Source organism: Macaca mulatta, chromosome 19, assembly GCF_049350105.2.
Source record: "Macaca mulatta isolate MMU2019108-1 chromosome 19, T2T-MMU8v2.0, whole genome shotgun sequence".
NCBI classification, from domain to species: Eukaryota; Metazoa; Chordata; class Mammalia; order Primates; family Cercopithecidae; genus Macaca; species Macaca mulatta.
The window spans coordinates 24,647,600-24,719,688 of NC_133424.1; the positions used below are offsets into that span (position 1 = coordinate 24,647,600).

The 72,089-nt window shown below is 40.3% G+C and overlaps 1 protein-coding gene across 5 annotated transcripts; it reads left to right on the forward strand.

Annotated features, from left to right (window-relative positions):
• The first annotated feature begins 21,843 nt into the window (after positions 1 to 21,843).
• On the forward strand, positions 21,844 to 54,363 carry LOC114674199 (uncharacterized). Of its 5 annotated transcripts, XM_077977113.1 has the most exons (6): positions 21,844 to 21,990; positions 26,135 to 26,253; positions 43,774 to 43,900; positions 44,714 to 44,809; positions 51,876 to 51,938; positions 52,561 to 54,363. In XM_077977113.1, exons 4-6 carry the CDS (start codon positions 44,776 to 44,778, stop codon positions 54,108 to 54,110), a joined length of 1,647 nt encoding a protein of 548 aa, XP_077833239.1. In that variant the 5' UTR covers positions 21,844 to 21,990; positions 26,135 to 26,253; positions 43,774 to 43,900; positions 44,714 to 44,775; the 3' UTR covers positions 54,111 to 54,363. The 5 variants fall into 5 exon arrangements, with proteins under 5 accessions (XP_077833239.1, XP_077833240.1, XP_077833241.1 ...); XM_077977114.1 differs by lacking the exons at positions 26,135 to 26,253; positions 51,876 to 51,938 and adding an exon at positions 22,529 to 22,683; XM_077977115.1 differs by lacking the exon at positions 51,876 to 51,938.
• Positions 54,364 to 72,089: the final 17,726 nt, after the last annotated feature.

The following is a 72,089-nucleotide window of genomic DNA, read 5'->3' on the forward strand; positions in this document are numbered from 1 at the left end:
TGTCAAAATTCTCCTTGTATTGCCTTGACTACTTTAGTAAGCCACTTACTAAAATCCTTTAGCCAGGATTCTAAATTTCAAAATGTCAAAAACATACTGATTGAGAAAAACGAAAATCTTGTTTTTGCTTCTGGTTAGTAATCTAGCCATTTCAAAAAGCAGGCAACTATGCCAAGCCTTTGGGGAAAAAAAGTGTTTTAGATTATTTATTCCACTTCAAATCTTTTGTTACTTCTCGCATGTTAATTTAAAAGAAACTATCAACATAACTCTTCATGCACTCAAGAAACATTCATATTAAGGTGCTTAAAGTTCAATATTGTATTACAGTATAGTAGAATGCTCCATAATTAGCAGAAGTACTTTTTTTTTTTTTTTTTTGAGATGGAATCTTGCTCTGTCGCCCAGGCTGGAGTGCAGTGGCCAGATCTCAGCTCACCGCAAGCTCCGCCTCCCGGGTTTATGCCATTCTCCTGCCTCAGCCTCCCCAGTAGCTGAGACTACAGGCGCCTGCCACCTCGCCCAGCTAGTTTTTTGTATTTTGTAGTAGAGACGGGGTTTCACCGTGTTAGCCAGGATGGTCTCGATCTCCTGACCTCGTGATCTGCCCGTCTCGGCCTCCCAAAATGCTGGGATTACAGGCTTGAGCCACTGCGCCTGGCCAGAAGTACATTTTTAATAAATTTATGATGTTTTCAAGGTTTTTTGTTTGTTTGTTTTGAAATAGAGTCACTGTCACCTAGGATGGAGTGCAATGATGTGATCTTGGCCCACTGCAACCTCTGCCTCCCAGGTTCAAGCAATTCTCCTGCCTCAGCCTCCTGAGTATCTGCGATTACAGGTGCCTGCCACTGCGCCTGGCTAATTTTTGTAGTTTTTTTAGAGACAGGGTTTCACCATCGTGGCCAGGCTGGTTTTGAACTCCTTACCTCTTGATCCACCTGCCTCAGCCTCCCAAAGTGCTGGGATTACAGGCGTGAGTCACTGCGCCTGGTCATTTTCAGGGTTTTTAAATTGTGAAAACAAATAATTAGGTATGTTTTTTCATAGTAAGGTCAATTTTAGCAGGGTACTCACTCATCTCCATAGTATTTCTGTAATGAATAGTGTAAAACTGTTCCACTAGAATGCTGATTTAACCAGAATGAGTTCAGACTTGTTGGTAGACTGTTGGTATTCCAGAGGCTGATCATTCACTAAGGCTTACTAAATGCTGCCTAAAAATGCCAGTAAGCACTTTTAACCATGTTTCCTCTTTTCTCCCATTGATGTGGTCATGTTGTGGTCTCTTCTGTTTATCATAAGCTATTCCAGATTAGAAGTGATTATCTCTTGCACAAATGAGACCTCTTTTTTTCCCTTTTCCATGGGATCCTCCTGTTCTCCCTGCTTGAAGCAACATGTAGGAGGCAGATATAATGACAATATACAAATATATTTCCTTCCATGTTGCCACTATGAGCAGATTACAACATGGCCCAGCTGGAAATCACTTACTTCCAGGCCAGGGAGTTTTTTTCTATGATGTGTCTCTTTCTATTAAAAGCACCTCTGATTTAGTTTACCCAATAGTAACCTAATTTCGTGAGTGATTTCCCACCACAGTCACACATTGTTTTTTACAAGAAAAGAAAAGATTACACAGCAGGTGTACAACAAACTGAGAATCTTGAGGATAATCTTAGCATTTTTTGTTCCCAACTGAATAGACCTTTTATTTATTTATTTATTTTTTTTTTATACTTTAAGTTCTAGGGTACATGTGCACAATGTGCAGGTTTGTTACATATGTATACGTGTGCCATGTTGGTGTGCTGCACCCATTAACTTGTCATTTACATTAGGTATATCTCCTAATGCTATCCCTCCCCCCACCCCCTCCCCACAATAGGACCTGGTGTGTGATGTTCCCCTTCCTGTGTCCAAGTGATCTCAATGTTCTATTCCCACCTATGAGTGAGAACATGAGGTGTTTGGTTTTCTGCTCTCGCAATAGTGTGCTGAGAATGATGGTTTCCAGCTGCATCCATGTCCCTACAAAGGACACGAACTCATCCTTTTTTATGGCTACATAGTATTCCATGGTGTATATGTGCCACATTTTCTTAATCCATTCTGTCACTGATGGACATTTGGGTTGATTCCAAGTCTTAACTATTGTGAATAATGCCGACCTTTTTTTTTTTTTTTTTTTTTTTTGAGATGGAGTCTCACTCTGTCACCCAGACTGAAGTGCAGTGGGACCATGTTGGCTCACTGCAACCTCCATCTCCTGGGTTCAAGCAATTCTCTTGCCTCAGCCTCCTGAGTAGCTGAGATTACAGGTGCCATTACCACACCTGGGTAATTTTGTATGTATATATATTTTTAGCAGAGACAGAGTTTCATCATGTTGGCCAGGCTGGTCTCAAATTCCTGACCTCAGGTGATCCACCCACCTCGGCCTCCCAAAGTGCTGAGATTACAGGCATGAGCCACGGTGCCCGGCCCTAAATAGACTTTTTTTTTTTTTTTTTTTTTTTTTGAGACGGAGTCTCGCTCTGTCGCCCAGGCTGGAGTGCAGTGGCCGGATCTCAGCTCACTGCAAGCTCCGCCTCCCGGGTTTGGGCCATTCTCCTGCCTCAGCCTCCTGAGTAGCTGGGACTACAGGCGCCCGCCACCTCGCCCGGCTAGTTTTTTGTATTTTTTAGTAGAGACGGGGTTTCACCGTGTTAGCCAGGATGGTCTCGATCTTCTGACCTAGTGATCCACCCGTCTCGGCCTCCCAAAGTACTGGGATTACAGGCTTGAGCCACCGCGCCCGGCCCTAAATAGACTTTTAAAAGTATTTCAGTTGCTTTTGTTATCTCAGTAAGCAGACATCATCTGCAAATGATAGTTAACTACTTTCCAGTTATATTTATTGCAAATATTAGCTATTGTTTTCTGGCTTATTTATGTACCTTTTTTTTTTATCTTCATACTCACTTAGAACAATAAAAATGCATCCAATTATTAATTTTTGTAAAATATTTAAAAATGAGTGTTGGCCGGGCGCGGTGGCTCACGCCTGTAATCCCAGCACTTTGGGAGGCCGAGACGGGCGGATCACGAGGTCAGGAGATCGAGACCATCCTGGCTAACACGGTGAAACCCCGTCTCTACTAAAAAATACAAAAAACTAGCCGGGCGAGGTGGCGGGCGCCTATAGTCCCAGCTACTCGGGAGGCTGAGGCAGGAGAATGGCGTGAACCCGGGAGGCGGAGCTTGCAGTGAGCTGAGATCCGGCCACCGCACTCCAGCCTGGGTGACAGAGCGAGACTCCGTCTCAAAAAAAAAAAATAAAAATGAGTGTTAAAAATTATTTTGTCTTTTCTGCTTGAAGAGGGTTTTTATTGTTATACTGAAGAGGGTTATCTCTGGATACCAAGCTGCCTTTGGTTTTTGTTTTTGTTTTCCTGATGGAGTCTTGCTCTGTCACCAGGCTAGAGTGCAGTGGCATGATCTTGGCTCACTGCAACCTCCGCCTCCTGGGTTCAAGCGACTCTCCTGTCTCAGCCTCCTGAGTAATTGGGACTACAGGTGCATGCCATCTCACCCAGCTAATTTTTGTATTTTTCATAGTGATGGGAGTTCACCATGTTAGTCAGGCTGACCTCATGATCCGCCTGCCTTGGCCTCCCAAAGTGCTGGATTACAGGCGTGAGCCACAGCTCCCAACCTCTGTTTGTGTTTTAATACTGGCTTCGCTAGTGTGACCAAGTCCTTTCTCACAGTGGCTTTGTTTCTTCCTCTGTAAAGTGAGAATAATAATAAGACCTATGTTATTAAGTTACTGTGAAAATTGAATTCAGTAACACATACATAGTGTTACAATTAGTGATCAGTATAAATTAGCTACTTTTAATGAGATATTTATATGCTGAAAATTACACTAACATATGCTTTAACATAGAAATATTCTTTCGTAACATGAGTTTTTCCACCAACAGATAAATATATATTAAAATTAATTCTTCTAAAAATGTAGTATAAGCAATGGAACACTATTCAGCCTTAAAAGTGGGTAAATCTCATCATTTGAATCAACAGAAATAAATTTAGAAGACATTGTGCTACATGAAATAAGCCAGACATAAGTAGACAAGTACTGCAAGATGTATTTATATGTTAAACCTAAGAAAGTTTAACTCAAAAAAGCAGAAAGTGGAATAATAGTTATCAGAGGCTGGGGGTGGTGGGAAAGAAATAAGAGAGTTGTGGCCAGGCGCAGTGTCTCATGCCTGTAATCCCAGCAGTTCCGGAGGTCAAGGTGGGCAGATCACCTTAGGTCGGGAGTTTGAGACCAGCCTGACCAACATGGAGAAAGCCCATCTCTACTAAAAATACAAAATTAGCTGTGCATGGTGACGTGCACCTGTAATCCCAGCTACTCAGGAGGCTGAGGCAGGAGAATCGCTTAAACCCGGGAGGCGGAGGTTGCAGTGAGCTGAGACTGTACCACTACACTCCAGCCTGAGCAACAGAGTGAGACTGTCTCAGAAAAAAAAAAAAAAAAAAAATGCTAACTGATGTAATTCTCTCACCTGTGGAGAGTGTATGCCTCTTATTTTAATTAATCTGAAAGTTACATTACTAAATAAATTTTCTAGTTAAAACCAATTTTCTGTGCAATAAAAAGTATCAACTTTTAAATTAGAACCTACAAAGTACCATGTAAAATGTCATGGCATAAAGACAGCAATAAGAAAACTGTCATCATAACACAGTAAATAAAGGAGGACTGTGATGCATACATTCTTGGAATCCACATAATAAGACAAACAAAACTGAGAATAATTAGGAAAGGAAAAAGTCAGAATTTATATTTAAATTCAGCAAGAGTCAGTTTTGCAGCGTGGAAAAAAATATCCTCTCCACGTGAAGAATAAATGTTATTTCTTCACCGTTGCTATTTTTCATCCCTGACTTGAAGTTACAAACTAACTCCACCAGGAATAATTATGGTTTATTATAAAGCATCTGTGACACAGCAAGCACGGTCATGTTTGTTTGCTGCATTTAGGTATAGAAACGTACTCCTGAAGTCTCACTAGTACTTACCTAAACAAATTGGCTCAATCAATCAATAAATTTACTTATGTCATTTATAAAAAGTGAAAGGAACAATAACTAAAGAAATGTAGGCTTATATAGGGTTCTCCAATTAATAAATGAAAATGGAACGTTCCAACTAAATAAAATATAAATTAATGTATTAGTCCATTTTATGCTGCTGCTGATAAAGACATACCCAAGACTGGGCAATTTACAAAAGAAGGAGGTTTATTGGACTTACAGTTCCATGTGACTTGGGAAGCCTCACAATCATGATGGAAGGCAAGGAGGAGCAAGTCACTTCTTACATGGATGGCAGCAGGCAAAGAGAGACCTTGTGAAGAGAAACTTTGGTTTTTAAAACCATCACATTTCATGAAACCCATTCACTGTCATGAGAACAGCACAGAAAAGATGCTGTTCAATCATCTATGATTCAGTGATTCAATACTCTCCCACTGAGTCCCTCCCACAAGAGGGAGGAATTATGGGAGCTACGAGATGAGATTTGCGTGTGGACACAGAGCCAAACTATATCATTCTGCCCCTGGCCTCTCCCAAATCTCATACATTCATGTTTCAAAACCAGTCATACCTTCCCAGTAGTCCCCCAAAGTTTTAACTCATTTCAGCATAAACTCAAAAGTCTACGGTTTAAAGTCTCATTTGAGACCAGACAAGTCCCTTCCACCTGTGAGCCAGTAAAATCAAAACCAAGTTCGTTACTTCCTAGATACAACGGAAGTAAAGGCATTGGGTAAATATAGCCATTCCAAATGAGAGAAATTGGTCAAAATAAAGGGACTGAAGGCCCCATGCAAGTCCAAAATCCAGTGGGGTGGTCAAATCTTTTTTTTTTTTTTTTTTTTTTTTTTTGAGATGGAGTCTCGCTCTGTCGCCCAGTCTGGAGTGCAGTGACCGGATCTCAGCTCACTGCAAGCTCCGCCTTCCAGGTTCACGCCATTCTCCTGCCTCAGCCTCCCGAGTAGCTGGGACTACAGGCGCCCGCCACCTCGCCCAGCTAGTTTTTTGTATTTTTTAGTAGAGGGTTTCACCGTGTTAGCCAGGATGGTCTCGATCTTCTAACCTCGTGATCTGCCCATCTCGGCCTCCCAAAGTGCTGGGATTACAGGCTTGAGCGCCGCACCCAGCCCATGGGTGGTCAAATCTTAAAGCTCCAAAATGATCTCCTTTGACTTCATGTCCCACATCCAGATTATGCTAATGCAAAATATGGATTCCCATTGTCTTGGGCAGCTACACCCTTGTGGCTTTGCAGAGTACAGCCTCTCTCTGCTGCTTTCATGGGCTGGCACTGAGTGTCTGTGGCTTTTCCAGGTGCACAGTGCAAGCTGTCGGTGAATCTACAATTCTGGGGTCTGGAAGATGGTGGCCCTCTTCTCACAGCTCCATTAGATGGTGCCTCAGGAGGGACTCTGTGTGGGGGCTCTGACCCCACATTTTCCATCCACACTGCCCTAGCAGAGGTTCTCCATGAAGGGCCTGCCTCTACAGCAGTCTTTTGTCTGGGCATTCAGGGATTTCCATACATCTTCTGAAATCTACGTAGAGGTTCCTAAACCTCAGTTCTTGACTTCTGTGCACCTGCAGGCTCAACACCACATGGAAGCTGCTGAGGCTTGGGGAGTCCACCCTCTAAAGGCACAGCCTGAGCTGTACATTGGCCCCTTTCAGCCGTGGCTGGAGCAACTGGGACACAGGGCACCAAGTTCTTAGGCTGGAAACAGCACGGGAACCCTGGGCCCAGACTATAAAACCATTTTTTCCTCCCGGACCTCCAGGCACCTGATGGGAGAGGCTGCCATGAAACTCTCTGACATGGCCTGGAGACATTTTCCCCATGGTCTGGGGATTTACATTAGGCTCCTTGCTACTTATGCAAATTTCTGCAGCCAGCTTGTATTTCTCCCCAGAAAATGGGTTTTTCTTTTCTATCGCATAGTCAGGCTGCAAATTTTCCAAACTTTTATGCTCTGCTTCCCTTATAAAACTGAATGCCTTTAACAGTATACAAGTCACCCCTTGAATGCTTTTGTGCTTAGAAATTTCTTCTGCCAGACACTCTAAATCATCTTTCTGAAGTTCAAAGTTTCACAAATCTCTAGGGCAGGGGCAAAATGCCACCAGTCTCTTTGTTAAAACATAACAAGAGTCACCTTTACTCCAGTTCCCAACAAGTTCCTCATCCCCATCTGAGGCCACCTCAGCCTGGACCTTATTGTCCATATCACTATCAGCATTTTGGACAAAGTCATTCAACAAGTCTCTAGGAAGTTCCAAACTTTATTACACCTTCCTGTCTTCTTCTGAGCCATCCAAACTGTTTTAACCACTGCCTGTTACCCAGTTCCAAAGCTGCTTCTACATTTTTGGGTATCCTTTTAGCAGTGCCCCACTCTACTGGTACCAATTTACTGTATTCGTTCATTTTCATGCTGCTGATAAAGGTATACCTGAAACTGGCGATAAAAAGTTTTAAGTGGACTTACAGTTCCACATGGCTGGGGAGACCTCAGAATCATGGTGGGAGGTGAAAGGCACTTCTTACATGGTGGCAGCAGGAGAAAAATGAGGAAGAAGTGAAAGCAGAAACCCCTGATGAACCCATCAGATATGGTGAGGCTGGGTTATAAAATGTACTCCCAGAAGGGTTCATCTTTCCCTTGAGGCAGGATCAATGTTAGTATATTTCCCGATTGCCTCAACTAAATGCCTTTGAACAAAGTTGGATTCTCATCTTTGCCCGCAGAAACTTCCTTAACTTTTTTATAGTCAATAGGCTTTTTCAAACATTTCTTCATCCCTTTCAAAAAACAAGTGACCATATGCTCTCTTCACCCCAAGTCCTCACTGCCTCTTTGATAGTTCCCTTCTGGATCTTGATCTTGAACTGCTAAACCTCTTGCCTGATATATATTATGGTTCAAGTTGCAAGCCAATACCTCATCTGCATGGGCCCTAACTGTCCCCAAAATGCATTCTCTTTTACTCTTTTACTGTACAACACAGAGACAACAAAACGTGCAGATCCTGCCCAGTTAAACTGTAGGTCAGAGTTAATTTCTCAAACTCATCTAGGAATTTTCCTGGATCTTCAGAGAAATGACCAAACTTCTCTTTACATAGAGCCAAATCAGACATAGAAAAGGGGACATGTCCACTCACAGTGCCTTCTTCCCCATTTGCCACCTCTGTAAGTGGACAGAGATTTCCCTTTGGAGGTTGATAGGCAGCTCCACTATGAATAGTACTCACTGAGCTCAGTTACTCAGGGAGTGGTGGGTATACAGAGGGACTAGATGGGAAAGGAGGAGCAGATGAAGGATTCTCAACAGAACTTTCAGGTGGACTAGAGGAAGAAAGGACTGACACATCTGAACCTTTAGAGCTGACAGAAGAAGGGTCTGCTCCACTCAAAACTGCCTCCTGAACCGGGGGTCGGGGATGCTTGCATTAAAGGATCATCTTGCATGTCTAGTTCTTTTTCTTCTTTTTCTCTCATCAAACATGTTTCACATTATCCAACTAACATAAGTGAGCCAAGCCATGAATCTTAAACCACAAATGAACCTTGGCAAAAATGTCGAATAAGGCAAAGGAAATGAAGAAGATTTAGATGGGAATGACCAGAGCAAGCAGGTTCTGGGCAATAGTGACTGTGTGGATTAAATAAGCAGAGTTGGTTTGCCTGAATCCAAGAAAAGAAAGAATCACATTTTTCGTGTGCAAAATGAAACAAAACAGCAAGGACAGAAGTCCCCTGATTTCCATCCCAGTGCTTCTCGATCACAGTCGCTGTAGCAGCAAGAAAATATAACCACATCTATGTAATTTTATTGCTCATAGCTGTTAAATACTAAATCAGCAATTTTAGAGATGGTGCCTTCAATACTTTTTGTTCTCAAAGTTTCACAAGCAAAAGGACGGAAATCAGGAGGTACATAGAAAAAGAGTAAGTTAACATCCCTAAGATCAGTTAAAGTCTCCTGAAAATGACGGTGAAAGCCGGGCATGGTGGATCACACCAGTAATCCCAGCACTTTGGGAGGCCAAGGCGGGCGGATCACCTGAAGCCAGGAGTTTGAGACCAGCCTGGCCAACATGGTGAAACTCCACCTCTACTAAAAATACAAAAATCTGCCGGGCATGGTGGCAAGAGCCTGCAGTCCCAGCTACTTGAGAGGCTGAGGCAGTAGAATTGCTTGAACCCAGAGATGGAGGTTGCAGTGAGCTGAGATCACGCCACTGCACTCCAGCCTGGATGGCAGAGTGAGACCGCATCTAAAAAATAAAATGAAATAACATAATGACAGTGAAACAGAGACAGCGCCCAAGAAATTGATTCATGCAGCAAGTAAAAGGCAGATTAATACAAAGGGCTTAGCCTGCAGTGCCAAACCCGTTTTTATGTGCGAGGGACTTTACAGAGAGGTCCCTAAACCTTAGAAGGGACTCTAACCCTCCTAAATCAGGCATCTGACCTCAGGGTCACTCAAGCATTCTTTCCTTTTATTAAGAGGGGCCTCTAACCCAATCCCATTATTTAACCCCACCACTTACCCAAAGTCATCCAATCAGTGCTGCAGCCTATTTCCTTTGGGTTAGAGGTTTCTTTAGTATCATCCCTTCCGTGGTTCACCAGAAAGATGTTACAGGACCCCAACACTTACGCAAAGGTAGCCAATGGGTCAGGGTTTCTGCACTATAGTCCCTTCTGTGGTCCCAGAAACGTGTTACAGGAAAGGGGTCCCGATCCAGACCCCAGGAGAGGGTTCTTGGATCTCACGCAAGAAAGAATTTAGGGCAAGTCTGCAGTGCAAAGCAAAAGCAAGTTTATTAAGAAAGCAAAGTGGTGAAAGGACAGCTACTCCATAGACAAAATAGGACGTTCCTGACATCCACCCTAGGTACAATGCTTGTATATCAGATGTGTCCTGCTACAAGGGTTTGTAATACATAATTAATTTTCTTAATTACTACATTTTGCGAGAACTGATATTATTATCTTTAAAGCAAAATTAGGAATGCTTTTGTTCTCCAGATATCAGGATATCTGGACACTCCCAAGTCTGAGTCTGTTTAGTAAACATTATTAATTTGTTCCCTTAACCATAAACATTTAGAGGCTAGGAATGCCTAATTTTCTGGGAATGCAGCCCAGCAAGTCTCGGCCTCATTTTTTCTTTTTCTTTTTCTTTGAGACGGAGTCTTGCAGTCTCTCTCTGTCGCCCAGGCTGGAGTGCAGTGGCGCGATCTCAACTCACTGCAAGCTCCGCCTTCCGGGTTGACGCCATTCTCCTGCCTCAGCCTCCTGAGTAGCTGGGACTACAGGCGCCCGCCACCGCGCCGGGTATTTTTTGGCACTTTTAGTAGAGACAGGGTTTCACCGTGTTAGCCAGGATGGTCTTGATCTCCTGACCTCGTGATCCGCCCACCTTGGCCTCCCAAGGTGCTGGGATTACAGGCGTGAGTCACCGCGCCCGGTTTCAGCCTCAATTTTGTAGCCCTCACTCAAAATGGAGTTCTCTGTGTGGAACCCCTCTGACATAACCACTGCAGGAACATACCAGGAAAAACCAAAAGATTTCACAGACCCTTTGAAAGAAGCAGATTGTTGCTGCAAACCCCGTGACACAGCTGAAGAATTGTGAGTTCCCCAAAGTGTGAGAGAAAGAAAGTCTACCTTTGAATGCACATCCCCACTGGGGGACCTGAAAAGTCCAGATCAAGGGAAACGTATTTAACCTTACCTAGAGCTGAAATGAATTTAGGGAGCTGAGTGAAATATAAAAGAAGCAGCAAGAGAAAGAGCCTGTAGGCATTCCCAGCCCCCAGCTCAAGACCAAAGGAGTCATTCCCGACTTTATCTCACAAGGGTCTTTGCGAAAGGCAGCTAGCAGAATTAGGAAGGGGCCAAAAGAATAAAAAAGCTTTTAATGAACTGTGCAATAATTTTGACCGAGGATAAATGTTACTGCGCAGAGTCTGTAGGGGTAAATAGGAAGTGCAGATACAAGCACAGAAGCTGTGCAGCAAAAGGTGTGGGCAAGTGGGGAGGGGTGAAGCCTGAAAGCCTTTTTGGCTTTCTCAGCGGGAGGCATGTAGCCTGGGTCAAGATCTCAACTCTGCACGCTGGCTGCCTTGATATAAACTTCATGCTTTTGGCAGGACAGGGTGGGAATGGAATGAGACTGGCCTTGCTGGCTGCATGGGAGCTGGGTGAAGCCCGTCACTGCCAGCTTTGTCTCACTTTCTTGGTGCTCTGTATGGAGCAGCAAAGGCAGCCATAACTTCCCTTAAAACATAACTCCATTGGCTTGAGAACCACTTCTCCTCCAACAGTGACTGCAGCAAGCCACACCCACTGAGAGTCTGAGTTCAGACTGGTCTAATCCTGCCTCCCCCTGATGATTTTTCTCTACTCAACCTGGTAGCTGAAGGTGAAATAAAGTAACTTTTGGAAGATCTATGGTCCTACCCATCACCTGAGAATCCTGAACGGGTATCCTGGTTAACATAGAGCCAGTCTATACCCCCTTTCTACTACCACAGCTGGTGCTCTCCTGAAAGCACCACCATTTGGCTGGAGGCCAACTGACACAAGCCATGACAGCAACTCATAACAGAACAGCCCTGCTCCAAGGAAAAAACAAACAACAACAACAACTAATTCCACTACCTGTAACATCCTGGCTAACCAGAGTTCCTGAGTCTGTCCACATGACAAATTCACTGCTTGCATAACAAAGCACTTGAGAAAACCAATGCACTAAATAAAACTACAACCAAGGTCTCTCACACAGTCAATTTCACTTCCCTGCCACCTCCACTGAAGCAGGTGCTGGTATTCATGGCTGAGAGACCTGAAGACAGCTTACATCACAGGACACTTTGCAGACATTCCTCGATATCAGCCTGGAGCTGTGGAGCTCCATTGGGTTACTTGTCCCAGGAGAGCAGTAACAATCACTGTAGTCTGACTTGCAGAAAGCTCATCCCTAGGAAAAGTGAGAAAGCACCACATCAAGAAATCACTCCATGGGACAGAAGAATCTGAACCGGAGCCCTTGAGTCCAAGATCTTTCCACTGAAATAGTCTAGCCAAATGAGAAGAAACCAGAGAAGTAATTCCAGTATGACAAGACAAGGTTCTATAACACCCCCAGAATATTGCACTAGCTCTTCTGTAATCATTCCAAACCAAAAAGAAATGTCTGAGTTGCCAGAAAATAAATTGAGAAAGTTGATTATTGAGCTACTAGAACAGTAACCAGAGAAACAAGAAAACCAACTTAAAGAAATTTTAAAAATTAATACAAGATACGAATTTAAAAATTTCCAAAGAAATAAATGTTATAAATTAAAAAACAATCACCACTTCTGGAAATGAAAGATACACTTACAGAAATACAAAATAAACTGGAAAGTTTAAACAATAGACTACAACAAGTAGAAGAACTTCAGAGCTTGAAGAAAAGTCTTTCAGATTAAATCAGTCTGACAAAGACAAAGAAGAAAGAATCAACGAAATGAACAAAGCTTCCAAGAAAATTGGGATTATGTTAAATGACCAACCCTAGGAATAATTGGTGGTCCTGAAAAAAAACAAAAAGATAAATTTACATGTTTGGAAATTTTATTTGAGTGAATAATTGAGAAAAACTTCTCAGACCTTGCTAGTGATCTAGATATCACAAAAAATTTATCACAAAAGGATCATCACCTATTCACATAGCCATTAGGTTATCTAAATTCATGATGAAGAAAAGGATCATAAGAGCTGTGAGGAAAAACATCAGGTACCCTATAAACAAAACCTACCAGATTAACACAGATTACTCAGCAGAAACCCTACAAGAAAGAAGGGACTATGTTCCTGTCTTTAGCCTCCTTAAACAACACAGATTTTAGCCAAGAATGTTGTATCCAGTTAGAGTAAGCTTCATAAATGAAAGCGAGATAAAGTCATTTTCAGAAAAACAAGTGTTGAGAGAATTTACAAGTACCAAGCCAGCAATAGAAGAAATGCTAAAAGAACTTCTAAATCTTGAAAGAAAACCTCAAAATACAGCAAAATAGTACCTCCTTAATGTATAAATCTCACAAGGCCTATAAAACAATAACAAAAAAACGCGAAGATATTCAGGCAACAGCTAACCTGATGAATACAGCAGTACCTCACATCTGAAAACTAACATTAAATGTCAATAACCTAAATGCTCTCTACTTAAAAGATGCAGAGTGGCAGAATAAATAAAAATTTACAGCAGGGCACGGTGGCTCATGCCTGTAATCTCAGCACTTTGGGAGGCCAAGGTGGGTGGTTCACCTGAGGTCAGGAGTTCAAGACCAGCCTGGCCACCATGGTGAAACCCCATCTCTACTAATATAGAAAAATTAGCCAGGTTTGGTGGCGTGTGCCTATAATCCCAGCTACTCAGGGTGCTGAGGCAGTAGAATTGCTTGAACCTGAGAGGCAAAAGTTGCAGTGAGCTAAGATCATGCCACTGCACTCCAGTCTGGGCAACAAGAGTGACACTCCATCTCAAAAGAAAGAAAAAAATAATTAACAACCAAGCATCTACTGTCTTTAAGAGACTTGCCTAACAAATAAAAACTTAAATAAACTTAAGGCAAAGAAGTGGAAAAAGATATTCTGTGCAAATGGAAACAAAAAGTAAGAAGGAGTAGCTATTCTCATAGCAGACAAAACAGACAATGGTAAACAAAACAAAATGAAACAAAAAAACAAAGAATAACATTATATAATAATAAAAGAACTGGTCCAACAGGAAGCCATCACAATTCTAAATCCATATGCACCTAACACTGGAGCTCCCAGATTTATAAAATAATATCTGCTAGGCAAAAGAAAGGAGATAGAAAGCAACAAAATAATAATGGGGTACTTTAATATCCCACTGACAATACTAGAAAGGTCATCTAGACAGAAAGTCAACAAAGATACAATAAATTTAAACTGTACACTAGAATAAATTGACTTAACAGATATTTACAAAACATTCTACTCAACAACTGCAGAATATACATTCTATTTATTAGCACATAAAAATTATCCAAAATAGACCATATAATAGGCTACAAAATAAGTCTCACCAATTTTAAGAAAATCAAAATTATATCAAGTATTCTCTCAGGCCACATTGGAATGAAATTGGGAATCAATTCCAAAATGAATCCTCAAATGCATTGAAATTACATAACCTGCTCTTGAATAATTTTTTCATCAACAATGAAATCAAGATGGAAGTTTAAAATTTTTTATAACCAAACAATAGTAGTGACACAACCTATCAAAACCTCCGGAATACAGTAGAAGTGGTGCTAAGAGGAAAGTTCATAGCATTAAATGCCTACATCAAAAGGTCTGAAAGGGCACAAATAGAAAATCTAACCTCACACCTCAGGGAACTAGAGAAACAAGAACAAACCAAACCCAAACCCAGCAAAAAACAAACAAACAAAAAGCAATAATCAGAGAATTAACATAATTGAAATTTTAAATAACACAAAAGACAAATGAAACAAAAAGCTTGTTTTTTAAAAGATAACCAAAATTAATAGACCATTAGTGAGATTAACCAAGAAAACAAGAAAGAGAGAAGATCTAAATAAGCTCAATTAGAAACAAAATGGGAGATATTACAACTAGTACCACAGAAATACAAAAGATAATCCATGGCTACTATGAATACTTTTACATGCACAAACTAGAAAACCTAGAGGAGTTGGATAAATTCCTGGAAATGTACAACCCTCTTGGATTAAACCAGAAAGAAATAGAAACTCTCCATAGACCAGTAATGAGTAGTGAGATTGAAACAATAATAAAAAATTGCCAAAAAAAAAAAAAAAGGTCCAGGACCAGATGGATTCACAGCTGAATTCTATGAGGATTCAAGGAAGAACTGGTACTAACCCAAATAAAACTATTTCAAAAATAGAGAAACAGGATATCTTTCCTAAATCATTTCATGAAGCCAGTATCACCCTAATACCAAAACCAGGAAAGAACATAGCACAAAACTGCACACTAATATTCCTGATGAACATAGATGCAAAAATTCTTAACAAAATACTAGCTAACCAAATACAACAGCATATCAAATAATAATACACCATGATCAGGTGCATTTTATACCAGGGATGGAGGGATGGTTTAACATATGTAAGTCAATAAATGTGATACATCACATAAGCAGAATTAAAAACAAAAACCGGCCGGGCGCGGTGGCTCAAGCCTGTAATCCCAGCACTTTGGGAGGCCGAGACGGGTGGATCACGAGGTCAGGAGATCGAGACCATCCTGGCGAACAAAGTGAAACCCCGTCTCTACTAAAACTACAAAAAAAACTAGCCTGGCGAGGTGGTGGGCGCCTGTAGTCCCAGCTACTTGGGAGGCTGAGGCAGGAGAATGGCGTAAACCCAGGAGGCGGAGCTTGCAGTGAGCTGAGATCCGGCCACTGCACTCCAGCCTGGGCGACAGAGCGAGACTCTGTCTCAAAAAAAAATAAAATAAAATAAAAAATAAAATAAAAACAAAAACCACATGATCATCTCAATAGATGCAGAATAATATTTGTTTTTCCTTCACATGAAATCTCTGTCACCTGGGCTGCAGTGCAGTGACATGATCTCGGCTCACTGAAACTTCTGCCTCCGGGGTTCAAGCGATTCTCATGCCTCGGCCTCCCAAGTAGCTAAAATTATAGGTGTTCACCACTACACTCAGCTAATTTTTTGTAATTTGGTAAAGAAGGAGTTTTACCATATTGCCCAGGCTGGTTGAACTCCTGAGCTCAGACAACTCACCAGCCTCGGCCTCCCAAACTGCTAGGATTACACGCATGAGCCACCACACTCAGACCAGAAAAACATTTTAAAAATCAAGCATCTTTTTATGATTGAAACCCTCAGCAAAATCGGCACAGGGGGTACATACCTTAAGGTAATAAAAGCCATCTATGACAAATCCACAGCCAACATTATACTGAATGAAGAAAAATTAAAACGTTCTTCTTGACAAGTGGAACAAGACAAGAATGGTCACTTACAACACTTCTATTCAACATAGTGCTGGAAGTCCTAGCTGGAGCAATTAGACAATAAATTTAAAAATAAATAAATAAATTGCATTCAAATCTGTAAAGAGGAAGTCAAACTGTCACTGTTTTGTGAATTTATGATTTTATACCTAGAAAACCCTAGAGATTTCTTAAAAAGCTTCTAGATCTAATGAATAAATTCAGTAAACTTTTAGAATACAAAATCAATGTACACAAATCAGCACCACTGCTAAACACCAACCACTACCAAGCTGAAAATTGAATCAAGAACTCAACCCTTTGCAAAAACCTGAAAAAAAAAAAAAAATTAGAAATATACCTAACCAAGGAGGTGAAATACATCTACAAAGAAAATTACAAAACACTGCTTAAAGAAACCATAGATATCACAATCAAATGGAAACATATCCCATGCTCATGGATAGGTAGTGTCAATATTGTAAAAATGACCATACTGACAAAAGCATTCTACAAGTCAGTTTTCATCAAAATACCACCATCATTCTTCACAGAACTAGAAAAAAATCCTAAAATTCATATAGAGCCTTAAAAAAGCCCACATAGCCAAAGCAAGACTAAGCAAAAAGTAAAAAATTAGAGGCATCACATGACCTAACTTCAAACTACACTACCAGGCTGTAGTTACCAAAACAACATGCTACTGGTATGAAAGTAGACACACAGACAAATAGAACAGAATAGTGAACTCAAAAATAAAGCCAAATACTTTCAGCCAACTGATCTTTGAGAAAGTAAATCAATACATAAGGTAGGAAAAGGACACCCTATTCAACAAATGCTCTTGGGATAATTGGCAAACCACATGTGGAAGAATAAAACTGAATCTTCATCTCTTACCTTATACAAAAATTAATTCCATATGGAGAAAAGATTTAAATCTAAAACTTGAAACTGTAAACATTGTAGAAGCTAACATCAGAAAAACTCTTGTAGACATTGGCTTGGGCAAATAGTGCATGACCAAGAACCCACAAGCAAATAAAACAAAAACAAAGAAAAATAAAATGGGACTTAATTAAACCAGAAACCTTCTTGACTACAACAGAAATAATCAGCAGAGTAAACTTACAACCCACCAAGTGGGAGAAAATCTTCACAGTCTATGCATCCAACAAAAGACAAATATTCTGAATCTACAAGGATCTCAAAAGAATCAGAAAAAAAAAAAAAATCCCATGAAACAGTAAGCTAAAAACATGAATAAACAATTCTCAAAAGGAGATATACAAATGGCCAACAAACATATAAAAACATGCTAAACATCACTAGTTATCAGGGAAATGCAAATCAAAACCACAATGTGATACCACCTTACTCCTACAAGAATGGTCTTAATTTAAAAATTTAAAAATGCCAGATGTTGATAAGAATGTGGTGAAACAAAAGCACTTTTACACTGCTGGTGGGAATGTAAACTAGTACAACCACTATAAAAGAAAAAACAGAATGACGATTTTTTAAAGAACTAAAGGAGGCCGGGTGCGGTAGCTCAAGCCTGTAATCCCGCACTTTGGGAGGCCCATACGGGCAGATCACGAGGTCAGGAGATGGAGACCATCCTGGCTAACACGGTGAAACCCCGTCTCTACTAAAAAAAAGAAAAAAATACAAAAAACTAGCCGGGCGAGGTAGCGGGCGCCTGTAGTCCCAGCTACTCAGGAGGCTGAGGCAGGAGAATGGCGTAAACCCGGGAGGCGGAGCTTGCAGTGAGCTGAGATCAGGCCACTGCACTCCAGCCTGGGCGACAGAGCATGACTCCATCTCAAAAAAAAAAAAAAAAAAAAAAAAAAGAACTAAAGGTAGGGCTGGGCCTGGTGGCTGACGGCTGTCATCCCAGCCCTTTAGGAGACTGAGGCAGGTGGATCAGGAGGTCAGGAGTTCAAGACCAGCCTGGCCAAGATGGCGAAACCCTGTCTCTACTAAAAATACAGAAAAAATTAGCTGGGCGTGGTGGCAGGCGCCTGTGATCCCAGGTACTTTGGAGGCTGAGGCAGGAGAATCCCTTGAACCCCGGCGGCAGAGGTTGCAGTGAGCCAAGATCATGCCACTGCACTCCAGCCTGGGTGACAGAGTGAGAATCTGTCTCAAAACAAAAACAAAAACAAACAAACAAAAACTAAAACCTAAAGGTAGAACTATCATTTGATACAGCAATCCCACTACTCGTTATCTACACACAGAAAAAGAAATCATTATATTAAAAAGACACATGCACACACATGTTTATAGCAGCACAGTTTGCAACTGTAAAAATACAGAACCAGCCTAAATGCCTATCATCCAATGAGTGGATAAAGAAATGTGATATATATGTGTGCATATATATCACTATATATATCCATATATATATACACACATACACAAACAATGGAATACTACTCAGTCAAAAAAGGAACAAAATATTGGCATTTGAAGCAACCTGGATGACGTTGGAGACAATTATTCTAAGTGAAGTAACTCAGGAATGAAAAACCAAATATTGTATGTTCTCACTCATAGTGGGAGCTAAGCTCTTTTTTTTTTTTTTTTTTTTTTTTGAGACGGAGTCTCGCTCTGCCGCCCAGGCTGGAGTGCAGTGGCCGGATCTCAGCTCACTGCAAGCTCCGCCTCCCGGGTTCACGCCATTCTCCTGCCTCAGCCTCCGGAGTAGCTGGGACTACAGGCGCCCGCCACCGCGCCCGGCTAGTTTTTTGTATTTTTTAGTAGAGACGGGGTTTCACGGTGTTAGCCAGGATGGTCTCGATCTCCTGACCTCGTGATCCGCCCATCTCGGCCTCCCAAAGTGCTGGGATTACAGGCTTGAGCCACCGCGCCCGGCCGGGAGCTAAGCTCTTATGCAAAGGTGTAAGAATTATACACAGGACTCTGGGGACTCAGGTGGAAGGGCGGACATAAATTCAATGTTAAATGTGAACTCATGGAGAACCTAGACAGCCAACAGCCACTTGTTCATTCCTGAGTTTGGAGGGGCCCTTCTGAATTGTGAGATGATGTATCCAAGGTTAAAGGCCCTGAAGTGTTGCTGAAGGACATGTTGACTCTCATACTTGGGCCAGGAATATGTCACAATATTTTCTGAGGGCAGGGACCAGACAGGAGTGTCACATCACCTGAATACTTAGTCGGGAATATGTTACAATTTTCTCCTGACAGCAGGACACAGGCAGCAGAGTCAAATCACCTGGATGCTGAGCCCAGCAATAGGTAACAATGCTCTCTGTGGTTCAAGGCCCAGGCAGGAGAGACACATTACCTGGTACCTAGGCTTAGTCATAAGTCCCAATTTTTCCTGTGGGCACAGTGCAGGGAAAAATGGAGAGTTGCATCTCTTAGGTGATTGATGTAGAGATATGTCACAAGGCCCTCTGTAGAAAGGGCCCAGGCAAGGGCCTCCTGTTTTATATATGTTGGGCCTAGTAATATGTCCTATTGTGCAAAATATTCTGGGCCTAGGTAAAAGAAAAAAGTCACATAACCTGAATGCAGAACTTAGCAGTATGTCACGATGCACCCTGTGGGCAGCGCCAAGGCAAGAAAAAAGACTTACATTACCTTTATTCCTGATTTAAAGTCCAATGTCTTGTAAGAGAATATTGACTAATGCAAAAATACATATAGGCCGGGCGCGGTGGCTCAAGCCTGTAATCCCAGCACTTTGGGAGGCCGAGACGGGCGGATCACGAGGTCAGGAGATCGAGACCATCCTGGCTAACACAGTGAAACCCCGTCTCTACTAAAAAATACAAAAAACTAGCCGGGCGAGGTGGCGGGTGCCTGTAGTCCCAGCTACTTGGGAGGCTGAGGCAGGAGAATGGCGTAAACCCGGGAGGCGGAGCTTGCAGTGAGCTGAGATCCGGCCACTGCACTCCAGCCTGGACCACAAAGTGAGACTCCGTCTCAAAAAAAAAAAAAAAAAAAAAAAAAAATACATATAGACATGTCTGCGTGTGATTGGTGCTTATATTCACACAGTCCCCCATACCACAGGAGAAAACAGATAACCGTCAGGCCTCTGAGCTCAAGCCAAGCCATCGCATACCCTGTGACTTGCACGTATAGGCCTGTGACTTGCACGTCCGCATCCCCTGTGACTTGCACGTATAGGCCTGTGACTTGCACGTCCGCATCCCCTGTGACTTGCATGTATACGCCCAGATGGCCTGAAGTGAAAATGCCCTGCCCCACCTTAACTGATGACATTCCACCACAAAAGAAGTGAAAATGGCCGGTCCTTGCCTTAAGCGATGACATTACCTTGTGAAATTCCTTTTCCTGGCTCATCCTGGCTCAAAAAACTCCCCTACTGAGCACCTTGTGACTCCCACTCCTGCCCGCCAGAGAACAACCCCCCCTTTGACTGTAATTTTCCTTTACCTACCCAAATCCTATAAAACAGCCCCACCCTTATCTCCCTTCGCTGACTCTCTTTTCGGTCTCAGCCCGCCTGCACCCAGGTGATTAAAAAGCTTTATTGCTCACACAAAACCTGTTTGATAGTCTCTTCACATGGACGCGCATAACAATAACCACAGACTGACCATTAGGGCCAAGTCCAAATAGCAAAATAAGTTTGCCTTTAATCTATTTTCTCCATATCTAAACATTGGAGGTTAAGACTGTGGACAGATCTGAAGATACAGTTTTCTTGTTTTGTGGCTTCATCATTCTTTGTTCACTGTCTGATGTTTGGAATTAAGGTGAGCAACAGGGGGGCAGCAGTGGTTAATAAAATAACCAGAGGTAACCACAGGTCGACCTGTGGTTATTTTATTCTATCTGTCTTCTGTTCTTTCTATGGTCACTAACTGTTTCTTCCTTGGAATTGAAGAGAGATGTTGGTAGAGAGAAGCTGTCCATTCACCTCTGGCAAAAAAGGGATGTTCAGGCTCTTCACTCCCCTGACATCAGAGCTGCACTTTAATGTGGGAGCTATTGGCCACGTGTGGCTACTGGGTGCCTGGAATGTGGCTGGTCTGAATTGCAATGTGTTAGAAAGGTAAAATACAGTTATTTTCAAAGATTTAGTTCCACATATATGTGTGTGTGGTGTGGTGTGTGTGTGTGTATATATATATATATGTGTTTCATTAATAATTTCATATTGCTCCCATATTAAAATAATACTTTGGATATATTGGGTTAATTAAATTGTTACAATCAATTCCATTTGTTTTTTTCTTTTTAAAATTTGACTACTAGAAAATTTAAAATTCACATGTGGCTCACATTTTATTTGAGGATTGCTTCTTTTTAAAATTCTCGGGCTGCCTACTCAAAGGACCAGAAGCCAGGAAGGTCATAAAATCTGAAATTCTAAAATAATAATTATTATATTATTTTTATTTGTGAGTAGCCATATATCATTTACAAGTGTATATGACCTTATACACAAGGTTAAATACAAATACCCTCTGGGATGGGCCGGGCTCAGCTAAAAGAGGAAGCCCTGGCTGAAAAGGCTGCAGCGTAGGCTGTCACTCTGCATTCAGCCCAGTGTCTGATCACATCTTCTGTCACTCAGGGCCTGAAGGGTCAGGACCTTAAACGTTGTCCAATCAGGCACGCTGGGCTGGGAACCGTCCAATCAGGCACGCAGCTGGAGCAGACAAGATGGCTTCCGGGATTTGGCGGCGCCTTTGTCTCTGGCTGCAGCCGGAGCTCCAGGTTTCGCCTTCGCTGCTCTGTGTCCTCTGCTCCTAGAGGTCCAGCCTCAGTGGGCCTGTGACCTGCGGAAACTGGGAGATCCACAGCTAAGACTCCAGGACCCCCTGGAAGCCTAGAAATGGTGAGCGTTCCGGGTGCGACACCCCCAGAGGTGGAAGGGGCTGGTTGGAACCGGTGGGAAGTGGCTATAGCGGGACTCAGGCCTCCCGGCAGTCAGCTCCACAATCTGCACCCCGAGTTCTTCCCCAGCTCGGCCTCAGTCCCCTGCAGCCATAAAATGGCGGCGCCCTGACAGCCAGGCCCCGGGGCGTCCGTCTCTTCTCTGCGTAGTGACTGTGCCCTGGCCTGTAGCCCTCTCTGGCAGCTCTGTACCCGCAGTGCCGCATCTCTCTCAGATTGTGCAGGGATCACGGGACGGGCGTCACGGGAGAATCCTGACTCAGGGTGCGGGTTCATTAATGGGAACAGTTTTCGTCCATGGGGTTCCCAGTTCCTATTTTCTCCTATTAAAATTTTATGGGAGGGCCGGGCGCTGTGGCTCACGTCAGTAATCCCAGCACTTTGAGAGACCGAGGCAGGTGGATCACCTGAGGTCAGGAGTTCAAGACCAGTTTGACCAACATGGTGAAACCCCGTTTCTACTAAAAATCCAAAATTAGCCGGGCGTGGCGGCACATGCCTGTAATCCCAGATACTCGGAAGGCTGAGGCAGTAGAATCGCTTGAACCCGGGAGGTGGCGGTTGCGGTGAGCCGAGATGGCGCTATTGCACTCCAGCCTGGGCAACAAGAGCGAAACTCCGTCTCAAAAAATAAGTAAGTAAATAAATAAATAAATAAATAATAGGGGTCACCACAAAAATATTGTAGAATTTAATCAAAGATTGAATCAAAAATTGTGGAGCGCTCAGCTGTGGTTTGTAGCTTGTGACTTATGAGAGCGACTTGAAAGACTTTTAAAGGTACATGATGAAGAAAACCAAATTAAATAATTGGTTAGGTACAGTTCATAGTTACTTGATTTGTACGATTAAGGTGGACATTTCCTGGTTATGTAATCAGAGGTTAATTGGCAGTTTATGATTGATTAAGCCTAAATTTTGTTTCCGTCAGTCCAGTAATTTACAAAAAAAAAGCATTTGAGTTAGGGTTTTTAAAAAGTAGGAACCCAGGGACTAGAGTAACCTCAGTCTCATTACCTGCTACTTAGTTATTTTAACACTCCACAGGGGACTGATTTTCCCCTGCATTTTTCCGCAGTTCTCTCAAGCTGGGTCTCAAGCCTACCCCTCACATCCCATTCCTCCAGACTAACTATGACTTGTAGTAAAATACTAAATTTCCAGTTTCTTCTCACATTGTCAAATGCCACTTTCCCCTTTCTAATTCACATTATCAATTATTTGTCTTTTATTTTACACTTTAGATACTGTATTCTAACCATTTTTTGACATTGGCACTAAAAAAATCGTTTTCTGTTTGAAAATATATTTTTTTTTTTTTTTTTTTTTTTTGAGGCAGAGTCTCGCTCTGCCGCCCAGGTTGGAGTGCAGTGGCCGGATCTCAGCTCACTGCAAGCTCCGCCTCCCAGGTTTACGCCATTCTCCTGCCTCAGTCTCCCGAGTAGCTGGGACTACAGGCGCCCGCCACCTCGCCCGGCTAGTTTTTTGTATTTTTAGTAGAGACGGGGTTTCACCGTGTTAGCCAGGATGGTCTCGATCTCCTGATCTCGTGATCCGCCCGTCTCGGCCTCCCAAAGTGCTGGGATTACAGGCTTGAGCCACCGCGCCCGGCTGAAAATATTTTTTATGAGAAGAAAAAGAAGAACAATCCCCTGACACTGTATTGTAAAAAAATCTTTTCGCCTCATTTTAAAAAATCTTCTCTAGGCACAGAGATAGTATCAGAATATTTTTGGGTCAAGATTTCCCTTTGGAAACTTTATGGGTGATGTGGCCTCAGCCACCCTTCAATTTTTTCTAGTTCTGGGCTTCAGTAGTTTCTGTGAATAAACCAATATACCTCCCATGGCTATGTCTGCTTGAGTGTCTAGTGAATATAATCTACTGGGTTGTTTTCTTTCATAAAACAACCTGAGGTATGGAGTGTAGCCTCTCAGTGGAGCAGATGGATGCCCTTGGACTGATAGGACTTTCACCTGCGCTCTTCCTTTGAAAAACTAACCCTTGCCTGCACGGTGATGCATGCCTGTAATTCCTGCACTTTGGGAGTCTGAGGCAGTGGATTGCCTGAGGTCAGGAGTTTGTGACCAGCCTGACTAACATGGTGAAACCCCGTCTCTACTAAATACAAAAAAATTAACTGGGCCTAGCGGTGCATGCCTGTAATCAGAGCTACTTGGGAGGCTGAGCCAGGAGAATCGCTTGTACCTGGGAGGTGGAGGTTGCAGTGAGCCGAGATCACGCCATTGAACTAAAGCATGGGCACCAAGAGCGAAACTCCATCTCAAAAAAAGAAAAAATAACCCTTGAGACATTAAGATTGCCTTTACTCAACCCAGCTTCCATTTCTTGGAGACACATTGCTGATGACAGCCAATCAGATACTGGTATTGAGGGAAAAACAGAGATAATTTCTGTCCCCTGGATTGTCTAAGATTTGTGAAAGAAAAAATAGCATTTCAAAAGACAAAAAAAAGTGACGTCAGTGAAACGATGCAAAAACTTGCAAAGTAAAATGCACTTGGGGCGGTCACTGAGGCATAGTGCAGTGAGAGGGTGGTCACTGAGCACTTAAGTGAGCAGGATGGGGTGGGAGAGTCTCTCACGTGATTGGTGACCTGACTTGACACATGAATTAGACACATCTGTTTTCTTTTTTTTTTTTTGAGATGGGGTTTTGCTCTTGTTGCTTAGGCTGGAGTTCGGTGGCACCATCTCGGCTCACTGCAACCTCTGCCTCCCAGGTAGCTGGGATTACAGGCATGCACCACCATGCCCAGCTAATTTTGTGTTTTTAGTATAAACAAGAGTTTTGCCATGTTGGCCAGGCTTGCCTCAAACTCCCCACCTCAGGTGATCCACCCCTCTCGGCCTCCCAAGATGCTGGGATCACAGGCATGAGCCACCATGCGGGGCTGACACATCTGTTTTCTAATCAGCATTGCCACTCCCTAGCTTTGTCACCTTGAAAAGATTTGTGCACTTATTTTTACTTTTTTTTTTTTTTTTTGAGACGGAGTCTCGCTTTGTCGCCCAGGCTGGAGTGCAGTGGCGTGATCTCGGCTCACTGCAAGCTCTGCCTCCCGGGTTCACGCCATTCTCCTGCCTCAGACTCCCCAGTAGCTGGGACTACAGGTGCCCACCACCACACCCGGCTAATTTTTTTGTATTTTTAGTAGAGACGGGGTTTCACTGTGTTAGCCAGGATGTTCTCGATCTCCTGACGTCGTGATCCACCCGCCTCTGCCTCCCAAAGTGCTGGGATTACAGGTGTGAGCCACCACGTGTAGCCGGTGACTTTAGTTTTTTTAAATGTAAATTGCATTTTATTAGTAGCATTTCAAAGGTAAGAAAATATGTCCAAAAAGCATATAAGAGTTGGGTTTCAGGAAAAAAAAATCTAATTTTATATTCTATTTATTAAAAGTTTTTATTTACCTTTTTCTTTCCCATAGTGAGTTTAGAAAATTTGTCAGTTGTGTTTATGGCTGGGTGATTTCAAACAGAATTCCAAGGTTTAGCTGTTAGAATCCTACTAAGGAAAAGAATAAGGGCCAGGTGCGGTGGCTCACACCTGTTATCCCAGCATTTTGAAAGGCTGAGGTATGCGGATCATGAGGTCATGAGTTCGGGACCAGCCTGGCCAGTATGGTGAAACCTCATCTCTACTAAAAATACAAAAATTAGCCAGGCATGGTGGCTCACGCCTGTAGTCCCAGCTACTTGGGAGGCTGAAGCGGGAGAATCGCTTGAACCCGGGAGATGGAGGTTGCAGTGAGCTGAGATCGTACCACTGCACTCCAGCCTGGGTGACAGTGAGACAATCCCTCTTCCTTTTTGGCTGTAAAAATTAAATACATTTCCACAAGAAAATGTAGTAGATAATTGGTGAGTTACATAGATTCATGAAAACATAGTTCCTCTTTTTGCACCATAAATTTGTGACAGTGAATATCAGTTCTGTATCCTATGATCTTGATTTCTGAATTTAATGCTAAGTGTTATGAGATGAAATTTGGTACCTCCTAGAAGTGTTCTTATATGACGAATTGTTTACTACATAACTTTCTTTTTTTCTGAGACAGAGTCTCGGTCTGTCACCCAGGCTGGAGTGCAGTGCCATGATCTCGGCTCACTGCAACCTTCCGTCTCCCAGATTCAAGTGATTCTTCTGCCTCAGCCTCCCGAGTAGCTGGGATTACAGGTGCGCATCACCAAGCCTGGCTAATTTTTGTATTTGTAGTAGAGATGGGGTTTCACCATGTTGGCCAGGCTAGTCTCGAACTCCTGACTTCAGGTGACCTGCTGGCCTTGGCCTCCCAAAGTGCTGGGATTACAAGTGTGAGCCACCGTGCCTGGCCTACTACATAACTTTTAAAATAAATAATAAAATAATACTTTTATTGTTTGAAAGGTATAGACACTTTTGGTTTTCTTATAGAGGTATGAAATGGAAGCACCTTAAAATTTTCTTTTTGTATGCCAACACTGTGTTTTAGTAATTTTGCTGGATTTTTCAAACACTTAGTTTCAGACACCAAGGGAATAACTCAGATATGAAAATTAAAGCTTGAACTCATCTAAAGCTAATATTGAGCCTGCAAAAGGAGGTTATTAAAGGTCCAGTTGGTTCTTTCTGGGGAGCCTTTTCTGCAGATATCTCAGCCTGCTCACCTCAGCCATGGAAGAAGGCTTTATCCTGAGAAGCTTGAGAGCCCTGGGAAGCTAGAGATGCACAGGCAGGTGCAGTTAAGATTAAAATGAAAAAGGACTGGGAAGGTCTTACTGAAGATAAAGTTATTATTGATTTGAGGCAGTTTCTAAATTTTATAAAATGAAACAAAGTTAGATTTATGTAAAAACATTTAATTCCAAAGGAGTATTGCAACAGGAGGAAGTACCAACTATTATTGCAAAGTTCAGGCAGACAAGGGCTTTTTTTCACAGAGGGGAGAAAACAAGATTAGAAAGAAAATAGCAGAAGAATGGCGAATAGAGGGTGAAAAAATCAGGTTTTAGATCAGAAAATGTTTTACCCTGAAGTTAGCATGTTCTTAGGATGAACATAAAATGGGGTTGTATATTGGCTCAGACTGAGTGTAGCTCAGTTTAGGAGCTGTGGGAAAAGAAAAACTTAAGTTTGATTAAGAAGTATTTTATTTTGACCACTGAAGACAAATTTAGCTGATTTTTTTTTTTTTTTTTTTTTTTTGAGACGGAGTCTCGCTTTGTCGCCCAGGCTGGAGTGCAGTGGCCGGATCTCAGCTCACTGCAAGCTCCGCCTCCCGGGTTTACGCCATTCTCCTGCCTCAGCCTCCCGAGTAGCTGGGACTACAGGCGCCCACCACCTCGCCCGGCTAGTTTTTTGTATTTTTAGTAGAGACGGGGTTTTACCATGTTAGCCAGGATGGTCTCGACCTCCTGACCTCGTGATCCGCCCGTCTCGGCCTCCCAAAGTGCTGGGATTACAGGCTTGAGCCACCGCGCCTGGCCTTAGCTGATTTTTTAATAAGAAAAGGAAGGAAATGTGCAGTCTATGTCTGGCTATACGACAGGTGAGAAAAGAGAGCACCACCTAAGTCATATAAGAGGGTGTTTCTTTTTAAAAACTATTTCTGGAGAACACAAAGGATGGAGAATTTTATTAATCATAGTTCTTTATCAGGATTATCTACGTGCTTCATCTTTGCCCACCTTTTTTCCTGGTCCTATGTATTTCTTCCATTTGACTTTTTCTGAGTTGTATTTTTTATAATAAACTGGTAAAGATAACTACAGTGTTTCACTGAGTTCTGTGAATAGCTCTATTATATTACTGAACTTGAGGAAAGTTCTGGGAGTCCTCAGTTATTAAACAGTGGCTCAGAAGCATAGATCAGCCCATGAAGTTTGTGACTGGAATCTGCAGTAAAGACAATGTTGTGGACTGTGCTCTGAATCAGGGTCTGTGCTGACTCTGGGCATTGTCAGAATTCAAATGTTAGACAGTGAGTGTTGGAGAATTGCTTGGTGTTTAGTAAACTCTACAGATTTGGTGCCAGAAAAAAGATATTACAGAGGCCTGGCCTGGAATGGAACTCTGGGTGCCTGGGAATGGGAGGCTCTGCTCTCCTGTACACAAGCTGTCACACTGCTCATTGTCCTGTGATTTCAGGTCTCCTCCAAGGGTGAGCGAGGACTGAAAACTTAGAGGACAAGAGCTGTGATAACAAACCCCACTTTCCCACAGCTGCCACCACAAGATTTCCACCTACTCACAAACACAGCCCCTAGGCATTGACGTGCCCAAACCCCTCCCAGGACTAGGCACCACCCTCAGAAAATTCACAACCGCATTTTTTATCCCAGTGCTTCTTGCCAAAAACCCAAAAAATGACTGCATCTCCTAGAATATCCCCACGCCCAGACTCTGAATCTGTAGCAGTAATCTGTTTTCTCCACCATCCTAGGGTTTTGACCAACTGTTCGTAATCTCATCTGCCTGACTTCATGGACACAAAAATAAGTCAGAGTGCAGCCTCACCTAAGCCACTATCTGCAGTACAAACCAGTCCTTCCACCTACATTGCACTCTCCTCCATCTATAGATTTTTTACTTTTAACTTTTATTTTTGGTTCATGGGTACATCTGCAGATTTGTTATATAGGTAAAATTATGTCATGAAGGTTTGGTGTGCAGATTATTTTGTCACTGAGATGCTAAGCATGGCACCAAACAAGTATTTTTTTCTGATTCTCTTTGTCCTCCTACTCTCCACCCTCAACTGAGTCTCAGTTTTTGTTGTTCCTCTCTTTGTGTCCATGTGTTCTTATTATTTAGCTCTTATTTTTTTAAATTTATTTTTCTGAGACAGAGTTTTGTTCTTGTTGCCCAGGCTGCAGTGCAATGGCTGCATCTCAGCTAACTGCAACTTCCGTCTCCCAGGTTCAAGCGATTCTCCTGTCTCAGCCTCCTGAGTAGCTAGGGTTACAGGCACCCACAACCATACCTGGCTAATTTTTGTATTTTTTAGTAGAGATAGGGTTTCACCATGTTGGCCAGGCTGGTCTCAAACTCCTGACCTCGTGGTTCACCTGCCTCGGCCTCCCAATGTGCTGGGATTACAGGCGTGAGCCACTGCTCCCAGCCAGCTCTTATTTATAAATAATAACATGCATTTGGTTTTCTGTTTCTGCATTAGTTTTCTAAGGATAATGGTCTCTAGTTCCATCCATGTTGCTGCAAAAGAAATGATCTTGGTATCTTTTTATGGCCACACAGTATTCCATGATGTTTATGTACTCTTTTTTTTTTTTTTTTTTTTTTTTTTGAGATAGAGTCTGACTTTGTCCCCAGGCTAGAGTGCAGTGGTGCAGATGTTGGCTCACTGCAACCTCCGCCTCCTAGTTCAAGCGAGTCTCCTGACTCAGCCTCCCTAGTAGTTGGGATTACAGGCGCCCACTACCACACCCAGCAAATTGTATTTTTAGTAGAGACGGGGTTTCACTATGTTGGCCAGGATGGTCTCGATTTCTTGACCTCATGATCTGCCCGCCTAGGCCTCCCAAAGTGCTGGGATTATTTTGTTTTTATTAATTTTTTTTTTGGGGGATGGAGTCTCGCTGTTGTTGCCCAGGCTGGAGTGCAGTGACACAATCTTGGCTCACCACAACCTCCGCCTCCCTGGTTCAAGCGATTCTCCTGCCTCAGCCTCCTGAGTAACTGGGATTACAGGCACCTGCCACTACGCCTGGCTAAGTTTGTATTTTTAGTAGAGACAGGATTTCACCATGTTGGCCAGACTGGTTTCAAACTCCTGATCTCAGGTTGATCTACCTGCCTCAGCATCCCAAAGTGCTGGGATTACACGTGTGAGCAAGTAGGTGGCCATGCCTAGCCACCTACTTTTTAATGAGGTTGTTTGTTTTGTTTTTTTCTTGTAAACTTATTTAAGTTCATTGTGGATTCTGGATATTAGACCTTTGTCAAAAGCATAGTTTGCAAGTATTTTCTCTTATTCTGTAGGTTGTGTTTACTCTGTTAGTAGTTTTCTATGAAGAAACTCTTTAGTTCAGTTAGATCCCATTTGTCAATTTGTTGCAATTGCTTTTGTTATCTTCATTATAAAATTTTCTGGTTCCTATGTCTGGAATGATATTTCCTAGGTTATCTTCTAGAGTTTTTTATAATTCTAAGTTTTATGTTTAAGTCTTTAATTCATCTTGTTAATTTTTGTATATGTTGTACGGAAGGGGTCCAGGGCTAGCCTTGTATATAGCGCTAACTAGTTATTACTGTACCATTTATTAAATAGAAAATTATTACCATATTTCTCTTTGTCAGTTTTGTTGAAGATCATATGGTTGTAAGTGTGTGGCATTATTTTTAGTAGGATTATTTAAATATTTAAATTTAAATATAAAATTTTAAATAACATTTAAAATTAAATAGGAAATTATTCCTGTATTTCTCTTTGTCAGCTTTGTTGAAGATCAGATGGTTGTAAGTGCATGGCATTATTTTTTGGCTCTCTATTCTGTTGCATTTGTCTGAGTCTGTTTTGGTTCCAGTACCATGCTGCTTTGGTTACTGTAGCTTTGTAGTATGGTTTGAAGTTGGGTAATGTAATGCCTCCAGCTTTGTTCTTTTTGCTTAGAAAAGTTCCTTGGCTATTGGAGTTCTTTTTTGGTTTCATATGTATGTATGTATTTATTTATTTATTTAGTTCTGTTAAGAATATTTTTGATAGTTTCATGGAAATAACATCTGTAAATTTCTTTTGGCAGTAAGACCATATTAACACCAACCTTTTCTATCAATGAGCACAAAATGATTTTCCATTTGTTTGCGTCATCTCTGACTTTTTTTTCCCCCCAAGACAGTTTTGCTCTTGTTGCCCAGGCTGGAGTGCAATGGCACAATCTTGGCTCACCACAACCTCTACCTCTGGGGTTCAAGGGATTCTCCTGCCTCAGACTCGCGAGTAGCTGGGATTACAGGCATGCACCACCACCCTGGGCTAATTTTGTATTTTTAGGCAGAGATGGGGGTTTCTCCATGTTGGTCAGGCTGGTCTCGAACTCCCGACCTCAGGTGATCCGACCGCCTCGGCCTCCCGAAATGCTGGGATTACAGGCGTGAGCCACTGCGTCCAGCCATCTCTGACTTCTTTAAGAAGTGTTTTGTAATTCTTGTCCTAGAGATCTTTCATCTCCCTTGTTAGCCATATTTCTAGATATTTTATTCTTTTTTGTGGCAACTGTAAATGGCATTTTTTTTTTTTTTTTTTTTTTTTTTTTTTTTTTGAGACGGAGTCTCACTCTGTTGCCCAGGCTGGAGTGCAGTGGTGTGATTCTGGCTCACTGCAACCTCTGCCTCCTGGGTTCAAGCAATTCTCCTGCCTCAGCCTCCTGAGTAGCTGGGATTACAGGCATGTACCACCACACCTGGCTAATTTTTGTATTTTTAGTAGAGACGAGGTTTCCCCATGTTGGCCAGGCTTGTCTTGTACTCCCGATCTCAGGTGATCCACCCCTCTCCACCTCCCAAAGTGCTGGGATTACAGGTGTGAGCCACCGTGCCCGGCTGAGATTGTATTATTAATTTGGCCTTTGGTTTGGATGTTGTTGATGTACAGAGTTGCTACTAATTTTTGTATGTTTATTTTGCATTCTGAAACTTTGCTGAAGTTGTCAGCTTACAGAATTTTTCTGCTGAGACTATAGGTTTTTTTAAGATATAAAGTCATGTCATCTGCAAATGGGGATAGTTTGAGTTCCTCTCTTTCTTTTTGGGTGCTTTTATTGTTCATCTTGCCTGCTTGCTCAGTGAGGACTTCAAAATTCCATGTTGAATAGGAGTGGTGAGAGAAGGCACCCTTGTCTTGTGCCAGTTTTCAAGAAAAAAATGTTTGTAACTTGTGTCTATTCAGTATATTGGCTGTGAATTTGTCATAGATAACTCTTTTGAAGTATGTGCCTTCAATGCCTAGTTTGTTGAGGATTATAACATGAAGGATGTTAAATTTTATGGAAAGTTTTTTCTGCATCTATTGAGTTAGTTTTGTGGTTTTTGTCCTTAGTTCTGTTTATGTGATGAATGACATTTATTGATTTGTATGTATTGAACCAACCTTGTGTCTCAGGGATAAATCCTACTTGATTATGGTGGATTAACTTTTTGATGTGCTGCTGGATTTGGTTTTTCAGTATTTTGTTGATGATTTTTTGTTAATATTTTAAAAATATTGGCCTGAAGTTGTTTGTTTGTTTGTTTGTTTGTTTTGTCTCTGCCAGGTTTTGGTATCAGAATGACGCTGTTCTTATATAATAACTTGGGGAGAAGTCGTTTCTCAATTATTTGGAATAGTTTTAGTAAAAATAATACCAGCTCTTATTTGTACATCTGGTAGAATTCAGCTGTAAGTCCATCTGGTCCTGGGCTTTTTTTGGTTGGTAGGCTACTTATTATTAATTTGATTTTGGAGCTTTTTATTGGTTTATTCAGGGGTTCAGTTTCTTTTTTGTTCAGTCTAGGGAGGAGGTATTTGTCCAGGAATTTATTCATTTTGTCTAGATTTTTTAGTTACTGTGCATAGAAGTGCTAATTGTAGACTTCCATCCTCGTTTGTATTTTTGTTGGGTCAGTGGTAATGCCCATTTGTCATTACTCATTGTGTGTGTGTGTGTGTGTGTGTGTGGTTTTTTTTTATCTTCTCTTTTTTCTTCATTAATCTAGCTAGTGGTTTATTTATCTTACTGAGTTTTTTCAAAACATTTACTTCTAATTTTTTAATCTTTTTTGTAGTTTTTTACATCATCTAAATATACCTCAGATATGATTTTAGTTATTTGTTGTTTTCTGCTGGCTTAGGGGTTGCTCTCACTTCTCTCATTCTTTTATTTAGGATATCAGGTTATTAAATTGAGATATTTCTAGCTTTTTGATGTGAGCATTTTTTTTTTTTTTTTGACGGAGTCTTGCTCTGTCGCCCAGGCTGGAGTGCAGTGGCCGGATCTCAGCTCACTGCAAGCTCCGCCTCCCGGGTTCACGCCATTCTCTTGCCTCAGCCTCTCGAGTAGCTGGGACTACAGGCGCCCGCCACCTCGCCCGGCTAGTTTTTTGTATTTTTAGTAGAGACGGGGTTTCACCGTATTAGCCAGGATGGTCTCGATCTCCTGACCTCGTGATCCGCCCGTCTCGGCCTCCCAAAGTGCTGGGATTACAGGCTTGAGCCACCGCGCCCGGCCTATGTGAGCATTTAATGCTATAAATTTCCCTTTTAATACTGCCTTAGTTGTGTTGCAGTGATTCTGGTATGTTGTGTCTTTGTTCTCATTTATTTTAAAGAATTTGATTTTTGCCTTAATTGTATTATTTACCCAAAAGTCATTCATGTTCAGGTTAATTTGCATGTAGTTGTCTTGTTTCAAGTGGTTTTCTTTGTATTGAATTATATTTTTATCAAGCTGTGGTCTCACTGAGTATGTTGCTGATACCATTTTGAAATTTTTGAATTTGCTGAGGATTGTTTTATTTCTGATTTTGTGGTCGATTTTAGAGTATGTGCCCTGTGGTGGTGAAAACATTGTATATTATGTTGTTTTTAGATGGAGAGTTCTGTAGATGTTTACTACTATTTGGTCAAGTGTTGAGTTTAGGTCCTAATATCGCTGTTAATTTTTCTGCTTCAGTAATTTGTTTACTAGTGTCTGTGGCATGTTGTAGTCCCCCACTATTTTTGTGTAAGAATCCAACTGTCTTCATAGGTCTCTAAGAAGTTGCTTTATTTATGTGGACCCATGGATTTTTTATAGCACCTTTTTCTCTTCTGCTTTTTTCCCCATAAACATTCTTTCAAGTGAATACAGTGTGCTCAGTGCTACTCCTTAGATGCCTGAATCCAGTGTCTACTAAAATTAAGATGTCCAAGAGTTCAGCATATCCAGAGACCTGGCTGTTGTAAGAGAAAATATAAGTTAGAAATAAAAGGCTCTCTTTTCTTTTTTTTTTCTTTTTTCTTTTTTTTGTTTTTTGAGATGAAGTCTTGCTCTGTCACCCATGCTGGAGTGCACTGGCGTGATCTTGGCTCACTGCAACCTCTGCCTCCTGGGTTCAAGTGATTCTCGTGTCTCAGCCTCCCAAGTAGCTGGGATTACAGGCACGTGCCACCATGCCCAGCTAATAATTTTTGTATTTTTAGTAGAGACGGGGTTTCACCATCTTGGCCAGGCTGGTCTTGAGCTTCTGACCTCAAGTGATCCACCCACCTTGGCCTCCCAAAGTGGTGGGATTACAGGTATGAGCCACTGCACCCAGCCAAAAGGCTCTATTTTTATACTTGAAAATAAGAAAGAATGTTTTGCTCATCTCTCTCCTTTTTTTTTTTGAGATGGAATCTCGTTTTGTCAACTAGGCTGGAGTGCAGTGGCATGATCTCAGTTCACTGCAACCTTGGCCTCCTGGGTTCAAGTGATTCTCCTGCCTCAGCCTCCCGAGTAGCTGGGATTACAGATGCCCGCCACCACGCCTGGCTAATTTTTGTGCTTTTAGTAGAGATGCCGTTTCCCCATGTTGGCCAGGCTGGTCTTGAACTCTGGACCTCAGGTGATCCGCCCACCTCAGCCTCCCAAAGTGCTGGGATTACAGGCGTGAGCCACCGTGGCCTGCCCATCTCTGTCTTCTTCAAGCATTTAGGTTATATGTAGATATTTTTCTCTGCTTTTTAAAAATATATGTATATCATATTAACAGCTAAATAAACCTTTTGGCATTCTTTGTGACTCAGGATTTTATTTTTGTTTTTATTTATTTATTTTTTTGAGATAGAGTTTTGCTCTTGTCACCCAGGCTGGAGTGCAATGGCTTGATCTCGGCTCACTGCAACCTCCGCCTCCTGGGTTCAAGCAATTCTTCTGCCTCAGCCTCCTGGGTAGGTGGAATTACAGGTGCCTGCCACCATGCCAGCTAATTTTTGTGTTTTTAGTAGAGACAGGGTTTCACCATGTTGGCCAGGCTGGTTTCAAACTCCTGACCTCAGGTAATCCGCCCACCTCAGCCTCTCAAAGTGCTGGGATTACAGGTGTGAGCCACTGTGCCCGGCCAACAGTTTTCTTAATGTTCTATCATTGTCGAGTTTCTCTGGGGCTGGAGAAAATGTTTTCTTTTACTATTATTTTTTATTATACTTTAAGTTCTGGGATACATGTGCAGAACGTGTGTGCAGGTTTGTTACACAGGTATGCGTGTGCCATGGTGGTTGGCTCCACCTATCAACCTGTCATCTAATTTTAAGCCCTGCATGCATTAGATATATGTCCTCATGCTCTCCCTCCCCTTGCCCCCCACCAGAAAATTTTTCTTTTAATGGTATTTCCCAAACACTGTCTAGAATTACCAGATATGATAGATACATACAAGGTGCTAACCAGGATCTACTCTAGAGTGGGCTTACCCTCTCAGGCTTCCAGTCAACTCCCAAATTTGCTGCAGAGTGCATGCTGTCACCTAAATATGCAGGCAGAATTGTCTCTCTTATTTTGTATCTATAGTCCTCTACAGTGACTTCTAGAGGGGCTAGGCCAGATTTCTACAAACTTCACAGGGCAGCAATCAGCCATTTTACCTCTTTCAATTACTCTTGAATCTTCAGACCTGAAACTGATTTAGAGAGCATGGGGCCCACAAATCCAACTAGAGTAACAGGTGTGCATTGAGTATACACATAGACATGAGAATCTCCACTTTCCACTTCCTCCTGTTACCGAAATGCTCACAAATGTGCAGGTAACATCTGCTGATACTCTGTCCACCCAGAACCTAAATCTGCAGCTCCAAATTCTGAATCTAGGTCTTGAAATTTTGGAAATTAAAAAACTTGTATCTGAGAAATGCAGATCCTTTTAGTTGTCAAACTTGAAGAGACATTAAAATGAGAGCACAATTATGTCTTTCTCCCCACTTTCATCTATATGTATTCATCCCTTGAAACTGTTTGCTATTGCCACCAGTAGTTGTGAATTAAATTAATAATGCCACACTGGACACTCTAAACCTTAGCGATGTACATCCAATCAATAATTAATGTTATTCCTGTAAATAAGAATTTGACAAACAAGTTTGTACCAGCCCAAAGAGGGACCATCTTCTGTCCTCTTTTTACGTTTACAAATACCCTTGTAACTGGTGGTAAACTTAAGTGTAGATTCCAGGCAACTTGAATCTTTCCTTTCATGTTATAAATCTCAAGCTTGGTCCCCCCAAAACTGGGGGGGACCAGTTTTCTGTATGTTGCCTTAGCTTTTTCCTTTTAGGTAGAAATATCATTTAGAATGAGCTAGAGCAGCCTCTATGAGTGGACCTCTTCTTTGATTGTACTCCACTTTCTGTGACACACAAGAATGCAGAGCCAGGTTTATCTGACGTAGAATCTGCACATAAGGTCTAACCTCTGTCTGGGATTCACAAGTCAAGGTTAGGCTTTGGATTGAGAATGTACAGAAAACATACAAGAGACATTTTCTCTATTGTGAGATGTCAGCATAGAAATGTTAAAACCCCTTTTTGAGAATGCAGTGTTTTGAACTTCTCAGATCTCGTCCAGTGACTTTCTACAGTTATGTGAGGGGCTCCAGGTGTAAATAGATTCTGATTGCAGAGTCTGTAAGTGTAAACAAGCATCTTCAGAGTAAGAGATTGAGACTACAAGGTATCCAGTGCCATGACCAAACTATACCTACCCGTAAAATGTGATACCGGAGTGGAGTATTCTAGTCCTTTTTTTTTTTAACCCAAGAGCAAACTAATCAGGACATGCAATTCAAGTTCTGGAGCTCCACCAGAACAGTTGCATTCTTCATTTAGCCTGAGTCTCTCCTCCCTAGCTTATCATTGGGCCACCAGCTCAGGGGCACTGAGAACCCTCTCACAATCACCTAGGCATATTTGAGAAATTTGAAAATGTCCAGAACAGAATTATGTAAGGCTGACATGAGTGGTTAATTCTGCTTCTGTCTCAATGTAAGAGAAATAAGTCATCCTGTGTTTGTTCCTCCCCCCCATACAAGAGAGATCTTTGGTTGGTACACAGATGAGAGTTTCTCCAGTTTCCTGGTACTTAGGTGAAAAACAAGGAAGAGGTCTGGAGACTCAAACAGATAAACTAATTGCTTCCATTTCATATGACCATTAGAAAAATAGATAAAGCAGTCATCATCCCTATCATCCAGGAACTTTTAGTCTAGACTAGCAACTAGATAAATGGCTGAATTGGGCATGATATGGTTGCTACAATGTTCCTAGACAGAGGCAGTGAGGAAGACCCCAGGACCCTTCAGTCTTCATCTAATTCCTCCTTCTGCACTGCTAGAGTTTTGTCTGACACAACCCCATGGTGGCACAGGGGCAGTCAGTTCTCCAGGGGTAATGACTGGTACCTTTGCATTGACAGCAGGGGCCTGGCAGGGGCTTAGTACATCCCTTTGCCCAATGCCCACTTTTCTTGCATTTGAAGCAAGAGTCTCTGCTGGCTTTATCTTTATGGCCCTTCAGATTTTCCTTAGATGCTCTTTGGGCATTCAGGACATCGCCAATGATGGCTGCCATAATTTTGGCTTGCCGTTTTTCTTTACTCTGTTTCCATTATCCTTCCTTCAGATCACAAGTGTTATACACCATAAACACAGTATCAAGAATCTGGTTTTGATTAGTCTGTGGCCCCATCTGTAGCTTGTGGAGCTTATGTCTAATGTCAGGGGCAGATTGGCTAATAAAATGCTTTGCCATTAATAGTTTCCCTTCCGGAGATGAAGGGACTAGATTAGTATATTTTTTAAAAGGCTTCCTCCAACCTGCCATAAAACATGGCTAGATTTTTCTTCTTGCTTTATGTAACCTTCTGTACTGTATCAAAATTTTCTGCCTTAGTTGTTCCCTTTCTCATTCCTCCAAGGAGAGCCTCAAGCAATTTAACCTGGTTGTTTCCCACAGTGGTGTTATAGTTTCAATGAGGATCAGTAGTGGGAACTGTTTCTGGTTCTGAGTGATTGGCCTGAGGGTTTCAGGTGAATAATCCATCTGCTTCCTTGTAGGTGGCCTCAAAGATGTGTTCTTTTTCTGAAGGGATGCAACAGGTTGCTAGAATAAATTGAGCATCTCTTCATGAGAGATCAAAGTTTGAAACCCATCGGCAAATTTCCCAAGATTCTCAGAATAGCTTTCTAGCTTCTCCTTACATTGTTGTGTATCAGTTATAGAGAAGGGGACCTTCACTAGGACTGGCCCCTCAGCTCCTGCTACCCTGAGAGGTAGCAGGGCTGGAGAGAGGGTTCAATACAGGGTTCCCCCTTGAGTATGAGGGGAAGGTCTAGGATCACCGGTGTTTGCTCCTGAGTTTTAGCCTCAGAAGCATTTGGCAAGGGACTATGTAAGGATGGTCACTGCTCACCCTGGGAACCAGGTGACCCTGTGAAAGAAGGTTGTCTATAATATCAACTTCTGCCTTAGAACTTTCCTTTACGGGGTAGGTTCTGGGAGTTTCACAGATTGTTAGGTTTTGATATAGGGTCATGAAGGACTGTACCTAGATTTCTGACCATTTGTCCTGCCTCTTGCAAAATAGGCCTGTTTGCAGGATAGTGTCATAATTAATGCTACCATTGACTGCCCACTATTCTGAGCTGAGCAGCTCATAATAGGGCCAGACAGTATTGCAGAAAAATATTATACATTTTCTCTTGAGATTGTCAGGGTCAAATTGATTCTAATGGTGGAGGATATAGCCAAGCAGGGAATCAGAATTGGAAATAGAGTTGCCCACAGTGGAATCAGGTGAAATAGATTGAGAGTTGCTCATAATGGTCTAGAAAAAAGAAAAAAGAAGAGGACCTTGCAAACTAGAGGGCTTATTAGTGACCCAAATTTTTCCTAGGGCATCTCCCTGGAAAAATTATTGGCCCAGACTGAGGTCTCTGGGAGCATCCCCTCTTTAAGCCTCAGACTTAGTCTGTCAGATGGCTCTGACCTTAGAAAGGTGCCAGCACCACTATAGAATGGTTCCCTCCACCACTGATGACCTACTATGAGTTGTTTTTTTTTTTTTTTAATTTTTTTTGAGACAGTCTCACTCTGTTGCCCAGGCTGGAGTGCAGTAGCATGATCCTGGCTCACTGCAACCTCTGCCTCCTGAATTCAAGTGATTCTCCTGCCTCAGCCTCCTGAGTAGCTGGTATTAAGGTGTGTGCCACAATGCAAGGCTAATTTTTTTGTATTTTTAGTTGGTCAGGCAGGTCTCAAACCCCTGACCTCATGATCCGCCCGCCTTGGTGTCCCAAAGTGCTGGGATTACAGGCATAAGCCACTGCACCCGGCCTACTATGAGCTTTTTTTAAGGCTTATCTATCCCATTTAAAGCAACCCTTTCTCTCTCTCAACTTAGGCAATAATACATTTTCTTTCATAAAATCCCCCCTCCATCACGCACCTCACAGACCACCTGCAACATGCTTGGACCCTCTGACTTATATAACCTTTTTGCATAGCTAGGTGGGTTTTCTGTCCATAGCTAGTTGAGTGGGGGAAGGGAAGAATTTAGCATAAGAAAAGAAGGTTTCAGTCACCTCAAATGTGTGAGTTCACCCTGGGCAAACTGCCACTGCCAACTGTGTCACATGTAGGGATCAGGGACTATAACCAGAAAGGATAGAAAATCTTTCCCCCTTCTGGGCAGGACAGCCAGCCTGTTTGCCCCTTGGCCTTCCGAGAACATCAGAGAGTGGCTCTGGCTAGTTCCACTCAATTACCAACAGCTACTAGAAAATGGCTGCTGAAAGACTGAAAAAGGAGAAAAGGAAAAGATCTCAGAAAACAGACAAAAACAATAGGACTCAGAAAAAGGAAAAAAAAAAAAAAAAAGGTCTCAGGTCCCTCACCCAGACTGAGAGGTGGCAGTCAGGCGCTTCCACATGGAAACCTTTCAGTTTCATCAAAAAGTGGCCCTGGCCAGAAACTTGCAGTTGTCTTCATGCTTAGGCACTGTCCACCAAGGGTCCTGAGTAGGAAAGGAAAAGAGGGAGAGAGAGAGAAAGAGAGAAAGAAAAAGACTTCCCTGTATGTAAAAGGAGAAAGGAAAAAAATTAAGTCCCATACTTTCGGCCTACCTCCTCTCCTGCCTGGCTCACCAAAATAAGTTACCAGTAGAAGGTCTTGACTGCAGGTTATCCAGGTTCTTGGCCTTTTGAACAAAGAATTGGATGAAACAGCAAAGCAAGAAAAGAATGAAGCAACAAAGGAACAAAACGGGTTTATTGAAAATGAAATTATACTCTGCAGTGTGAAAGTGGGCCCGAACAATGGCTTAAGGTCCCAGACACAGAATTTTCTTGGGTTCAAATATCTCCTAGAGGTTTCCCATTGGCCACTTGGTGCTCACCTCATGTAAATGAAGTGGTGGCCCACAATTGCTCTGATTAGTTGCAGAAAGCAACCAATCAGAGGCTGAAGCAAAGTTACAAAGGTCGCAGTCCTCTGCAAATATCCGATTGGTTGCAAAAACAACCAATCAGAGGCTAAGGTGAAGTTATAAAGTGTCAGTTTTATTCAAATAGAGACTCAGCCCACAATCAGTCTGATTGGTTGTGGACAGGCAATTTCCTATCTGCCTCACGGAAACGGTGGGGATTTGCAAAGGCAATCCTCTGGTCTTTTTGTTACTTAGGCATGGAAAGTTAGTTTTCCTTTCCATTTAGGTCTAGGAATTCGGTATGAAATGGTCTTAGGTTCCCTGCCTCCAGACCCTATTCTCCTGCCTCATTAGTACATGTGTACCTCATGGTTTCCAAATGCAGACTTATTTAGACGTTGCTGCTTTCTGCTTATTCTGTAAACTTTAAAGAGCCAGCAAAGAATATGAAAATTGGTAGTCTTCATTTGAGAAATATTTGTGTTGTGACAAGAGTGCTGAGTGTAAGGGACTCCATGCTGTGCCTGCTTTCTCTAATGCTAATACATGAGCCCCAGAGGAGCAATGTCAGCATTGATAGGGAACATTAATGGGTTTAAAATACCCATTAATGGCTGACTGCTGTGGCTCATGCCTGTAATCCCAGCACTTTGGGAGGCCAAGTTGGGTGAATCAGTAGAGGTCTGGAGTTTGAGATCATCCTGACTGGTGAAACTCTGCCTCTACTAAAAATACACAAAAAATTAGCTGCTTGTGGTGGCAAGCACCTACGTAATCCCAGCTACTCAGAAGGCTGAGGCAGGAGAATCACTTGAACCCAGGGGACGGAGGTTGCAGTGAGTCGAGAGCCTGCCACTGCACTCCATCCTGCACTACAGAGCGACACTCCATCACACACACACACACACAACCCAAAAAACAAAAAAAAAATTCATGAACGCTAAGTCTGCAGAATTACATCACAGAGAGTGGGGCCATAGTTTCCAAGTATTTTTTAAGCTCATTAAAGCTTTAAAGGCAATGCCCAGCTAAGTGGTTTTCAGCCCAGGTTTGATTTTTTTTTTTTTTTTTTTTTTTTTTGAGGCGGAGTCTCACTCTGTGCCCAGACTGGAGTGCAGTGGTGTGATTTCAGCTCACTGCAACCTCCACCTCCTGGGTTCAAGCGATTCTCCTGCCTCAGCCTCCTGAGTACCTGGGATTATAAGCAAGCACCACCACGCTTGGCTAATTTTTGTATTTTTGGTAGAGACGGGGTTTCACCATGGTGGCCAGGCTGGTCAAGAACTTCTGACCTCAAGTGATTCGCCACCCCCCAGCCTTGGCCTCCCAAAGTGCTGGGATTACAGGTGTGAGGCACCATGCCCAGCCCAGGTTTCTAATTAAGATTACATGGCCATGGCCAATTTGCAGAAATACCTACTTGTGCCCTATCCATGGGTCTGTTTATTCTTCTGGGCGGAGGTATCATGTTTTGTTTTTTGTTTTTGAGATGGAGTCTCACTGTGTTGCTCAGGCTGGAGTACAGTGGCCCGACCTCCGGTCACTGCAACATTCGCCTGCCATGTTTAAGCGATTCTCATGCCTCTGCCTTCCAAGTAGCTGAGATTACTGGTGCATACCATTATGCCTGGCTAATTTGTGTATTTTTAGTAGAGATGGGGTTTTGCCATGTTGGCCAGGTTGTTCTCAAACTCCTGGCCTCAAGTGATCTGCCCACCTCGGCCTCCCAAAGTGCTGCAATTACAAGTGTGAGCCACTGTTCCCACCCACGTTGTTTTAATTAAGTGCCTCATGTGACTCTAACGTGAGCCCAAAATCAAGTATGAGGGGTTCAAGATACATTCATGAGAGTTAAGTTCCACCTTTGCTCTAAAGAATGGTCAAAGGGCTGGTTCTGTTTGGTTTGGTAGTGACAGAAAAGTGTGGCTCGTATTTTCATTGCTGTAGCAGAAATTGCTGGTGTCCATGGCAGGGCAGGGCACCTGAGGACAGAAGGAAAGAAACTTTTACTTTTATCTCCATGGAGCAGCTCATGGTTCCTGAATCTCTTCTGGTATGAAGGACAGAAATGGGTGGACTTTTTCAGTTAGTCTTGGTCCTTCTGCCTGTGGGTATGATAGGAGCAGGTAAACATGTGGTACTGATACCTTTAAAGGCATATTCTAAAGATGCAGGTGTAATTTGTCCAGAGAATCACATCTGAAAAGAATTTTCAGAGAAAGGAAAAGATGGCTTTTTTTCAGTTAAACATGTCTCAGATCAAGAGCTGTGTCCACTCTGCCTCCTGGAATGCCATGCGTTTACTTTGACTTCTCTACTTGTGTTTTTTCTCCCTAATGAGTTTGTTTTAACTACTTCTAAAAACTCTTACGATAGTCAAGACTCTGAAAAATATTTCTTTTCTATATACCAGAGCCTTCTCTACATCATGGCTTCTTATATGCCATGCAGAATTCTCACCATTATTTTATGATCTGCAATATTAAAAATGTTGCCTGTGGCTGTTGAACATGGGAAGGTGTAGATACTCAAGATTCCTATTGGGAAAACCTGGGGTCCTTAGTAAAAATGGGGAACATGTAATGTTGAGGTTCCATCTGTGTTCTCAATTAGCTATTGTTTAAACAAGATAGCATTTATTACACAGAAGCTTCTGAAGCACTCAAAAAGGTACATGTTTGTGTTTATGTCCTTAATTATATATATATTGTTTGTTGTTTTTTTGTTTTTTTGTTTGAGACGGAGTCTCACTCTTGTTGCCCATGCTGGAGTGCAATGGCACGATCTCAGCTCACTGCAACTTCCACTCACCACAGCCTCCACCTCCCAGGTTCAAGCGATTCTCATGATTTGCCTGCCTCTGCCTCCTGAGTAGCTGGGATTACACACATGCGCCACCACGCCTGGCTAATTTTGTATTTTTAGTAGGGTTTCTCCATGTTGGTCAAGTGGGTCTTGGAACTCCCGACCTCAGGTGATCCGCCTGCCTCGGCCTCCCAAAGTGCTGGGTTTACAGGCATGAGCCATTGTGCATGACCTATTGTATATATTATTATCCATAAAATTATTATATATACACTGGTGTTGTGGCTCTTGTGCCACTGTTTTCTCAGGGTTAGAGAACACATAAGGAAATATTTCTGTGTAAAAAAATTGATTTTATTGGATAATTTCAGTCACTCCTGTAAATCAGAAGCAGTTCTCATTACTCTCTCATTTTACCTTGAGTCAAATTATAATCTCTGTTGGCTACCTCGTGAATATGTTTGTGTGTATGTGTTTTTCAGGGACTGTTGACATTTAGGGATGTGGCCGTAGAATTCTCTCTGGAAGAATGGCAATGCCTGGACACTGCACAGCGGAATTTATATAAAAATGTGATTTTAGAGAACTACAGAAACCTGGTCTTCCTGGGTAAGGATAACTTCAACACACAGTTTCTTTTTGTTTTTCTTTTGAGACGGAGTCTGCCTCTGTCGCCAGGCTAGAGTGCAGTGGTACGATCTTGGCTCACTGCAACCTCTGCCTCCTGGGTTCAAGCGATTCTCGTGCCTCAGCCTTCCAAGTAGCTGGGACTACAGACGTGAGCCACCATGGCTGGCTAATTTTTTTTGTATTTTTGGTAGATACACGGTTTCACCATGTTGGCCAGGCGGGTATCGAACTCCTGACCTCAGGTTAACCACTTGCCTTGGCCTCCCAAAGTGCTAGGATTACTGGTGTGAGCCACCATGCCTGTCCCAACACACAGTTTCTAATATACCGTAAAGGTTTCATTTCTCTTCTTTGTAGAATGTGTTTTGGTAATGTATGCTTTGAATAAATGAGTTTCAGATCCCTGTTTTTGAGAAAATCTTAAGGATTTGTCTGTATTGAGAAGAATTTCTTCAGTATGTTTCATCTTGATTTGAACTTACCACATTCCTGAGCTGATCTGTGTCCTTCACTCTAGATTAGTGGTAATTTCAGAAGTTTAGTGGCATAAAACATTGTTGCCCACACCTTCAAATCTAATTGCCAACACAAAGTTTTGATTCATAAGTAGTGGGTAATGAAATTAAGAACCTGCAAATTTAGAATATTTTCTAAGTATTTAAAAATTTGTTATAAGTCAGTATTGGGGGATTAATTTGCTATTCTATTACATTCTCTTTACTGAGCACATTACTAGGTTGGTAATTGGAGAATATGAGCAAGATTCATGTTATTTATTTTTTAATAAAACAGGTATTGCTGTCTCTAAGCCAGACCTGATCACCTGTCTGGAGCAAGAAAAAGAGCCTTTAACTATGCAGAGACATGAGATGGTAGATGAACCCCCAGGTAAGTGAGAGTGAAAGTGAATACAACAGGTGACAAAGATGAGAGGTCCAAAGGTCAAAGAGAAAACCAGTCCTTAAAATGTGATTTGGGAAGCTGTGTTTTAAAGGAAATAGTTTCTGGAAAGCCTGAGTATTTTTTGCGCTCACATTTGAGCGTTTTCTGTCTTATGCTTTTAAATTCTCTAAGGTTTCTATTTACATTTTTAGTAATTTCCCTTCAAGTTTTCAGTGAGAACCAATGTCCTCTTCATGGCATATAAGAGACTGCGCAATCTGAATCCTTACTCATTTGTTTTGGAGACACAGGAATATCTGCATAATTTTGAGAAACTCTATTAAATGATTTTTTAAGTTCTTTTTTTCCATCATGTCTGAAACGTGTGAGAAGTGTTTTCTATTGTTTTCTTTTCTTCTTCTTCTTCTTTTTTTTTTTTTTTTGAGACAGAGTCTTGGTGTCTTACTCTGTGGCCCAGGCTGGGGTGCAGTGCTACAGTCTCAACTCACTGTAACTTTTGCCTCTTGGGTTTAAGCAGTTCTCCTGTCTCAGCCTCCCAAATAGCTGGGATTACAAGCACATGGCCACCACGCCTGGCTAATTTTTTGTTTTTAGTAGAGATGGGGTTTCACTGTGTTGGCCAGGCTGGTCTCAAACTCTTGCCCTCAGGTGATTTGCTTTCCTTGCCTTCCCAAAGTGCTGGGATTACAGGTGTGAGCCACTATGCCCCGCCGCCCCCCCTTTTTTTTTTTTTTCCATTTTTCTACATATTTTATTTGTTTGTATTTCTGTAGTCTTCAAATGTAGTCTTGAAATTATAAAGGGCTGGGTGCAGTGGCTCAAGGGCCGGGCACGGTGGCTCACGCCTGTAATCCCAGCACTTTGGGAGGCCCAGGCGGGCAGATCAGGAGGTCAGATAAAAACTAGAAAGAAGCTTTCTGAGAAACTGCTTTGTGATGTGTGCATTCATCTCACAGAGATAAATCTTTTGATTCAGCAGTTTGGAAACCTGGCTAATATGGTGAAACCCCATCTCTACTAAAAATACAGAAAATTAGCTGGGTGTGGTGGCACACGCCTGTAATCCCAGCTACTCAGGAGGCTGAGGCAGGAGAATCACTTGAATCTGGGAGGTAGAAGTTACAGTGAGCCAGGATTGTGCCACTGCACTGCAGCCTGGCTATAGAGTGGTACTCCATCTCAAAAAGAAAAAAGAAAAGAAAATTATAAAGTATGATATCCTTCTGCTTTGTTTTTTTTTCTCAAGGTTGCTTTGGCTATTTAAAGTATATCATAGTTTCATTTACATTTTAGAATTACATTTTTTATTACTGTGAAAAATGCCACTGGAATTTTGATAGGGAGTCTATTGAATCTATATATTATTTTGGATAACATGTCACTTTAACAGTATTTATTCTTTCAATTCATAGACATAAAATATTTTCAAATTTATTTATGTCTTTTCTAATATATTTCACTGATATATCTCTCACTGTAAAGACTTTGTACCTCCTTGGTTAAATTTGTTCTCAGAAATTTATTTTAATGCTATTGTAAATAAGATTTTTTTTTCTCTATTGTATCAGACAGTTTAGATTTATGGAACCCTAACTTGTATGTTAGTTTTATATTTTTCTAATTTACTGAGTGTATTTACAAGTTTTAATGTACTGTTTATGTTTATATATATATAATCGTATGAGCTACAGCTAGCAACTTTTTACTTATGTGTCTTCAATTTCAATTGCTCTTTTTCATTTTTTGACTAATTCTTTTGCCAGTACTTTCAGTGTTATGTTAAACTAGCAGCATTGACAATGAGCACAATATAGTTTTGCATTGGCATCTGTGTATAGAAGGAGAAAACAGCTCAAGTTTTTATAAACTGGTTTCAGAAGGTAAAGATCTTCTTTTGTTGGACCCTCAGGGTAATGGGATGCCCTCTGGTTTGTAGTGGAGAGGGCTTTGTCACAAGGCTGCTGGGTCTGCACTAGGGTCTGCCCTTAGTTGGCTTGTCCTAAAAAACTTGGGTAGTTTAAATTCCCATTTTGGATAGACTGAATTTTGGCAGAGGATTTTGCTCTGTAGGGCAAACACTAGGGCAGGTTTTTGCAGTAGGGTCTGCATATGGTGGGCCTTATATCAGAATGTGGATGACTATGGCTTTCAGCGAGTACCAGAAGGGATCTTTCCAGGTCACTGTGTGGGTTTCTATATAGGCAGAACTGACTATAAACTGTGGCTCAGCGAGCTGGAACTGAGTCATTGAACTGCTTCAGGGACCACGGTAAAGGCTAAGGTCTGTAGGCCAGCTGACATGGCTATAAATGGGTATCTTCCTCCGGGCCTCTGGAAAAGCCGAATCTCTCCCAGACTTTGGCTGGGAGGAGTTTGGGATGATTACATAGTAAATTCAGAATTCTAGTGGGACCAAGTTGAGTGGGCCATTTCCTAGTCTGTAGTTAAGAACAGGGATCCTGTAGTTTGCACCTGAATGAGGGCCTGCCTTCTGAAAAGAAGACTTTAAAATATTGGGCTTTATCAGAATTCCACAACTCCCTCTCTCTCTGGATCTCAAAGCTCTCAAAGGCACTTATTTTGAGATGGAGTCTTGCTATGTACATAATTCAGGCTGATTTTGAAATCCTAACCTGAAGTCATTCTCTAAACTTAATATACCATGTATCTTTCATTACAGGTGTGAGTCATGATGCCTGGCCATCTCCTAAAGGCGTTTTTGTCAGGGATGGCTGACAAATTGTCTTGCTGTGCAGGAGATAACAAAATAGGTTACCTTTTATTCTCCCATCTTACTGATTTCACTCCTGCTATACATTTTTATTCTCCATTTTCTATTTCAATTTTGTCTGTAATTTTACATTTAGAAATTTAGAACAATATGCTAGAATTTACATGTAATGCCTGAAGTAAATTAGATAATTTGTAGGCACTCCATATTTACTAAAACTTTACTTATAAATTTAGGCTTGATGTAGGAAAAAAGAATTCTATGATTTGCACCCATTTTGTCCAGCCTATATCTAAATAATGTAATTTATTTGCAGATATTTATTTTATATATCAGACACTCTATATTCTGCAATATATATTTTTTTATATATTTAACATATATATTTAGCATTATATATATTTATATATGTGAGTGTGTATATATATATATATATAGCAATGTAAGGCTTTTTTTTGCTTCTAAAGTTGGATTACAGCAGTTTCATTTTGTGTAACAATAGCATATATTTAAAACATAAAATTTCTTTTCTTTTTTTTTTTTTTTTTTTGAGACAGAGTCTCACTCTGTCACCCAGCCTGAAGTTCAGTGGTACAATCTCTGCTCACTGCAACCTCCACCTCCCAGGTTCAAGCGATTCTCCTGTCTCAGTCTCCTGAGTAGCTGGGACTATAGGCACACACCACCATGCCCGGCTAATTTTTGTACTTTTAGTAGAGACGGGGTTCACCATGTTGGCCAGGCTGGTCTTGAACTCCTGACCTCGTGATCCATCCATCTGCCTCGGCCTCCCAAAGTTCTGATACAGATGTGAGCCACTGAGCCTGGCCCAAAATTGTCTTTTTTTTTTTTTTGAGATGGAGTTTTGCTCCTGTTGCCCGGGCTGGAGTGCGATGGTGCAATCTCGACTCACTCCAACCTCTGCCTACCGGGTTTAAGCAATTCTCCTGCCTCAGCCTTCTAAATAGTTGGAATTACAGGCGCCCACCACCACACCTGGCTAATTTTTGTATTTTTAGTAGAGGCGGGGTTTTACAACGGTGGCCAGGCTGGTCTTAAACTTCTGAGTTCGGGTGGTCCACCTGCCTCGGCCTCCCAAAGTGCTGGGATTACAGGCGTGAGCCACTGCACCTGGCCTTCTTGTTTTTTTAAATGCTTATTTATTAAGTTTCTCATTAGAGTCTTTCATTTATGATAATACTGCATTTCCTTTGGAATTGTACTGCCATACAGTGCATGTCAAGGATTCAGCATACCTGCCTTCCATGAGTAGAGTTACAATCAAATGTTGCAGTTATCTGGACACATTATTATTTTTTAATTTATTTATTTTTCTTTTTCTGAGACAGAGTCTTGCTCTGTTGGCCAGGCTGGAGTGCAGTGGCACGATCTCAGCTCACTGCAACCTCCACCTCCCAGGTTCAAGAAATTCTCCTGCCTCCGCCTCCTGAGTATCTAGGATTATAGGTGTATACCACCATGCCTAGCTAATTTTTTTGTATTTTTAGTAGAGACAGGGTTTCACCGTGTTGCCCAGGCTGCTCTCGAACTTCTGAGCTTGTGATCCGCCTCCCAGAGTGCTGGGATTACAGGCGTGAGCCACTGCGTCTGGCCTAGACACATTTTTAATGCTACATCAGTGTTGCCTGCAAGATTTTATGAGTAAACATTTAACATTTATATATATTACGGTTTTGCCATTCCATATTAGTGTGTTTTTTCAGTTTGACATCTGTTTATTGTGTTTTTTTGTTTTACCATTTTAGACAATTTGCAATTGTTTGTACACTTTAAATCTATGGGATTTAATTAAGAAATAAATCAGCCATATATCTATCCCAGTCAGATTATATGTGTGTGTTAATAAATTTGACCCCAATTTTGGTTATGGCTTATCTGGTGTGTATTCTTTCTTAGCTGATTTTCAATGGTCGTTTTATCTTGTCTAAGTGATTAGTCATGGAGATAGTCTTTTTTTTTTTTTTTTTTTTTTTTTGAGATGGAGTTTCACTCTTGTTTCCCAGGCTGGAGTGCAATGGTGTGATCTCCACCCACCACAACCTCTGCCTCCCAGGTTCAAGTGATTCTCCTGCTTCAGCCTCCCGAGCAGCTGGGATTACAGGCATGCGCCACCACGCCCAGCTAATTTTTGTATTTTTAGTAGAGACGAGGTTTCTCCCTGTGGTAGGCTGGTCTCCAACTCCTGACCTCAGGCGATCCACCTGCCTCCCAGAGTACTGGGATTACAAGGCGTAAGCTACCACGCCCGGTGAGATAGTCTTATTTTCACCATGTGTTTAATAATAAATATATATTTCTTTTGTGCGAGAGAAACACTTTTGTGATTTGAAGATAATTTATGTAGAGATTCATAATTCCGTATGTTTTCCAGTTTTTCTTTTAAAAAAATTAATTGTAAAACCACATAAAATAAATTTTACCATCTAAAATCTATTGAAGTGTACATTTCAGGGCCAGGCATGGTGGTGGCTCACATCTTTGATCCCAGGATTTTGGGAGGCCAAGACAGGAGAATTGCTTGAGCCCAAAAGTATGGGACTAGCCTGGGAAATGTATGGAGATTCTCTGTTTACAAAAAATTTTTAAAAATAGCCAGGCGTGGTGGTGTACACCTGTGGTCCCAGCTTTTTGGTAGATTGGTGGTGCAGGATTACTTTAGCCTGGGAGTTTGAGGCTACAGTGAGCCATAATTGTTCCACTTTACTCAAACTTGGATGACAGTGAGAACCTGTCTCAAAAAAACTGTACCTTTCAGGCATGGTTAGTATATTTGTATTCATCTTGTGAAACTAAAATTCAATACCCGTTAAGTAACAGCTGCCCATTTTATCCTCTCTCCAGCCCTTGACAAACACCATTGTACTTTCAGTGTGATTAATTAAGATATCTCATATAAGTGGAATCATATAGTATCCATCATTTTGTTACTGGCTTACTTCAGGTGACATAATATTCTCAAAGTTTTATCTTAAAATGTGACAAGATTTATTTAAGGCTGAATAATCCATTTGTGTGTGTATGTGTGTGTGTATATGTGTGTGAGAGTGTGTGTGTGTATATACATATACCTTTTTTTTTTTTTTTTGAGATGGAGTCTTTGTCACCCAGGCTGGAGTGCAGTAGCACTATCTCGGCTCACTGCAACCTCTGCCTCCTGGGTTCAAGTGATTCTCCTACCTCAGCCTCCTATGTAGCTGGGACCAGAGGCACATGCCACCACACCCAGCTAATTATTGTATTTTTAGTAGAGAAGGGGTTTCACCATGTTGGCCAGGCTGGTCCCAAACTCCTGACCTCAGGTAATCTGCCCACCTCAGCCTCCCAAAGTGCTAGGATTATAGGCATGAACCACTGCTAATGGGATTTTTATAGAGATTATGTTGAATTTGTTCACCACTTTTGGTTGCATTGGCATTTTTGAAAAATTAAGTGTTTTGGCCCTTGAGCCAAGAATATGTTGAAGACTGTTTTATTTTGATATATTTTTCAATTTGCCAATTTTACTTTTGCTTTTAATTTTTTGTTTTATTCACTTTTGGTCAGAAGATGTTTATAATTTTGATCTTCCTAAATTTATTTATTGTTGCCGCTTGAGAGAAGATTTTACTGTGTCACTCAGGCTGGAGTGCAATGGCATAATGTTGACTCACTGCAGCCATAACCTCCCAGGCTCAAGTGATCCTTTTACCTCAGTCTCCCAAGTAGCTGGCACTACAGACGTGTCATGGCTACTACCATGCCTGGCTAATTTTTTGATTATTTGTAGGAACAGTGTCTTGCTATGTTGCCCAGACTGTTGTCAAATTTCTGGCCCAGCTGGGTCTTCCAAAGTGTTGAGATTGTAGGCATGAGCCACTGTACCTAGCCAGCATTCTTAAATTTAATAAGACTTGATTTGTGTCCTAACAGAATACACCAGGTGCAAATAAGAATATTGTGTATTCTCTTGATTTTGATTTAAAAGGTTTGTACAGGTCTGTTAAGCCTGTTTGGTCTGTGATGTGGCTTGGATGTCTGTGTTCTCCAAACCTCATATTGCAATGTAATCATCATTGTTGATTTGGGTCCTGATGGAAGGTGAATATGGGACCTACTGGGAGGTGCTTAGGTCATGAGGGAAAGTTCCTCATGAATGGCTTGGCACTATCCTCTTGATAATCAGTAAGTTTACGCTCTGTTAATTCAAGTAAGAGCTGGTTCATTAAAAAAAAAAAAAAAACCTGGCTTCTTTATCACACTTGCTTTGTATCTTACCATGTGATATGTTCAGTTAATCCGTGCATTCCACTATCATTGTAGGCTTCCTGAGACCCTCACCAGAAGCAGATGCTGGCACACACTTTTTGTACAATCTGCCAAACTGTGAGCCAAATAAACCTTTTTTCTTTATAAATTATTCACTCTCAGGTATTCCTCTATATGTAAGTAATTGAAGTTTGCAATTTTTTTTTTTTATGAGACAGAGTCTTGCTTTGTCACTCAGACTGGAGTGTAATGGTGCGATTTCGGCTCACTGCAACGTTAGCCTCCCAGGTTCAAGCAATTCTCCTGCCTCAGCCTCCCAATTAGCTGGGACTACAGGCTCCCGCCACCATGCCCAGCTAATTTTTTTTTGTATTTTTAGTAGAGACTGTGTTTCACTATATTGGCCAGGCTGGTCTTGAACTCCTGACCTCGCGATCCGCCCGCCTCAGCCTCCCAAAGTGCTGGGAGTATGGGTGTGAGTCACCACGCCTGGCTGCAGTTTACTTCTAAAAACATTATGTTATATTGGGGAGTAGAAAAAGCTGTGTTGGGTAAATGTGACAGAATTTTTTTTTTTTCTATGTGGCTCTTTGCCTTGTGCTTACCTGGGCAATGCATACACTTAATTATGGCCTGTGGTGCCATCTTGCTTATGTAGTTTGTGTAATTTTATAAGTTAGATTTGGAAAGTATATTTATCTGAGTCTGTAAAGTAATGTGTTATTTTTATTTCTTTCAGTAATGTGTTCTCATTTTGCCCAAGAGTTTTGGCCAGAGCAGAACATAAAAGATTCTTTTGAAAAAGTGGCACTGAGAAGATATGAAAAATGTGGAAATGATAATCTTCAGTTAAAAGGCTGTAAAAGTGTAGATGAATGTAAGGTGTACAAAGGAGGTTATAATGGACTTAACCAATGTTTACCAACTACGCAGAGCAAAATGTTTCAATGTGATAAATATGTGAAAGTCTTTAATAAATTATCACATTCAGATAGACATAAGATAAAACATGTGGAAAATAAACCTTTCAAATGTAAAGAATGTGGCAAATCATTTTGCATTCTTTCACACCTAACTCAACGTAAAAGAAATTATACCAAGGTGAATTTCTGCAAATGTGAAGAATGTGAAAAAGCTTTTAACCAATCTTCAAAGTTTACTAAACATAAAAGAATTTATACTTGTGAGAAACTCTACAGATGTCAAGAATGTGACAAAACTTTTAACCAATTCTCAAACCTTACTGAATATAAAAAAGATTATACTCGAGAGAAGCCATATAAATGTGAAGAATGTGGCAAAGCCTTTAACCAGTCCTCACACCTTACTACACATAAGATAATTCATACAGGAGAGAAACCCTACAAATGTGAAGAATGTGGCAAAGCCTTTAACCAGTTCTCAAATCTTACTACACATAAAAAAATTCATACTGGAGAGCAACCCTACATATGTGAAGAATGTGGCAAGGCTTTTACCCAATCCTCAACCCTTACTACACATAAGAGAATTCATACTGGAGAGAAACCCTACAAATGTGAAGAATGTGGAAAAGCTTTTAACCGATCCTCAAAACTTACGGAACATAAAAACATTCATACTGGAGAGCAACCCTACAAATGTGAAGAATGTGGCAAAGCTTTTAACCGATCCTCAAATCTTACAGAACATAGGAAAATTCATACTGAAGAGAAACCCTACAAATGTAAAGAATGTGGCAAAGCTTTTAAACACTCCTCAGCCCTTACTACACATAAGAGAATTCACACTGGAGAGAAGCCCTACAAATGTGAAGAATGTGGCAAAGCTTTTAACCGATCCTCAAAACTTACTGAACATAAGAAACTTCATACTGGAAAGAAACCCTACAAATGTGAAGAATGTGGCAAAGCTTTTATCCAATCCTCAAAACTTACTGAACATAAGAAAATTCATTCTGGAGAGATACCCTACAAGTGTGAGGAATGTGGCAAAGCTTTTAAACACTCCTCATCCCTTACTACACATAAGAGAATTCATACTGGGGAGAAACCCTACAAATGTGAAGAATGTGGCAAAGCTTTTAGCCGATCCTCAAAACTTACTGAACATAAGATAATTCATACTGGAGAGAAACCCTATAAATGTGAGAGATGTGACAAAGCTTTTAACCAATCTGCAAACCTTACTAAACATAAAAAAATGCATACTGGAGAGAAACTCTACAAAACTGGAAGGTGTGACAATGCTTTTGACAACGCCTCAAACTTTTCTAAATATAAAGGAAATCATACTGGTGAAAAATTCTAGAAATGTAAAGAATGTGTCAAAGATTTTAAATGGTTTTCACACTTCATTGTATGTAAGATAATTCATACTGGAGAAAACTACAAGTGTGAAGAATTTGGCAATACTGTTAATTACGGTTCAAACCTTATTGCACAGGAAAGCATTTATACTTAAGAAAAATTGTACAAATATAAAGAATGTAAAGTAGCCATTAATATCTGTTGACATCCTAATATCAGAATGTTGGTACTTAATAAAAGCATTATAAATGCAATTACTGTCTAAAGATTTTAAGAAAATATAAGCCATTAAAGTGAAGAAGAGTATTCATTTTGAAGACAAAGGTTACAAACATAAAAAGGGTTGTAGTACATGTACTGGTATCACAAATCTTACCATACACATTTTGTACTAGAGAAAAACTGAAGCAGTTGCTCAAACTTTTTTCAACATCAGTGAATCTATATGGGAGAAAAACTCTGCATATTTTCTCAAAAGAAAAATGAAAAGCAGATTTTTTCAAAATCTAGAAAAGCATATTTTTTCAAAATCTGTAGCTTAGAAAACATCTAGAGTTAATACTAAAATATGTTTTTGCAGGCCAGGCATGGTGGCTCACGCCTGTAATCCCAGCACTTTGGGAGGCCAAAGTGGGTGGATCACCTGAGGTCAGGTGTTTGAGACCAGCCTGGCCAACATGGCGAAACCCTGTCTCTACTAAAAATATAAAAATTAGCCAGGCATGGTGGTGGGTGCCTGTAACCCCAGCTACTCAGGAGGCTGAGGCAGGAGAATCGCTTGAACCAGGGAGGCAGAGGTTGCAGTGAGCCAAGATCGCACCATTGCACTCTAGCCTGGGTGACAAGAGTGAAACTGTCTCTCTCTCTCTCTCTCGCTCTCTCTCTCTCTCTCTCTCTCTCTATATATATATATATATATATATATGTATTTTTTTGCAGATGTAAAACTATTCTAAAATTAAGTCTATGTAAATGTCAGATAACTCACAGTAGCAATATCTAAGGCACTTCAGACATTACAGTAAATCAGTGCTGAGTATAAAAAATAATCCAGGCCGGGCGCGGTGGCTCAAGCCTGTAATCCCAGCACTTTGGGAGGCCGAGACGGGCGGATCACGAGGTCAGGAGATCGAGACCATCCTGGCTAACACAGTGAAACCCCATCTCTACTAAAAATACAAAAAAACTAGCCGGGCGTGGTGGCGGGCGCCTGTAGTCCCAGCTACTCGGGAGGCTGAGGCAGGAGAATGGCGTGAACCCGGGAGGCGGAGCTTGCAGTGAGCTGAGATCCTGCCACTGCACTCCAGCCTGGGTGACAGAGCGAGACTCCGTCTCAAAAAAAATAATAATAATAATAATAATCATCCAGAACTAGAGTTGGTAGATAAATTATTTGTGTATAACTTTAAAAGATGTAAAAAATTTCTTGAAAAGTTATAATTACATTGAAAGTATACTTTTTTCCTTAAAAAATAGAGATTGTTTGCAACATGAATAACGTAATTCAACTCTCAAATTACTTCTTGCTCTTCTTCATTTGTATTCACATATAAAAACTTGTGACTAATTGTTGCTACATCAGAGATATAATTTTTTTTTATTAGGTGGGCGTTATGATCTTTATGGAAGGGTAAGAACATTAAAATGTAAGACATGATAAAAATCTAAGTGGAGAGGCTCTTTATTAATATAAGTGACACATGAAGTAGGTGTTCAGAGTAATCTGCATTATAGTGAGAAAACATTTTAAATTTTAGTTAAAATTAGTAAATTACTAATTGTACTTTTATGTAATAAAATGTACATTCTTAAAATTTTAAATTATGTGTGAACAATATTTTATTAAAATTTTATTTAAGATGTTTATAAAATTGTGCATTTAATAAAGTTATTATGCCACTAATTTTAACCTATTTCACCTTACTCAAGGGTGTAGGCAAAAGATGGTACCATACTCTTTGGTAACATAATGGACTAACATTTCTAGTAATCCCCTTTGCCAGTGACTTTAAACTGCAAGGAGGTTAAAGAATATTGTTCCCATAGGTTAAATATTTATTTCTTATTTAAATTTATACTTTTTAATTTTTGTGGATACATTGTGTATATGCCATATATAGCATATTTTGATACAGACATATAATATGTAATAATTACATCAGGGAAAATTAAGTATCCATCATCTCCAGCATTTATCCTTTGTATTATAAACCAACTCTACAGTTTTAGTTTTTTTTAATGTAGGATTGTTATTGACTACAGAGCTATTTTTATGGTTATACTAAAAATTGTATAGAAGTGTAAATAAAGTCCATACATTCTGAGTCCTAAATAAACATTAAAATGTTATATATTTTTGAACATGTGGCTTCTCTGCCTGCAAACACGTACAGTTTTGATTTACATAAAGTTAAGTATATACATACATTTAAGTTAAACCCTAGGTGTAAGAAAATTATGGAGTAAGTAGGCATGTTTTGTGTGAATATAAATTTGTACCTATTTTCAGAAGAAAAGAGCAATATTGGAAGAAAACATTTTAGTAAGTTAATTTACTAGAAAACTATAAACCTCAAAAATGCTGAAAGCAAATCTATACTCTTTCTACTGAATTACTGTAAAATAGTATGGCTTATGGATTCAAAATCTGCTTATGCAAATTTTGCTTTTGCTTGATTGGTACTCATGCTAGGCCCACTTTTTTTGTTGTTTCTTATAATTTTTTTCTTTTATAGTTTATGGGGTTTTCATTAGGTGAAGTGGTCAAAGATATACCCTATTTTTATAAAATTTAGTAGGGCACACAAAATAATTTTAGATGTAATGACACGATCAGTGTATTGTTTCATTGAATTAAAACTTTCTATTTTGTTCTTTTAATTGAAGAACCTAATGTAAGCCTACTTTAGTTATTATTCCTTTCACTTTTTATAATTGACAGAAGTAAATTTATTTGTTGATTGAGCCAGTTCAGGTATTGGGGGAACCCGCCCCCAGTATTTCAATATAGGTTATTTCTGTTTTCCATAAGTGTCAGCCAGCTGAGAAAGAGAGACAGTACAAAGAGAGGAATTTTATAGCTGGGCCGCCAGGGGTGACGTCACATATCAGTAGGACCGTGATGCCCGCCTGAGCAGCAAGTCTTTTATTAAGGGTTTCAAAAGGGGAGGGCGTGTAAGAACAGAGAGTAGGTAAAAAGATCACATGCTTCAAAGAGCAAAACACTGATAAGGGTCTAACAAAGATCACATGTTTCTGAGGGAACAAGGCAATGGGCAAAAGCAGAACCACTGATAAGGGTTCAACAAAGATCACAGGGCAAAAGGCAAAAGCAGAACCACTGATAAGGGTCTATGTTCAGCAGTGCACGTGTTGTCTTGATAAACATCTTAACAGAAAACAGGGTTCGAGAGCAGAGAACCAGTCTGACCACAAATTTACCAGGGTTGAGTTTTCCCAACCCTAGTAAGCCTAAGGGTTCTGCAGGATACTAGGGCTTATCTCAGTCCTTAACTGCACAAGACAGACATTCCCAGAGTGGCCGTTTATAGACTTCCCCCCAGGAATGCATTCTTTTCCCAGGGTATTAATATTCCTTGTTAGGAAAATAACGATATGTTTCTTACTTGCACGTCCATTTAGAGGCCCTCTGCAAGAAAAAAAAAAAAATATGACTCTTTTTACCCAACCCCGCAGGCAGTCAGCCCTTGTGGTTGTCTTCCCTTGTTCCATAAAAATTGCTATTCTGTTCTTTTTCAAGGTGCACTGATTTCATATTGTTCAAACACACGTTTTACAATCAATTTGTACAGTTAATTATCACAGTGGCCTTGAGGTGATGTGCATCCTCAGCTTACAAAGATAGCAGGATTAAGAGATTAAAGACAGGCATAAGAAATTACAAAAGTATTATATGAGAACTGATAAATGTCCATATTAAGATGAAATCAACAATTTATGTTCCTCTGCCACGGCTCCAGCTGGTCCCTCTGTTCGGGGTCCCTGACTTCCCATAACATTCAGGTAAGTACTAAGGAGGCTTCATAAGTCATGAGGATGTTTTAATATATAAATGTAGCAAAAAACATGACAGTGCTTGCTGAGTAACATGTTTTATAATCTATAAATATTCCTGCTAGAGTTAGTTTGTAACTTTAAGTCAGAGATGTAAAATATAAATGATAAAGAAAAAACATTGATTCTTTATGTGGAGAGGATCTTTTTTTAGGCAGCAAACTGGAATCTTGCTGAATATAAAGCAAAATTCTGCTTCTTTTATTTTCCAGTTATCTTCAGTTCTGTTTGTCTTATTATATGTTTTTCAACTATGTATGGCATCACAGCCCTTCTTTTTTTCTCTCTCTCTTTTATAGCTACAATTTTCTCACTTTTTTTAATGCCATGTCATTTCACATACTACTTTGTAGGTTTTGATGAGAAAATTGGTATTTTTAATACACTTGAAAAATTGTTTTTTTGGCCAGGCGCGGTGGCTCACACGTGTAATCCCAGCACTTTGGGAGGCTGAGGTGGGCAGATCATGAGGTCAGGAGTTTGAGACCAGCCTGGCCAATATGGTGAAACCCTGTCTCTACTAAAGATACAAAATAGCCAGGCAGGGTGGCATGTGCCTGTAATCCCAGCTACTCAGGAGGCTGGGGCAGGACAATCGCTTGAACCCAGGAGGCGGAGGTAGCAGTGAGCCGATATTGTGCCATTGCACTCCAGCCTAGGCAACAAGGCGAGACTCTGCCGCAAAAAAAAAAAGAAAGAAAAATTAATTTTAACTGGAGAGTTTGCTTATCAATGTAAGTGTTTTGTTTTGTTTTTCTGAGAAGGAGTCTCACACTGTCACCAGGCTGGAGTGCAGTGGCACGATCTTGACTTGCTGCAACCTCCACCTGCCTAGTTCAAGCGATTCTCCTGCTTCAGCCTCCCAAGTAGCTGTGACTATAGGCATGCACCACCACGCCTAGCTAAGTTTTGTCTTTTTAGTAGAGATGGGGTTTCACCATGTTGGCCAGGATGGTCTCGATCTCTTGACCTCATGATTTGCCTGCCTCAGCCTCCCAAAAGTGCTGGGATTACAGGCATGAGCCACCATGCCCAGCCCAAACACCTGCCTTTTTAGTGTCTTTCATACCATTACCATCTGTAATAAATAAATGTGTATTTATTTTGTAGAACATTAGATTTTGAAGTATATATACATTGTCAAATGCTTAATTTTATTTAATGCTTCACAGTTAACTTTTTTTGTGGTGAGCACATGATACTGTCTTAATTTTTTTTTAAATGCAAATACATTATTATTAACTAGAGTCACTATGCTGTAGAACATATTGTTTGAACTTATTTCTCCTGCCCAGCTATAATTATGTATTATTCAATAGATATATTTTCAAGGTTCCCTTTCTGAATACCTTGGCATCTGGTGGTCACTATGTTACTCTCTACTTCAATGAGATTAAGTTTTTTAGAATCCATCTGTAAGTGAAATTATAAAATAATAATCTCTATGCCTTGCTTCAACTAATGTCCTCCAGATTAATCATGTAATTGAAAACAATATTTTCTTTTTTAAAGATGAATAATATTTCATTGTGTATATATACCACATTGTCTTTATGTACTAATTATATGTTGAACCATTGATTTTATGTTTTGGCCATTATGAAGTGTTGTAAACAACACAGAGTTGCAAATGTTTCTTCATTCCGATTTTGTTTTGGATATGTATCCAATATTGCACTCGCTGCATTTGATAGTTCGATTTTAAATTTTTTGAGGTATCTCTCTTTTGTTTTTCATAATGGCTATCCTCATTTGCATTCAACCCAACAGTGTGCAAGCAGTCCCTTTTCTGCACAGCTTTACAAACACTTTTTCTTTTTAATAACAGTCATTCTAACAGGAGTGAGTTGATATCTCATAGTAATTTTTTTTTTTTTTTTTTTTTTTGCTTTCCTTTTCTGATATTTGACATTGAGCATTTTTTATTTATAGCTTGGCAATATGTATGTCTTGAAAAATATTCAAATATTTTGCTCATTTTTAAGGTTTTTTTTGTGGTGTAGTAATTTTAGTGTACAACAAAAAACTTGTCACACATATGATTTGCCTGTATTTTCTCTGATTCTTTAGTTGTCTAATCCTGTTAATTGTATGAGAATTGTGTGCAGCAACTTTTTAATTTGAAGTAATATGACTCATCTGTTTTTCCTTTATTTTCCTGGGGTTTTGAGATTACAACAAAAAAGTCACCATCCAGATCAATGTTATAGGGCTTTCACCCTATATTTTTTGTAGTAATTCCAGTTTCAAGCCTTACAGTTAAGTATCTAATTCATTTTGAATTGATTTATATATATGATGTGAGATACAGATCTTGTTTTATTGCTCTTCATGTGGCTATATAGTTTTCTCAACACCATTTGTTGAAGAAACTGTCCTTTCCCTAAGAAATTGTCACCTATTTCTAAAATCACTTTTAGACTTCTAAAAATGCATGAATATATTTCTGCTCTCTTCTGCTTCATTTGTGTGTGTGTTTATTTTTATTCAAGTACCATACCATTTTGGTTACTATAGCTTTGTAGTATATTTCTAAGTCAGGTAGGGTGATAATTTCAGTCTTGTTTTTTCCTTGATTGTTTTGGCTATTTCTTGTGGGAAGTCGTGGACCCTGAATGGAGGGACCGGCTGAAGCTGCGGCAGAAGAACATAAATTGTGAAGATTTCATGGACATTTATTAGTTCCACAAATTAATACTTTTATAATTTATTATGCCTGTCTTTACTGCAATCTCTGAACATAAGTTGTGAGGATTTCATAGACACTTATCACTTCCCCAATCAATACCCTTGTGATTTCCTATGCCTATATTTAATCTCTTAATCCCATCATCTTTGTAAGCTGAGGAGGATGAATGTCACCTCAGGACTCTGAGATGATTGCGTTAACTGCACACATTGTTTGTAGAGCATGTGTGTTTGAACAATATGAAATCTGGACATCTTGAAAAAAGAAAAGGACAACAGCGATGTTTAGGGAACAAGGGAGGCAACCTTGAACTGGTCGCTTGTGAACCAGACAGAACAAAGCCATATTTCTCTTCTTTCAAATGCAAGTAGGAAAAATATTGCTGAATTCTTTTTCTCAGCAAGGAACATCCCTGAGAAAGAGAATGCACCCTGAGGGTAGGTCTATGAACGGCCCCCACTGAGGGTGGCCGCCTTTTATGGTGGAAGCCAAAGGGATGAAATAAGCCCCGGTCTTCTGTAGTGCTCCCAGGCTTATTAGGATGAGGAAAATTCCTGCCTAATAAATTTTGGTCAGACAGGTTGTCTGCTTTCAAACCCTGTCTCCTGATAAGATGTTATCAATGACAATGCGTGCCCAAAACTTCATTAGCAATTTTAATTTTACTTCATCCTGTGGTCCTGTGATCTCACCCTGCCTCCACTTGCTTTGTGATATTTTATTGCCTTGTGAAGTATGTGATCTCTGTGACCCACACCCTATTCATGCACTCCCTCCCCTCTTGAAAATCACTAATAAAAACTTGCTAGTTTTACGGCTTGGAACTTGACGACGTGTGATGTCTCTCCTGGACACACAGCTTTAAACTTTCTCTCTCTTGTACTCTTTCCCTTTATTTCTCAAACCAGCCAAGACACTTAGGGAAATAGAAAAGAACCCACGATAAATATCGGGGGTGGGGTTCCTCTGATAGCTATTCAGGTGTTTTGTGGTACCATGTAAATTTTAGATACATATTTAAAATTTTCTATTTAGGCCAGGCACGGTGGCTCACGCCTGTAATCCCAGCACTTTGGGAGGCCGAGGTGGGTGGATCACGAGGTCAGGAGATCGAGACCATCCTGGCTAACACAGTGAAAACCCGTCTCTACTAAAAATACAAAAAAAAATTAGCCGGGTGTGGTGGTGGGCACCTGTAGTCCTAACTAGTCGGGAGGCTGAGGCAGGAGAATGGCATGAACCTGGGAGGCGGAGCTTGCAGTGAGCTGAGATTGTGCCACTGCACTCCAGCCTGGGTGACAGAGCAAGACTCCATCTCAAAAAAAAAAAAAAAAAAATCTCTATTTAGTGTGTCACTGGTACTTTGATAGTTTTTTGCAAATACTTGTAATTTTTTCATTTGTGTATTATTTATTTTCTTTAAGGTTCTTTATTCTATAATGTAACATGTTTCAACTTTTTAGTTAAATTTCAAAGTCTAGTAACTACAGTTATTATAGATGGGATTGGTTTTTAATTTCATTTTCAGATAATCATTAGTGTATAGAAATGCTACTTATTTTGTATGTTGATTTTATATTCTGCCAGTTTAATAAATTTGTTTATTCTAGTGGTTCTCGGTAAAGTCTTAGGCTTTTCTATACTTAAGATGTCATCTACAAGCAGCAATAATTTAATTTTTTTCCAATATGGATGCCTTTGATTTTATTTTCTAATTTTTCTGCCATGGACATTTAGTACTATGTTTAGTAAGACTGAAGAAAGTGGGCATCCTTGTGTTATTCTAGCTCTTAGAGTAAAAGCTCACAACATTTCACTGTCTAGTATGTTGTTAGCTTGCAATTTTTGTTATATGTGGCATTTATTGGCTTAAGGTGCATTTGCCCTATACCTAATTTATTCATGTATTTATCATGAGGGAATGTGACTTTTGTCAAACTTTTATTCTGCATGTATTTAAATGTTAAACATGTGAAAGCACAGCTAATCCCACATAAATATAAAACAAACTCAGAGACTACTATGGACATCTCTATGCATGCAAGCTAAAAAATTTACAGAAAATAAACTCCTAGATGCACAATCTCCCAAAATTGAACCACTAAGAAACAAAAATCTGGAACAGAACAAAAATGTATAATGAAATTGAGTTAGTAATAAAAAACCATAAATAGCCCTGAATCAGATAAATTCACGGCCAGATTTTACCACACATAAAAAAGATGAACCAGGCCGGGCACGGTGGCTCACTCCTGTTAATCCCAACACTCTGGGAGGCTGAGGTGGGTGGATCACATGGTCAGGAGTTCAAGACCAGCCTGGCCAATATGGTGAAACCCTGTCTCTACTAAAAATACAAAAATTAGTCAAGCATGATGGTGGTGGGCACCTGTAGTCCCAGCTACCCAGAAGGCTGAGACAGGAGAATTGCTTGAACCCAGTACAGGGAGGTTGCAGTGAGCCGAGATCGCACCGCTACACTCCAGCCTGGGTGACAGAGTGAGACTCTGTCAGAAAAAAACAGAAGGATGAACTGGTACTAATTCTACTGAATGTATATAAAAAAATCAAAGTGGAATTTATTCCTAATTCATTATATGAGACCAGTATCATCCTAATACCAAAATCTAGTGAAGACACACAAAAAAACTATAGGCAAATATTCTTGATTAACATTGAAACATCCTCCATGAAATACTAGCAAGCTGAGTTCATAAGCAAATCAAAAAGCTATTTTCCACAATCATGTGGAATGCAAGAATGCATTGATTTTTTTTATGAATGCAAGAATGTTTTATGATATGCAGTCAATAAATGAAATTCACCTTATAAAGATGATTAAAAGCAAAAATTATGTAATTATCAAAACATGCAGAAAAAGCATTCAATATTTATAAAAATATTCTCAAACTAGACATTGAAGAAATATACCTCAAAATAATGAGTCATCTACGACAAATCTTCATTTAACATCATACTGAACAGATGAAAGCTGGATGCATTCTCCATAAAAATAACAATATTCACTCAACACTCCCACTCCTATTCAACATAGTTCTGGAAGTCCTAGCCAGAGCAATCAAAAAAATAAATAAAAGGCATCTAAATAGAAAAATAGGAAGTCAAATTATCTTCACAGAAGATATAATTCTCTACCTGTGAAACTTTAAAGATTTCATCAAAAGACTCCTAAGCCTAAAAAATGACTTCAGCAATGTCTCATGATACAAAATCAACATACAAAAATAAGTAGCATTTTTTACACTAATAACATTCAAGCTGAGAACAAAATCAAGAACATAGTTTATGATAACCGCAAACAAAAAAATATATATATATACATTGAATCAAGGAAGTAAAATGTCTCTACAAGGAGTATGACAATACACTGCTGAAAGAGATCAGAGAACACAAATAAATGGAAAAGCATTTTATGCTTATGGATTTGAAGAATCAATATAATTTAAATGCTCATGCTGCCTAAAGCCACCTACAAAGTAAGTGCCATTTCTATCAAACCCTTAATGCCATTTTTATAGAATTTAAAAAAAAATCTTCTAAAATATATGAAAAAACAAGCCTAAATAGCCAAGGCAACGTTAACAAACCTGGATGCCTCACATTACCTGACTTCAGACTTTACCAGAAGCTACAGTAACCAATATGACATGGTTCTGGTATAAAAATATACATATGGACCAATGGAACAGAGAGAGACCTCTGAAATAAAGCTACACTCCTACAACTAAGCTTTTTTTTTTTTTTTTTTTTTTTTTTGAGGGAGTGCAGTGGAAAGATCCCAGATCACTGCAACCTCTGACTCCTGGGTTCAAGCAATTCTCATGCCTCAGCCTCCCGAGTAGCTAGGATTACAGATATGCACGACCATGCCTGACCAACTTTTGTATTTTTAGTAGAGGTGGGGTTTCACCGTGTTGGCCAAGCTGGTCTCAAACACTTGAACTCAAGTGATCTGCTCACCATGGCCCCTGAAGTGCTGGGATTACAGGCAGGAGCCACCACTCCTGCCCCCAACTTATTTTTGACAAAGTTAATAGAAATAAAAAGGAAATAACTACCTATCTAATAAATAGTATTGGGAAAACTGGTTAGTCATATGCAAAAGAAGAAAACTGAAACCCTACCTCTCATATATAAAACAAATAAGATTAGTAACTGTGAGACTTTAATATATAAAAATTCTAGAAGACCAATTAGAAAGTACTCTTCTAGACACTGCCCTCTGGATATAATTCATAACACCTTAAAAGTAAATGCAATGGAAAAAACTTGGAAATTGGCACCTAATTAAACTAAATAGCTGCACAGCAAAAGAAACTACTGACAAATTAGACAACCTATAGTATAAAATAAAATATTTGCAAACTACATACAACGAAGTATTAATATATAGAATCTATCAGAAATTTTATAAGAAAAAACAGACAAATAATATGAAAAGTCATTTCTCAAAGAAAGACATAAAGCTGCTAATAAACATACTAAGAAAAATGCTCAACATCCCTAGTCATCAGAGAAATGTAAGTCAAAATAACAATGTGATACTATCTCACGCCAGTTAGAATGACTGTTATTAAAAGCCAAAAAGTGACAAATATTCAAGTTGTGGAAAAAAGGGCATCTTTATACACTGTTGATAGAAATGCAAATTAATTCAACCTCTATGGAACGCAGTTTGAAGATTTCTCAAAGAACTAAAAATAGAATTGCCGTTTAGCCCATCAACCATATTACTGAGTATATAGCCAAGGGAAAATAATTTTACAAAAAATCTTGCACTGACATGTTTACTGCAGCACTATTCACCATAGCAAAGACCTACAATTTAACTAGGTACTCATGAATTTTAGATTCATTTCCTTTTTCTTTTCTTTGTCTTTTTTTTCTTTTCTTTTTTTTTTTTTTTTTTTTTTGAGATGGAGTCTCCTGTCACCAGGCTGGAGTGCAGTGGCGCAATCTCATCTTCAAGTGATTCTCCTGCCTCAGCCTCCCAAGTATCTGGGACTACAGGTATGCACCACCACATCCAGCTAATTTTTGTATTTTTAGTAGGGACGGGGTTTCACCATGTTGGCCAGGATGGTCTCGATTTCTTGACCTTGTGATCTGCCCACCTCGGTCTCCCAAAGTGCTGGGATTACAGGCATGAGCTACCACGCCCAGCCTTTAGATTCATTTTCTTTTCTAATTTGCTTATAATGAGAAAATTAACATCCATATTGCTGCAAAGAACGTTACTTCTGATTCCACATTGCTGCAAAAAACACTTCCTTTTCTGTGGCTGGATAGTATTGCATTGTGTGTAAGTATGTCATATACTACAAGTTCTCACTTATGAATGGGTGCTAAACATTGGGTTAACATGGAAACAAAGATGAAAACAATAAATGCAGAGTTCTAAAATAAAAAAAGAAAGGAGAGAAATACTGAAAAACTACATATCAGGTATGATGTACACGACTGGGGCAATGGAGTTATCAAGTTCCTAAACCTTAACATCATGCAGTATACCTATGTTACAAATCTTCACCTCTACCTCTTGAATCTGAAACAAAAATAGTGAAATATTTTGTGCTATAATGAAATGTTACATTTCTCTAGATCTGGGTTATTAGTTGGAATTAGGAGTCAAAGAAGACACAAAATTATGTTCCCTTTGAGCATAGGGGTGAATGTTTCAATACTAGGTCTCCCCATAGTCTATAAACTAGCATCTTTGAACGCTCTCAGCCTGTAGGCAAAGAAGTGTTTTATTTCCAAGTGTACAGCTAAAATAAATGACTCTACATGTTTGTTTTTTATGAACTGTACACTAGACTATAAAGTTAACTTTTTACTCTGTTTTTGGGAAAAAATGCTGAATTGTTTAATCATACTTCTTTTAGAATAAACCATTTTTGAAAACGTGAGACTGAAAATTATGTTAAATTTCTGAATTAGGAAAAGAAAGTATTTTTCTAAAGAAAAAAGTGGCCGGGTGCAGTCGCTCATGCCTGTAATCCTAGCACTTTGGGAGGCCGAGGTGGGCAGATCATGAGGTCAAGAGATGGAAACCATCCTGGCCAACATGGTGAAACCCCTTCTCTACTAAAAAGATAAAAATTAGTTGGGTGTGGTGGCGCACGCCTGTAGTCCCAGCTACTCGGGAGGGTGAGGCAGGAGAATCGCTTGAACCCAGGAGGCAGAGGTTGCAGTGAGCTGAGATCACGTCATTCTGCACTTCAGCCTGGGCGACAGAGTAAGACTCCGTCTCAAAAAAAAACAAAAAACAAAAAACAAACAAACAAAAATCTTATGGCCATAGCGCAAGGATGATGAAACGGAGTGTTGGCTATTTAAGACCACACTGCTGCAACCATTCCATCACAACCATACTAATGAATAAAAGAATAATGGATCAGAAAGTATTTTTAGCAAACTTTCCTGATTCTATCACAGTGTTAAATTTTTACTTGTACTTATTATTTGCCACATAGATGTCCGTACTTCTACAAAAGATGCCATAAATTTTAAATTAATATTCTCACCCGTATATTCTCCCTAGAAAGACGCCAGTGTGTTTGCAATCAAGGTGTATCCTTTCTGGCCTTTCTTGTGCTGCTTTGTTTCTCTAAAATAGTAAGGCAAGAAGTAAAGCAGAGTTAACTATGACATTTTCAGTTTCTACAGCCACAGCATGAAAATTGTTATGTTATGTCAGCTAGAAATAATGACAGTGATCCACACAACTCGGCCTTCCAAAGTGCTGGGATTACAGGCGTGCACCATATAGCGCCTGGCCAACTTTGTGTTGTAAAAGAAAGAAGAGCACAATAAAATTTTCTGTGACCTATTGAAGTCCATAAAATTTATCGAAGAATTTCACATACAACCTACATTTTTTGGTAACATGTAGTTCCAATCACGATAAATTATATCTGCAACTAACATCTATAATCAATCCCTTTTCTCTCTTTTTGATAAATACTCTGTCTTCCTCCCGGTTTCAAGCAATTCTCCTGCTTCAGCATCCTCGAGTAGCTGGGATTACAGGCATGTGCCACCAGGCCCGGCTAATTTTGTATTTTTAGTAGAGACAGGATATCTCCATGTTAGTAAGGCTAGTCTCAAACTCCCGACCTCAGGTAATCCGCCCGCCTCAGCCTCCCAAAGTGCTGGGATTACAGGCGTGAGCCACTGTGCCCGGCCAGAAAAAAGCCTTTTAATATACACACAGAAGACCACATTAAGTTAATATTTTTGATGCTATATATGCAAAATAAATATTTTATTTTTCTGATTTCACCAGTTCCACAGGGAAATAATGAACATGCTTATGGTCAGAATTTTTTCAATCAAGCTGTGTTAATAAGAATGACATGTGGAAAATAAAATTTTACAATTCAAAAAAAAGTCTTTTGTTCATAAAAATAGTGATTAATTTTTAAAACTGTATCCTAACAAGGACTAAATAGTTGTGATCTGAAGTGTTTCAGATGTACTCTGATTATTTTAGTCTTATACCACATTAACCTGTTTTGTTTGTTTGTTTGTGTTTTTGTTTTTTTGAGATGGAGTCTTGCTCTGTCACCTAGGCTGGAGTGCAGTGGCGCAGTCTCAGCTCACTGCAAGCTCAGCCTCCCAGGTTCATGACATTCTCCTGCCTCAGCCTCCGGAGTAACTGGGACTATAGGTGCCCGCTGCCACGCCCAGCTAATTTTTTTTCTTTTTTTTTTTTTTTTTTTTGGTATTTTTAGTAGAGACGGGGTTTCACCGTGTTAGCCAGGATGGTCTCTATCTCCCAACCTCGTGATCCGCTCGCCTCGGCTTCCCAAAGTGCTGGGATTACAGGTCTGAGCCACCGCACCTGGCCTTAACCTGTAAAATTTACTAAAATATTTTTATCTAAAATATTTTCAAACTTATTGTAAATAAGGATTGAAAACATTGTTGACATTTTAAAATTTAATTTAATTTAATTTTAGCTGGACCACGAATCAAAGGAATTCAGGTCTCTGAAGCACAGCTGAAACTGCATGTGCTGAGACTGACTTTTTTAAAAAATTGTTTTTATTTCCAAAGGTTATTGGGGAACAGGTGGTGTTTGGTTACATAAGTAAGTTCTTTAGTGGTGATTTATGAGAGTCTGGTGCACCCATCACTTGAGCACTATACACTGGACTTTATTTGTAGTCTTTTATCCCTCACCCCCTTTCCACCCTTTCTCCCTGAATCCCCAAAGTCCATTGTGTTATTCTTATGTTTTTGCATCCTTATTACATAGCTCCCACTTATTAGTGAGAACATATGATGTTTGGTTTTCCATTCCTGAGTTACTTCACTTAGAATAATAGTCTCCAATCTCAACCAGGTCACTGAGAATGCCATTCATTCATTCCTTTTTAAGACTGAGTAGTATTCCCATCGTATACATATACCACAGTTTCTTAATCCACTCGATTGATGGGCATTTGGGCATGATTTTGCAACTGTGAATTGTGCTGCTATGAACACGCATATGCAGGTATCTTTTTCATATAATGACTTCTTTTTTTCTGGGTACCCAGTTGTGGAATTGCTGGATCAAATGGTAGTTCTACTTTTAGTTACTTAAGAAATCTCCACACTGATTTCCATAGTGGTTGTACTAGTTTACATTCCCACCCACAGTGTAGAAGTGTTATTTGTTCATTGAATCCATGCCAACATCTACTATTTTTTTGATTTCTTGATTATGGCCATTCTTGCAGGAATAAGGAGGTATCACATTGTGGTTTTGATTTGCATTTTCCTGGTCATTAGTGATTTTGAGCGTTTTTTCCATGTTTGTTAGCCATTTATATATCTTCTTCTGATAATTGTCTATTCATGTCCTTAGCCCACTTTTTGGAGGGATTGTTTCTTTTTTTTTTTTCTTGTTGCTTTTTTTGAGTTCATTGTAGATTTTGGATGTTAGTTCTTTGTCAGATGTATAGATTGTGAAGATTTTTTCCCACTCTGTGGGTTTTCTGTTTACTTGCTGACTTTCCTTTTGCCATGCAAAGGCTCTTTCGTTTAATTAAGTCCCACCAATTTATCTTTGTTTTATTGCATTTGCTTTTGGATTCTTGGTCATGGAGTCCTGCCTAAGCCAAGAAGGATTTTTTCAATGTTCTAGTTTCAGGTCTTAGATGTAAGTCCTTAATCCATCTTGAGTTGATTTTTGTATAAGGTGAGAGGCGAGGCAAGGATCCAGTTTTATTTTCCTACATGTGACTAGCCAATTATCCCAGCACCATTTGTTGAAGAGTGTCCTTTCCCCCACGTTATGTTTTTGTTTGTTTTGTTGAAAATCAGTTGGCTGTAAGTATTTGGGTTTATCTCTGGGTTCTCTATTTTGTTCCATTGGTCTATGTGCCTATTTTTATACCAGTACCATGCTGTTTTGGTGACTGTCATCTTACAGTACAGTTTGAAATCAGGTAATAGGATGCCTCCAGATTTGTTCTTTTTAGCTAGTCTTGCTTTGGCTGTGTGAGCTCTTTTTCAGTTTAGTATGAATTTTAGAATTGTTTTTTCTAATTCTGAAGAATCATAGTGGTATTTGGATGGGAATTGCATTGAATTTGTAGATTGCTTTTGACAGTATGTTCATTTTCGCAATATTGATTCTATCCATCCATGAGCATGGGAGGTAATTCTATTTGTTTGTGTTGTCTATGATTTCTTTCAGCAGTGTTTTGTAGTTTTCTTTGTAGAGAGCTTTCACCTCCTTGGTTAGGTATATCCCTAAGCATTTAATTTTTTTTGCAGCTATTCCCACCCACAGTGTAGAAGTGTTCTTTGTTCATTGAATCCATGCCAACATTGACTATTTTTTGATTTCTTGATTATGGCCATTCTTGCAGGAGTAAGGTGGTATCACATTGTGGTTTTGATTTGCATTTTCCTGATCATTAGTGATGTTGAGCATTTTTTCCATATATTTGTTAGCCATTTATATATCTTCTTCTGATAATTGTCTTTTACAGTAGTAAAAGGGGTTTTACAATACTTTTACAATAGTAAAAGGGGGCCGGGCGCGGTGGCTCACGCCTGTAATCCCAGCACTTTGGGAGGCCGAGACGGGCGGATCACGAGGTCAGGAGATCGAGACCATCCTGGCTAACACAGTGAAACCCCGTCTCTACTAAAAAATACAAAAAACTAGCCGGGCGAGGTGGCGGGCGCCTATAGTCCCAGCTACTCGGGAGGCTGAGGCAGGAGAATGGCGTGAACCTGGGGGGCGGAGCTTGCAGTGAGCTGAGATCCGGCCACTGCACTCCAGCCTGGGCGACAGAGCGAGACTCCGTCTCAAAAAAAAAAAAATAGTAAAAGGGGTTGAGTTCTTGATTTGGTCGCTGTTGTTATATAGAAGAGCTACTAATTTGTGTATATTAATTTTGTGTCGAGAAACTTTGCTGAATTCTTTTATCAGTTCTAGACGTTTTCTGGAGGAGTCTTCAGGGTTTTCTAAGTAAACAATTATATCATCAGCAAACAGTGAGAGTTTGACCTTCCTCTTTACTGATTTGGATGCTCTTTATTTCTTTCTCTTGTCTGATTGCTCTGGCTAGGACTTCCAGTACTATGTTGAACAGGAGTGGTGAGAGTGGGCATCCTTGTCTTGTTGCAGTTCTCAGAGAAAATGGTTTCAACTCTTCCACATGCAGTATTATGTTGGCTGTGTGTTTGTCATAGTATGTCCCTTGTATGCCTATTTTGCTGAGAGTATTAATCATAAAGGGATGCTGGATTTTGTCAATTTTTTTTTCTGCATCTATTGAGATGATCATGTGACTTTTGTTTTTAATTCTGTTTAGGTGGTGTATCACATTTCTTGACTTGCATATGTTAAACCATCCCTGCACGCCTGGTAGGAAACCCACTTGATCATGGTGGATTATCTTTTTGATATGTTGTTGGATTCAGTTAGCTAGTATTTTGTTAAGGATTTTAGCATCTATGTTCATCAGGGATATTGGTCTGCATTTTTTTGTTTGTTTGTTTTTAGTTATATCCTTTCCTGGTTTTGGCATTAAAATGATACTGGGTTCATAGAATGATTTAGGAAGGGTTTTCTCTTTCTCCATCTTGTGAAATAGTGTCAATAGGATTGGGACCAACTCTTCTTTGTATGTCTGGTAGAATTCTGCTGTGAATCTGTTTGGTCCTGGACTTTTTTTTGTTTGTAATTTT

What these genes read in the sequence shown, in the direction of transcription:
- LOC114674199 (XM_028840145.2), top strand. An exon ending in GATGGTAGATGAACCCCCAG is followed by an intron (nt 44,810 to 51,875) that starts GTAAGTGAGAGT and finishes CTATCATTGTAG; the next exon opens with GCTTCCTGAGACCCTCACCA. An exon ending in TTTGTACAATCTGCCAAACT is followed by an intron (nt 51,939 to 52,560) that starts GTGAGCCAAATA and finishes TATTTCTTTCAG; the next exon opens with TAATGTGTTCTCATTTTGCC.